This window comes from Mchenga conophoros, linkage group LG15, assembly GCF_057382185.1.
Source record: "Mchenga conophoros isolate Kocher_MC1m ecotype Shallow Benthic linkage group LG15, M_conophoros_male_GT1.1, whole genome shotgun sequence".
Lineage (NCBI taxonomy): Eukaryota > Metazoa > Chordata > Actinopteri > Cichliformes > Cichlidae > Mchenga > Mchenga conophoros.
The window spans coordinates 15,149,158-15,201,012 of NC_140540.1; the positions used below are offsets into that span (position 1 = coordinate 15,149,158).

Below are 51,855 nucleotides of genomic sequence, written 5' to 3' on the forward strand. Positions count from 1 at the left end.
AAACACGTGCCTCCAGCACATGGCTGTCCTTTAATGCAACGATCTGCATTTCTCAGTGCCGTTCTTTGTCAGATTAACAGGATTACTTAGTTTCTTTTTACTCCCTTCTCAGGCACACCTGCACTGTAATTTATGCAGCTGTATGAGAGGTCTTAAAGAGAAATTACAGATTTTAGTGAGAAGACAAAGTAGATTTACATTAAACTGACCAGATCATACATTAACTCATTCACTGCCAGCCATTGGCAGTGAATGAGTTAAAACCATTGACTCATTCACTGTGAATGAGTTAATATGTAATGTAGTTGGCATTTTGATGCAGCTTTAAGCAAGGCGCAGGGCAGGTCTACTATTTACAATAGTAACACTTACAAAACTCATTCTTCTGGTTCTAAACCACTTGCATGCTGATGTTTGGAAATGGCTCTCACACTGTAGCATGTCCCCACCTAGTGGATACATTGACCAACTGCCCCAGTAAGAATTTTGAAGAAGTGTGCCAGGTCCAAGTATGTGTGCAAACACTTAGGGAATTTAAACTAAGGCATAAAAATACAAGACAAATAAGGTCTCACATCTTTAATTTTTTTGCAAAACAAGACTTGGAATTACAGACGAGCCTGAACTCAGGCAAAGGAATCATACAGTCCTCTCTCCATGCAGTGTTGCACGTGAACAGCACTCCCCAAACCCTCCAGATGCGACTGTGGAATGTACTTGTGTTCACACATTTACCGCTCTGACATTTAAAACTCAGTGCAACAGGGTTCTCATTAAAACAAATGTGGCGTCACCATGAACTTCTACAGGAAAAATCAAGACAGCCTCTTAAAGAGCTCTTCAGTGTGAGGTGCCACACTCAAGAGCACCAATATTGGTCCACCACACAACATTAATAGCTATTTTTTTTTACAGTTTAAGGATGAACAGTTGGAAAGGGAGGATTATGTGTTGAAATTTGGGGTGCCATCTTGTTTAATCCACTTCTTCCATGCGTGAAGCATCGTCCTCAGCTTCGCCTTCTAGGGGAGGCATCTCATCTGGGACTGCTGTAGTGGTGGTCTCCTCTGCGGGAATGTCGTCATCGTCAATACCTGAGAGCAAAAAAAGGAAAGGAGTTGTTCACCTAGATCGATACCCACTTCTAGAAAGTAAAGAGGGTCTGGATCTGCACAGTTTTCTTACCAAGACCAAGTTTGATCATTCTGTAGATGCGGTTTGAGTGAGTCTGTGGGTCGTCCAGGGAGAAGCCTGACGACAGCAGTGCGGTTTCGAACAGCAGGATGACTAGGTCCTTCACAGCCTTGTCGTTCTTGTCAGCCTCAGCCTTCTGCCTGAGAGTCTCCATGATGGGGTGGTCAGGGTTGATCTCCAGGTGCTTCTTGGCCATCATGTAGCCCATGGTGGAGTTGTCCCTGAGTGCCTGGGCCTTCATGATCCTCTCCATGTTGGCGGTCCAGCCATAAGTACTTGTCACAATGCAGCAGGGGGATGACACCAGTCTGTTTGACACAGTTACCTGAAGGAGAAAGAAGACATTAAGATTTAAAGAGGCTCAGGTGACACATCTGATAATTTAAGGAGACAAAGTCAAGTTAGTCAAGCATGTTAGAAATAATACCAGCACATTACAACTTTAAATCTAGTCTAGTTAGTTTACTTCCCCAAATCCTTGCAAAAACGTAAGTACTAGATGCACATTACTGCAACAAGCACGAGTTTGACTGCATTCACTTTAGGGTTCAGATTTCAAACATGTACAGTGCCACATCTGGCAAAGAATACAAATCATTCGCGTTACACCAAGACTGCAGGAACTCACCACAGTAGAAGTTGGGACCAATTAGACTACCTGTTACCAAACAAAATCCTGTCATCTACAGCTGTGAACTTTGAGACCCTAAATGTTAGCGCACGAATGGAAGTTTGGGTTAATCTTAGTTGGGCTCTCATTAGGATTACTGACCTTCTCCACTTTCTTGTCAAGGATCTCCTTCATGAGCTTGCAGAGGTTCTCAAATTTAGCCTTGTCATCCTCCATCTTTTTCTTCTCCTCCTCATCCTCTGGCAGCTCCAGACCCTCTTTGGTGACAGAGACCAGGGTCTTGCCATCAAACTCCTTCAACTGCTGGACACAGTACTCATCAATGGGCTCCGTCATGTACAAGACCTCAAAACCACGCTTACGGACACGTTCAACAAAGGCAGAGTTGGCCACCTGATCCTTACTCTCACCTACAAATGACAAAAAGCGATAAAGTTTGAATAAAACTGCATTTTTAAAACTTGTGTAAATGCAGTTCTCTCCTACCATTTCAGAAGCTACTTAAGGTTTATTTTACTCACCAGTAATGTAGTAGATGGATTTCTGGTTTTCCTTCATGCGGGTCACGTACTCCGAGAGGGAGGTAGTCTCGTCACCGGACTGGGAGCTGTGGTAACGCAGCAGCTCAGACAGCTTCTTGCGGTTTTGCGAGTCCTCGTGCACACCCAGCTACAAGTGAACAAATAAGATTTATCATCTTATCCAAAAAGAACCTCATACACCAGTAGGTTAATGGATTCAAGTAAAACGTCAATCCCACCTGTGTATGGTCAGGTGAGATGGACTGCCAGCAATGTCAGAATTCTAGTCACACTGACATTGCACACTGCATGAATAGTTTGTCACTTTAGGCTTTTAATTAAATTCATGTTTTCAGGCTGCAGCATAAATGTAGGAAGTTCCTATTCCTAATGCAGATTTGACTGCATGGAATTACATAAATGCCAAAACAGCTATTCTACTGGGTTTTAAATATCTGTTTACTACAAAAACATCTACACTACTTTGAAGAACAAGAGGGCTTTACAAACCAGATTAAAGAATAAAGAGGTAAACCTTTGAGGTCCATGAAGATGCATGGACATGAAACGAAGAGAATTTTAAGAGCCAACTTTCCTAAAGTCAAAGAAAAAAAGAAAAGTATCTAGAATATTATAAATACCTTGAGGTTCTTTGAGAAGGCTTCGTAGAACTTCTTGTAGTTTTCTTTATCCTCACCCAGTTCAGCAAAAAGCTCAAGACATTTCTTGACGATGTTTTTACGAATGACTTTCAGGATCTTGCTCTGCTGCAGCATTTCTCTGGAGATGTTCAGGGGCAGGTCCTCGGAGTCCACAACACCACGGATAAAGTCTGGAATAGCATACAAATGCTACACTAAACCTTTGCCTTTAAGCAATTCTTTACTGTGTGCTAAGCTGTAAATTAAAGTACTTTCAGACTAAAGGTAAAAAGCAAGTCATCTTACTCAGATACTCAGGGATGAGCTCTTCACAGTTGTCCATGATGAAGACTCTCCTGACATAGAGCTTGATGTTATTCTTCTTTTTCTTGTTCTCAAAGAGGTCAAAAGGCGCACGGCGGGGGATAAAGAGCAAGGCACGGAACTCCAGCTGGCCTTCCACTGAGAAGTGCTGTAGAGGAAAATGACTCAGTTTAGCTTTATTTGTAGTTTATGACTAGATTAAAAGCCCAGTAGGCCAATTAAAACATGGAAGAGCTGTTCAGGTTAACCTGCTTACCTTAACAGCGAGGTGATCCTCCCAGTCATTGGTCAGACTCTTGTAGAACTCGCCGTATTCTTCGTTTGTGATGTCGTCAGGATTCCTGGTCCAGATGGGCTTGGTCTTGTTCAGCTCCTCCTGGTCGATGTACTTCTCCTTGATCTTCTTTTTCTTCTTCTTGTCCTTGTCTTTAGAGTCCTCCTCATCATCTGAGCCAACATCCTCAATCTTTGGCTTGTCCTCACCTTCCTCTTTCTCCTCCTTTTCTGCCTTTTCTTCCTCTGCCTCGTCGTCACTGACCTCCTTGTCACGCTCCTTCTCCACCTGCAGAGTCACATTACTTTAATTTTTACTTTGCTGTTCTTCAACGGTATTCTAACAACGTCCTCTCTACAAGTCACTTACAAAGAGGGTGATTGGGTAGCCAATGAATTGAGAGTGCTTCTTCACGATCTCCTTGACCCTCTTCTCCTCGATGTACTCTGTCTGATCATCCTTCAGGTACAGGATGATCTTTGTTCCACGGCCGATGGGCTCACCTGTGAACAGTTGTGATGCTTTTAATACATTTTGTACTAAACAGTGTCCATGGATTCAAGATTCGATTTTTTTTAGATACTTCAACTCCATATTTAAGCCTCTAAAGGACGATGCCAACTTTAACGCCAAGAATGAAAACCACCCTCGTAATATTTTAAAGCTACATCGTAACCTCAGACACATGAAAAACAATACACAATTAACAACATCAAGACCATTAATAGTAAGAACTGCTTCCAATTAATGCGCAATCAGGGACATCCTTAGATGTACCCACAATATTTAAAAACAGGTTTAGTTCTGATATTGTAACATCAAGACACTTACTGTTGTCAACCTTGACTGTGAAGGAACCTCCAGCAGAGGACTCCCAGGCATACTGCTCATCATCATTGTGCTTTGTGATGACAACCACTTTCTCAGCAACAAGGTAGGCAGAGTAAAAACCCACACCAAACTGACCAATCATGGAGATGTCAGCACCAGCCTAGAGGAACACAGTCAGTTCTAATGTTAGATTTCAGCTCAATTGCGAACATGGAAAATGCTGTCCTCTTATAAAGCGTCCCTACAGTTCCATGATGCATTCCCTTCATACCTGCAGGGCCTCCATGAAGGCCTTGGTACCAGACTTTGCGATGGTACCCAGGTTGTTAATGAGGTCGGCTTTGGTCATACCGATTCCAGTATCGACCAAGGTCAGGGTGCGTTCAGCCTTATTGGGAACGATGTCAATTTTCAGATCCTTGCCACTGTCGAGCTTGGAGGGATCAGTCAGGCTTTCATAGCGGATTTTGTCCAGAGCCTGCAAATGTTTAAACAACAGGATTAAAACTAACATTCTTTAAAGCATTCAGAAACACAAAAAAAGGCTAAAAATAAATGCATTAGTACTGAATGAAAAGCTCTGCGCCTGCTAACTTACATCAGAAGCATTGGAAATCAACTCCCTGAGAAAGATCTCTTTGTTGGAATAAAAGGTGTTGATGATCAGCGACATCAGCTGAGCGATCTCAGCCTGGAAGGCAAAGGTCTCAGCCTCCTCATCTTGGTGCATTTCTTCAGGCATCTGCATTAAAACAGTTTGTGTATGCTTTAATAAAATGGGTGGATTTCGATGGAAACAGGATGATAAAGCTAATTACGGGGAGACAGATCCGGTTAAACTACATACATTCAACTACTTTCAGTTTCGCAAATTGTATCGTCGTTTGATCCTGTCAGAAGTCGGTTACATAATATGGATAACTGCCGTCATGTTGCGGAAGTGGCCGTTAACCAACATGGCGTCGAGCGGCAGACAATGGACCCCGCAAACACGTGCTAAGGAAAAGCTACTGATGAAAATAACGAAAAAAAAGCTTATGCAATGCGGCAAAATAGGTTCCCCCAGAAGAGCAACTTAAAGCCATGTATTAACGACGGCAAACGTGACTGTCATATAAAACGGCTCTGCCACCAATTCGAATAAATAACAGCTAAAAACACCAGTCACTTAAGACTAGCATAAATCTGAAAGCATTGGCAACTTGAGACTAACTCGTGCGTTTTATAGAAACGCGAGAGCAACGTGAACAACGGGGACTAAGCGAAATCGACTCAAGCCAGTTCACTTTATTCTTATAAACATTTAAGAGGATTTCTGTTAATGTGGACCAGTCGTACAATATATGAACAGATACAGCGCTGTCATGTTCGCCACACCACACCTGCCTTGGTACTACACACGGCTGGGGCAGTGCGGCAGAGTGCAGCATTTACACTGCTCGACGTCTACATGACAAGTGTAAACATTTCTTACTCCACAGTAATTAAAATCCAAAATTCTGACTACTACAGTGATAACTGTGATATGTTAGCTGTCCCTGACCAGAGTTACTTAAGGTTACAACCGTAACTCGTGAGAATAGGAGCTGTATACTTCAATGACTGTTTAATAAAAGGTCAAATATCAAAGGTTAAAGCACGTAGCAACCGACAAGAAAACGCTCGTCTACATACCTTGTTAATTTCGTTGACTTTTCTTGAATAAAATGCAACCAAATCGCTATCCCTTATGCTGTCTGACGCAGAGAAATGGAAAGGGGCCTCCTTTTAATAGACCGGTATCTTTATACACGTGCTTCACGGTGCAGTCGTATCCATCCGCGGTGCGCCATCTAGTAAGGAGAAGTGCATCAAGTGAATTACAGTTAATGTTTTAAGGCTACATTCACCATGTGATGAGTTTGAATGAAGACTTGAGGAAATACGATAGCTAAATAAATAAATATGATATTATTAAGACATTTTAGCAGGTATTAATTCAGTGGATTGAAGTGCAATGTGTACTAAAGAAAACAAATCTCTGGAGATTTAAAGCCATTATATTAGGTATACAAACACAAGGGGACTTTTTCAAGATTAATTAGTAAAGTGAATCCAAAAACACTATACTAATCTCCTGGAAAACACAGTATTACAGTTTTATTTCTGAGACAAGCGCATCATTGCTGCCATCTTGTGGCCGTTAAAACCAAAAACGAAAGTATTGTAAGAACCGATCTATTTTATACCAGTTTCCAGAGCTGCCGCGATATGCTATCAATGTAGAATTTAAATCAGTCTAACAAATAAAGTCAATAAAACTCACAAGTATACTGTTAATTTCCCGAGAGACCAACAAATACTTTGGATCTTTTTAATCTGATGGAGGAATATTCAAAAACATGCAGGGTGTGCTTCGTTTCTTCTAGCACTTTCCATGAAAATCCCGCCTAAAGTGACGTCACGCGATGTCAGTCGCAGTCTTCACATAACAGCCGCTGTCTCGGAGAGGCACCGACAAAAAACAAAACGAACATACAAACAAAACAAATAAACAAAACCAAAACGCTGCTTATGCAATAAATAAATAATTAATCTTCAGATATTTATTCTGTCGGATGTCAAAATTATTTTATTCGTAAAAGACATTATGGAGGATCTCCTATGCACAAATAATAGACTACGTCTTTGGATTACATATTAATGTAATTAAATAAAAATCTAAATTGACGGTGTCTTAAAATTTCCACAAAGTAGTACATACAAGTGCAGGAGTTATCTTATAGTATTGAAATCTATTTTTAACCCAGCAAACCTTCAACATCGACAAACGCTCCCTAACGTTATGTTTCATTAACCTTCTAGACGACCTTTAGAAATGCTATCTAAATATTAATAATAATAAGAGTAGTGATTTTTCTTATGGATGTTAATATTATAATACTAGTATAAAACTATACTCTAATGCTAGTAATAATAGTAGTACAGTTATTGCCGCAGTAGATACTAGTATCGTTAGTAAACTCCGTCCAGTGGTCAAGTCTTGGTGTACAAAGCAAGCGCTCATGTAGTGTTGCTCGTAAAGCGCTTGCGTCAAATGTTTTTTTTTTGAAGGCCCGACTAGCCAACGTGCTAATCCAACATTTGGAACGTTAGAGGAATTTTCACAATTACTAACCTTCTGAGAATATTTTTATTCTTTTAAACACCGCCTGATTAAAGGTATGTATACCTGGGCATGTGTAGATTTATCTTGAACTTTAACTTTGCCCGCTAATAGTTGAGTGTTGTTTGTTAAGTAACGCCAGGTTGCGCTAATATTAGCTTAGCCTAAGTCTATGCCGGGGACACTGGAGCGTGCTCGGTGCTAGCTTTAGCTAACTAAGCTGCTAGTTTTTTGGCCGCATAAACAGTGAACAAATTAACTCGTTGTAACACAATAACAATACGTGGCTCCTGGGACTTTATAATAGTCACCCTACAAACGCCATCCCATTGAGCTAAGCTAAGTTTAAGTATTGTTGCTGCTGGGCAGCAGAAGTCACCGACGGGTACTTCAAATTCATATGACTAGATACCAATGAACATCGCTGTGCTTTCTCACTTATAGTGTTGTTGGGTTAAACTAATCTTTTTACAAGTTTGGCTCTTTGTTCTAATTTACATTGTTTAGAGGACTTGATTTAATTACACATCTGGTGCTGCTGATAACGGGTATCTTGGTTCTTTCTTCAGGTTGGTCCAGTTCACTTCCACAATGTCCTTCCCCCCTCATTTAAATCGGCCGCTGTTGCCACCTCCAGGCATCCCTCCTCAGTACACAGGCTTCCCCCCAGGTAAGCACCCTTCTGTTTGGCGTTCATCTGTTTTGTTTCAGGTTTACCACAATGTCATTATTAAGAGGCATATTCGCAACACGGTAGTTGAGATTCGCTACATTACTGAAAATATTTGAGAATCGTTTTACTAATCTGCAGTCATAGATCTTAAGTGAAAATGGTGTAATTGCTTGTTGCATGTTTTCTTTGGCTGTTTCAGGAGCCCCTATGATCCCAGTTCACATGGGTATCATGGCCCCCACACCAGTAATGGTTTCTTCAGTACCAGTGCTCAGCAAGCCTGCAGTCCCTAAGAGGGAAACCATTGCTGTGATTGCCAAAGACAGTGATGAGAACAGTGGCCCCACCACAACAGTGTTTGTGGGGAACATATCAGAAAAGGCTTCAGACATGTTGATCAGACAGCTGCTGGCGGTAAGATGGGGAACACCCATTCTATTTGTAGAACTATACCAGCAAAGGCAGACACCCTCTTAAGTTGACAACTTTATTTTTTCTTTGTAATTATATAGAAATGTGGAATTGTTTTGAGCTGGAAGAGAGTACAAGGAGCCTCTGGCAAGCTTCAAGGTAATTTTTATTATTAAAAGATGAAGAATATCTAGATACATGGCAAACCGTCAATTCAGTCTATAAATAAACATTTGATCATGCCCTTATGTCTATTTATATGTCAATATTTGTTCCAGCTTTTGGTTTCTGTGAGTACAAGGAGCCAGAGTCCACACTGCGAGCCTTACGACTGCTTCACGACCTCCAGATTGGAGATAAAAACCTACTTGTGAAAGTTGATGCCAAGACAAAAGCACAGCTGGATGAGTGGAAGGCCAAGAAGAAGACTGCAAATGGGGTATGAATTTTGTAACAGCAATTCAAATAAATGTTTGCAACAGCTAGAGAAGGTGAAAAATTGCTAAACTTGACTCATTTTATTGACAGGATAAAAAGAGTGAAGATGCAGGAGAGGATGAGGAAGAAGTGTTAGATGAGGAGACAAAGAAGAAAGATCAGATTATCAAGGGCGCCATCGATGGACTGATGCGGGAATATGCTGCGGAACTTAATGCACCTTCACAGGATGATGAGTCCCAGCGACGAAAGAGAAAAAAGGAGAAAAAAGAAGAGGTGCTAACCTTGATTAATTGTTAACTTGTGCTACTGTTTTGTTTACTCCTTAGCTTGAAAGTGAGCATTGTTATTTCAACCTGTCAATGCGTTGTTTTTCCTCAGGATGACATAAACACTATTGACATGGAGGAGGACAAGAGGGACCTGATTTCCAGAGAGATTAGTAAATTTCGTGACACTCACAAGGTAAAGTGGCTTCTTTGATCTTGTAGTTGACATTTCAGGTTTTGGACAGCAGTTCACTCCTAGAGCTTGCACATTTAGTTGACACCGTTTTTTTTTTTTTTTTTTGCCCTAACTCAGTAACATGCATACTCTACTATAGATTGGCGGTCCCTAAAACAACACCACCAAACATATTATTCTGCCCTAAACTATATGAAATGTTTTATTTTCAATGTTTGAACACTACAAGTGGGCAGACAGCTAGTGTATTCTTGTCACCTTTCTCAGGCGTGATTTGACACCTGCCACTATTGCCAAACTATCTAGGTGTGACCATTATAGATCCATATCTTCATTCATCACACAAAAATGCATGGAGACGATGTAAAGTTACTTAAAAGCTAATCTATTCATTAAACCCCACCATTATGATAGTGATCATATGGTGACTAAAGCAAGATGAATCTCAGAGCTTTGGAAAAAGTTGCCAGGATAGGATGTAAGTATCAGCCTTCATTTACTATATACATATACTGGGCGTCCCCCTCTTGAGGACTTGCATTGGGGCAACTGTGCTGCTCAGTTGTGTGTGTGTGTGTGTGTGTTGGCCTTGATTTAGCCAACCTTTCCACCACGCAAAGACAGTTTCCCTAGATCATCCTGAATTTATGACAGCATTGGTGCTTCACTCGAAAGCTGATGAGTCAGTGAACCTGTGCGAGTCCTCTGTAAATTATGGTCTGTCATAATGGTGTTCATGTTGAAGCACAAGGACTCAGTAACTACTGCAGTGACTTTGGCTGTAGCCTTATTATTCTAGTGTGGGGTGGGGGCGCCCTCTCCACAGCAGTAAGATGATCTGAAGACTAACAAGGTACGTGCTCTCTGTATGTTTTGTTGTGGAATTTCTTTCTTCTCTCTCTTCCATTTGATAAATATCTTACTCTCTCTGCATTAGTTTTTATTTTTTTATGAACGATTAGTTAGTGAGTTTATTCAATCAACTGTTTAAATTCTAATTTTTATTAAAACAACAGGGACGGTAGCAATCTAGTTGGGTTTTGGATGCATAACTGTGGTTTGCTTGAAGTGTCCTCCAGCTGTAATCGTGATCTTGCCAAAACAGCGTTTAAACAAAGGGAGAAATTTCTGCTGCCTGTTGTGACCTACCATATTTGGGCTGATTGATTTTTAGCCCCAGAGGAAAAAAAGAAGTCATACTTAATTCAATATCATTATGATTATTTAATGTGGTTAATCAGTTTTTAGTGAGTGACTTTGCAGGGAGTGAATTCAGGCTTTTTATGGGGAAAGAAAATTAAAAGAAGCACTTAAATGCTGAAAGTATTTTTGCAAAATGTTTTAATAATACCAGATTTTTCTTTATAATTATAAGTTTGCCTAAATATTACTGCTTATATACACCCATACATGCTTACTATAAATAAATAGAATTAAATTTATTTTTTACATGGTCGCATGTTTATTTAGCCTTGGCAGACAATGCAGAGGTAAGTAAAAAAAAAAAAAAAAAAAAATTAAAAGAAAGGAAAAAAACACCTAACGTGAAATCATAGATTTTAATTAGAGCTAGGGTATTAAATAATATAAAGACAATTTAACTGGAGCGTTATAGATTTTTAAAATAATTAACATCTATGTTATCTCTGTCATGTCACATGTTTCTTTCTCTTGAGATGCATAACACCCAAGGCTTTTAATTAGTTAGTTATTGTAAAGACCAACTGACTGCATATGACTTGTACAAGAAAACTTTGTAAAGTTATTTTCCATCTAACCTCAAATACAACAGTGCCAATGTAAGAGGAATGCAAAATGATGAACATAGTATTATATTAAGGCTCAGTATATTCAATCATTGTTTTTAAAAGTCTTATTTTGCATCAGATGCCAGTATAACTGCAAAGGAATTCTGGTTAAAGCCTTGTGTGTGATGTCCATAAAACCAGAGTTTGGTGTGTATGTGTGTGTGTGTGTGAATAATCAGTCCTGAAGAGCTGCTGAAGACTTCTGCAGGGGTAAGACCGTTTCTACAATTTCATTTATCTGTTCAGAAATATAACTGATGTTCATAATGTTTATTTTTTTGATTTTAGCAAAAATACCAAATGCCATGTTACTCATTGAAGGAAAGGCTGTTGTTGTTTGATGACGATGATAATGATGATGCTTAAGCAAGACAGAATCCCATAACATTTTTCCCTTGTATACCGTGTGACCTGCTTTCCTCCCAGGCCTAACTTAAAAGGCTTGTAAGGGCAGCGAAGGGCTGAGTCCATAGTTCAACACCTGTAAGTCACAAATAACTAGTTCAAAAAAAAAGACTGATGCCTGTTTTCTGTTTTTGTTTTCCTTGTTCTGAGAGGAGGACTCTTAAGGAGACAAAAAGCATTGTCATTTCCCGCGTTTTCTTTTGTTTTTGTTTTTTTTGTTATGAATGCCTCAAGTTGGATATGTTCCACGGGTCTTTAAGGCCATTAAAGTGGTTTCCAGTTCTATTCTTGCTAAGCTGTAGTTTATGCTGCAGGCTTCAAGCAATAAACTTTGTCCTATAGTTTTAGATTAATGTTGAAGCTGTCTCTCTGTGGGGGGAGAGCTTTTTGATTGTTCCTGGTTTTCCATTTAGGATTCTGGCTTCTTATACAAGCTTTGCGCTGATTAGCAAAGAGCATGTTCATCTATGAAACCAAAACCTGGAAACCACTTGATCTGTGCACAGCTGTGAATTGGTTGCAGGGGCTCCCTGCATCTTGTGTGGCATAAGCTGAACCTGTCTGTATTTTACTCTGCAGAAACTTGAGGAAGAGAAGGATAAACGAGAGAAGGAGCGGCTGGAGTTTGAACGTGAAAGGAGGGAACGGGAAAAAGAGCGAGAGCGGGAAAGAGAGCGGCGGGACCGCGAGAGGGAAAAGGAGCGAGAGCGGGAACGGGAGAGGGAACGAGAACGTGAGAGAGACAGAGATCGAGACAGAGACAAAGACCGTGACCGCAGGACCAGGGAAAGGGAACGAGAGCGAGAACGGGAGAGAGACAGAAGCCGTGACAGGAGTGCCGACCGCAGCCGATCCAGGTGAAGCAAAAAAAACCCAGAATAATGTATAAAGACACATGTTGCAATTAAACACATGCAAATGTTTGCAGGTACTTTGCTGGTGACTGAATTCTGACAAGTTTCTGCAAGCTGATTTTCTCAGGATTTAATTGAAACCGCTTGAATTTTAAATTGAAATGTTAAAATTCATATCTCATTTTGATGAAACTCCTTAAGACTATGTACCATGCTTGATCAACACCTTAGTACTTGGATTTGCCATGTGTTTCTATATGGTCACAAATAAAAGAAAATGTATCTATGATTTCATTGTTGCAGGGAGGTCAGCCGAGACAGAGACAGAGAAAAGAAGAGAGACCAAGAGGATGAAGAAGAAGCATATGAACGCAGGAAACTGGAGAGGAAACTTCGAGACAAGGAAGCAGCCTATCAAGAGGTGGGACTGGCTGTGCTAAAAATGATAAAAGCCATGCGCTGAAGAGCAATATAAGCTATCCTACTAGCAGTGAGGTCACAGCTTCTATTTCCTACTATACAAACTGTTTGTCTGAGAAAGTCAATACAAGCAGTAAAATTCAATTAAAATGATTCTTTATACGTCAAAAAAAATCCAATAAATCTTCAGCATCATTTCTATTTTTAGCAGAGTAACAGCCCTTGTATTACTCGTTTACCTTAGCTAGGGGTAGTTCTTGTGTGATGTTTGCAGCTTGCCTGACAATATATTTGTTGTAGCGGCTGAAAAACTGGGAGCTGAGGGAGAGGAAGAAGGCACGGGATTATGCTAAGGAAGCTGAGAGAGAAGATGAACGCCGACGAGAAATGGTAAGCGGGTTCTGAATGATCACTGGTTCTGTACTATTATACAAGTTAAGTTCATACTGTATTTATTTAACTTGGGATTTGTATAGCAAAGAAACTTTGGGGTTAACTCTGGGGTTACAGAGTTAAAGTGGTTTATTTATTACCAGACTACATTGATATGTTGCGCTGCAGACTTAACCTGCTCTGGTAAAGGTTAGAATAGAGATAAGAGATGAACACACAGAGCCACAGCCTTCAAACTAATCAGTTTTCTGGAAATGGTATTGCCTTGTTTGGAGAAACCTTTGGACCTCAGGGTGCAGGTAGTTGGAGGCTTTGTATGTTTTTGAGATGGTCTGCACCCTAAGCCTTGTACTCACCAAATTTAATTTAAGATTTGCAAGAAGGCTAAACCTGCTTACTAGTTTGAATTCTTTACTAACAGACCCACTAACACACCCTGTTCATCTGAATGCACTTATAGTTAGACCCAAGGCTGCCTTATCGAATTGATAACCACCTTTGTGTAAATGCTTAGCCTAATTTTTTTTATCTTGGTGTGATTAAAGCCAGATAAGGAAGTCATATCCTGGGTATGTTGATTATATTTTATAGCAGAGCAGTCAGTTTTTCCCGCAAAACTACCTAAACACGTCTGTTTTTCAGTTTTAAGCTAAAACGTTGAAATGTTGTCTTTGTGGGATGCATTTAACGAGTTTGAAGTCTGCTATTTTTGTCAGTTAAAAAGAATTCCACTTCATATCTTGTGTTGTCCATGCTGTGTTCATATGATTTAGTTTACTAATTCAGACAGGTAGAATTTGTTAGAAGTAATTTTTGTGGAGAAGTTCATTTTTGTCCTTTGTTTTCATTAGATTAAAGAAGGCAAACGGTTAAAAGAGTTTCTTGAAGACTATGATGATGACAGAGATGACCCCAAGTATTACAGGTGAGTGTTAACCCAGGTCATCAAAAACAAATGCACTTATGCAGGATCCCAATTGGCTAATTATAGGTCACTATAAATCCACTCTAACAAATTTCCTATACATATAATGTTGTTTGCCATACACTGCCGATTTCCTGTTGCCACCAGGCAGCACTATGAATGTGACCTAATATTGACACATACAGTGAAGGAATTCAAATTCAAAATTCAAATTCAAATTTTATTTGTCACGTACACAGTCATACACAGTACGATATGTAGTGAAATGCTTGGACAACTGCTCGTGACCTAAAGAAAACAAAAAAGGAAAAGGCTATGAATAAGATAGGAAATAAATATGAAAAATTAAAAAGGGTAAATTTAACTAGGAAGGAATAAAATATAAATTAAGGTTAAAAAGGAAATAACTGTACAACACAAATTAGAATGAAGGGTAAATTTAACTGGGAAAGAATAAGATAAAATATATAAATTAAAGTTGAAAATAAAATAACTGTACAACAAAATACACAATATAGAACTATATAAGAATGTATGAAGAAATATAAATATATACACAATAACAGCAGCTGTACAAGTATTAACTGGAAATGAAGAATATAATGTCCAGTGTTGTGCAATCCACATTATGTCTTGTGCAGTGCAAATATGCTTAAAGTGATTTAAGTGATGAAGTGAAAACAATGTCCAGAATGTCCAGTGTGTGTGTAAGAACTGTATGTGTGGGTCAGTACTGTGTGGTGGTGTGATTGAGAGACCGTATCGCCTGCGGGAAGAAGCTCCTCCTCAGTCTCTCTGTGTTGGTCTTCAGGGAGCGGAATCGCTTTCCTGACCTCAACAGAGAGAACAGTCTGTTGTTGGGATGGCATGGGATGAAATGAACAATCTCAAAATTTTATGGTAGTGGCTGCAAGAGTTTTACATGACATTTCCAGATGGCAATATGTAACCATATTCATAGCCGCTAGTCTATGATTATAGTTAAATACTGCCACGCCCATGTTCAGAGGCAGACCCTTATCAAACATGAGAAGTTTGGTTAATGAGTGAATTACAGGAAATTAAAATTTCATGGGGAATGATTGAAATTTTCTATGGCAACATAGGGGCGCTCTTCAGTGAAAACTTAAATCCTTTGCAATTTACCTACAAGAGTTTTTATTTATTTAATTTTATTATTTATTTATTTATTTTTGTGTGTGTACCGTGCTGTGTTACGTATGTTTATTAAATGTTATACATATACACACAACACAGCAGCGGGGCTCCTGTTTTGCAGAACGGTGCTATAGAGTCATTTTGCTCCACCCATGCACATGCCCATAACATGTGTATATTATCAGTAGACCTGACACGTGCAAAATTTAATTAGAATTAGAGCATGTGTAGGACTTTAAATAAGCCAATTTCTTTTCTTATTATTCTTTTTCTTTTTTCTTTTTTTTTCCTTTTTTTGGGGGGTAAGAAATAAAAAAACCAAAACAAAACAGAGCATACACAATAGGGCCTCCTCACTATCAGCAGATCCTGTGTGACCCACATGTGGCTCATGGCAGCGCATGCAGTACTGCAGCCATTGTTCTGAAAGCTGTTATTTTCCGTATGACCCCTAGGGGCAGTGCACTGCAGAAGCGTCTCAGAGACCGAGAGAAGGAGATGGAGGCGGATGAGCGTGACAGGAAGAGGGAGAAGGAGGAGCTGGAAGAGATCAGACAGAGGCTGTTAGACGAGGGACATCCAGACCCAGACGCAGAGCTACGCAGGGTATGCTTGTCTGTAATGTAATATAAATGTGTGTGTTTGCCTGTATCTGTCTGAGCTGAGTGGGGCATGCTGTCTGTTGTCTGTGTGAAGGTCACTTTATCGTCTGAGTCGCTCTGCACATTATGTACGTCTAGCTGTCATTATCTGTTGACCTTCTTTTCTGTAAAATGCTGTGATTGGATGATTATTTTCTGCATATCTGCCTGTTATTGGTCCAGATGGAGGAGGAAGAGGAGGAGCGTCTGAGACAACCTCCCATCGTCCAAGAGCCAGAACCTGAGGAGGAACGTGAGCGCCACAGGGGTTCACGAGATCACCGGGAGCGCCGACAGGAGCCGGAGAGGGCAGATTCACGCTCACGACCCCCCCAGTCCGACAACGAGGTGGAAGAGGGTGAGGAGGAAGATTATGACAACGATGAAGACAACCCAGACGTGAAACCACGCCTAAAGCCCACAATGCGACCAATCACAGCAGCGCCTTCTGTGTCATCAGCCAGTGGGAATGTGTCTCCCAACACGCCCGGGGAAGAGTCACCCTGTGGCATCATCATCCCCCATGAAAACTCCCCACCTGAGGCTCTTCCGCAAGAGGAACACCGGCCAAAGATTGGCCTCAGCCTGAAACTGGGTGAGTCTAAAAGATCTTTTACCTCATTACAGAATGAACAGACACACAGCATACCCATGTAAATATGAATTCAATAATCGATTAGTTGATGGGCAAAAAGTAGCAAAATGTTCAATAAGTGATAAAAAAAAATTCATAACAAGGAAATAAGTTTTTTGCATTTTTTTTTAAGTTGCATTCTATAGACAAATAATTGTTTAAAACTGGTTTTAGGGTAAAAAAAAGAATAATAGGTGATGTGTTGCTTTTCTTCAGGTTTTGATCTTGTCTGAATGTAGTCAAGGTAATTTGGCACCTGCTACACTGTTTGGTTAGTGTGAATTGGACTGAAGGAAAGGATATTTCTATATTTTAATTTATTTTGAAGCTAAATAACTTCATAGGAGCAAATCTATAATACACAGATTCCTACATGGATCAGGCCGTGTTCCAGAAAGCATGTTTAACAAACTCTGACTCCCGTCCACTTCATTGTTTCTGTCACCTCAGTGTCTTCACTTTGAGTGTTTGTGGGTATTTAAAGAAAGCCATCATCAATGGAGCTCAAATACCAATATTCACCATGGCAACAGATAATTAAAGAGCAGAGCCTCAATTTTCATCTAGTGGACTGAATATGAATATGAATCATGAAATTCGTCTGAAAAACAGAGGGGGACTTATTTTAATCGGTGTCATCTGCTCAGGCATCATTTATCAAACCTAATTTTCCTTTAATAGATGAAATCTGGCAGAATTCCAGTTTTACATCTGATGTTTTCTTGAATCGAAATTTTAATCCGACAGTAACAAAATGGAAGTTATGACAGTGTTTTTAGTGTTTTTAATCAGGTACATTTTTGCAAGGTAATGTGCCTGAATATGAGCTTTGATATGAACTATATGAATGTCAGGCAGGTGTTTCAATTGTTTCAAAATTTTCAGATGCTGTTAAGGGCGTTTAAATAACTCTGGGGTTGCAGAGACAGAATTCTTGCTCCTTAACTACAGACAGAACAGTAGTTAAACTCTGTGTCCTTGCCAGGTGCCACGGGAAGCCCCAGTCAACCCAACGCCGGCAAGAGGAAGAAGCTTCCGGTGGACAGCGTGTTTGACAAATTTGATGACGAAGAGGCCGATGAGCAGCCGCGCAAGAGGAAGCTGGTGCCCCTGGATTATGATGATGACAAGAGCCTCGGGGTGGACGGTGCTGGACTTTCCAGCATAAAGGGAGCCAATGCTGAGGAGAAACGCAAACACATCAAGAGCCTGATTGAAAAGATTCCCACCGCAAAGCCCGAGCTCTTCTCGTACCCACTGGACTGGTCCATGGTTGACACGGTGAGGAGAAGAGGGACAATTTGTGGCATCTCACTGAGTGTGTCTTATTTTTAATCCATTTATAATTAAGCAAGTTAGAAAAGAAAACCTGTGCTAAGAATATTTTACTCGCAGGATTTAAATGATCAAGGAGGGTCAATTCACAACCTTATTTTCTGCTTATTGCTAAAAAATAATATAGAAACGGTGAATATTTCTCTTTGTCATCCCTTTTCCTACAGACGTTAATGGAACGGCGTGTTCGTCCCTGGATCAATAAAAAGATCATTGAGTACATCGGAGAGGAAGAGCCAACGTTAGTGGACTTTGTCTGCTCCAAGGTAATAGACATGTCACTAGTTGACATCTGTCTTAGAGAAAGTGGAACGATTAAAATGTAAACTTTCTGATATTTTCCTCTGTGTACTTTCAGGTGATGGCCCACAGTACACCGCAGACTATCTTGGACGATGTTGCCATGGTGAGCAAAGACACAGTTTATAGATGCTTGTTTATGTGGTTTCTCTGTGATTGTATTTCTTGCCAGGATGCAGGTTTTTTTTATTTATTTTATTTTATTTTTTTTAAAAACCTCCTTACTAACCTTCTCAATCAAATTATACCAAAATACACTTCATTAGGTACACCTGTTCAGCTGCTTAATGTCAATATCTAGTTAACCAATCACATTGCAGCACCTCAATGCATTTAGGTATGTAGACCTGATCAAGACAGCCTGCTGAAATTTATACTGAGCATCAAAACGGGGAAGGAAGGTGATTTAAATGGCTTTGGACGTAGCATAGTTTTTGGTGCCACAAGCATGGTCTAAATATTTCAGAAACTGCTGATCTGCTGGGATTTTCCCATATAACCACCTCTAATGTTTGAAAAAGAGAAAATATTCAGTGAGTGACAGTTCTTTGGGTTCAAAAGCGTTGCCAGGCTGCTCGAGCTGATATGAAGGCCACAGTAATTCAAGTTTCCCACTTGTTACAAATAAAGTATGCAGAAGAGTATCTATGACTACACCGTGTCAGACCGTGAACCTGAATGGGCAAAAGCAGCAGAAGACCACTCCTGTCAGCTGAGAACAGGAAACAGAGGCTTGGATCACACACCGTCTCATTAAAATCAGACAACAGAAGATTGAAAAGTATTGAGTGATCTACTGAATCTTGAGTTCTGCTGCAGCAGTCATATGGTAGGATCAGAATCCTACCTTATATCAACAGTTTAGCTTGATGGTGGTTGCGTTATAGTGTATGGGGATATTTTCTAAACCCGTTTTAGATCCCTTAGCATCACCTAAACTATGCAGCCTACCTGTGCATTTCTGCTGAACATCCGTGTACAGTGTACTCGCCTTCTGATTCCAGGAGGATGTGTCACAAAGCTCGTATCATTTTAAACTGGCTTTTTGAACATAATAGTGAGTTCACTGTACACAAATGGGCCTCCAGTCACCTGATATCAAACTAAGAAAGCACCTTTTGAGATGTGAAAAAGTGCAAGATTCACATCATATCAGCAAAAATCTCAGCGCAGTGGTTCTAGCGCCTTTAGTAAATCAGGGACATCAAGAATTAAGGCAATTCTGGAGGCAAAAGAGTGCAACAGGTATTAGCACGGTGTACCTAATGAACTGAAGAGTATGTTAGTTCCATCTGATTTAAGATGTGTGGGGGGAGATTTATGAGGGGAGATTTCAGGCGCACCTCTTATCGATCAAGGTGAGTGCCAGATAAAAATGTAACCCTTTAAGGCAACTGAAATTGTAACATTTGACTAAGAGTTCAAGATCTTTAAAGAAACTGGCCTTGAAATGTTTTAATGTCTCTCATTCGATGGCACAAGTAGAGCCATGTCAAATGAGATGTATTTTAATTAGCAGTTCATGGTCAGTATTTTAACATATTCACCTTTTCCACATACACGTCATGAGTTTTGGTTAGTCCTCTAAGTTTCTTTCGATATCTAACTTTCCGTTTGTTCCGGGTCAGGTTCTTGATGAAGAAGCTGAGGTCTTCATAGTGAAGATGTGGCGGTTGCTCATTTATGAAACTGAAGCAAAGAAGATTGGGCTGGTAAAATAATCGTTGGCTGACTGAAGATGAATTCCTCTTCTCCTTTACCTTCATTGTGTATAATACTGTAGCGAATTTATGTCACCCCAGAAGACGTGACTGACCATACCAGTACAGACTGTAACTGCAGATTCTGCTCATTCTCACATTTGCACCAGTTGTTAGGTCTTTTTTTTTTTCCCCCTCCTTCTTCTGTTTAAACATACTCAGGCTGCATCCACCTCCTCCACTCTGCAGGTGCTGATTGTGTCTATGTGCTTTTGTGTATATACAGTTTGTCATTATTTGGTTATGAAGAAGCTACAGCTCTGGCCACCCAGGGTCACTGTGTTGGAGATGAGACCCTTTAGTCGCATACTTTTTTTTTTTTTATATATATATACACATGCCAACACACACCGAGTGAGAACAGTTTGCAGGTTTGCTACAAACAGTTCACCATTTCTCAAACTATTCTTTTGAGTTGTGAAATTGGGCTTACAGTTGAATGTGGGTTGGTTAAGTAGACACAAACTAAAGCGTATGAATGACTACAGCTATGTTTTTAAAATAATTACAGGGGTATTTATTAAGGGTTTTTGGATGCAACTGAATTTTATTTCTGTAATCAGTACACACAAATTCTTCCCCTCTCCCTCAATTTCTTGTCACATTCCTGACGAACAGGCATATTGTTTTCAGACCATCTCTAAAACATCTAGTTGTCATTTAAAATGTGTCTACTGACAAGACCCATAGGCACTGTGTCATCCTCAATGCTGTAAAAGCACACGTCATAACCACTATAGGAAAATGAGCTAAGAACGAAAACAATTGAAATTGTGAAGATGCTCTCCATTTGTTTTTGTATTGGTGAACATTTGAATAAATAATTTTTATAATCATTTGACTTGAGATCTAAGTTTTCTGAATATTAAATCAATGTTGAGGGGTTTTGGCATTCATACGCTGATATACAGTCAAACCTATCTCCAGTTGGCTTCATTACAATCTCTCTATTTGAAAAAAACAAAACTAAAAGGCGAGAGTAACGGACAGGATTTACCTTTAATTCATCCAATAATAATTGCTGCTTTTTGGGAGAATAAATGTTATTTCTTGTTGGTGGAACAATTTAATTAAACTGACAAAAAGGCATTGAGATCAAAACTTCCAGATCTTTATTGATACGATGGGAGCTAAACAAGAGCCAGTAAAAACCCTTTAACTGGAAGAGAATCAGCACATAAAGTCACCGCTGGCCGGTGTAGAGACAGACGAAGCATATGCGTTTCCCCTTCAGTCAGTCACATCCAGCGAGCAGCCGGAGATAAAGCGGCGTGGATACTGAAGACACCGGGCTCTTAAAGCAAGAGGTAAAATGAAAGGCCACAGCTTGAAAACAGCTTTTCTTGTCTTAGAGTTATTTAATCAAATGGGGTACTTTATTAAAATAAAAACTATAAGTGATGTTTAACTTGTAATTTAACCATCCTTGTGTCCGTGTCTGGTTAAAAAGACCGCGTTTCAGTTACCTTCTTCTGAGACAAACCTCTCTTGAACAAACTGGGATGTTGCCAATAAAAATAGTAACACCAGTTAATGGTTGCAATGTGAAAGTTAACATCTGTTGGACTGGGTGACTGAGGCCAGGTCTGTCCACGTTTATTTTTCTTCTTTCCTCCTTTGATGCTTTTCTCCCCACCAGCTTTCCAAAGAGGACCGACTCTTAATCCTCTGCTTTGGCCTCCATCTCCTCAGCGTCGTCGTCTCCATCCACCTCGGCGTTCTCGCGCTCTAACCTCTCCAGCTGCCGGGCGAGCTCTGTCTCATCCGTGTCCGTCACCACCTTAGGCTGCAGGACAAAGTTTACAGTATAGGCAGATGAGCTAAAGACAAACATGTCCATCCATCCATTCGCTTCCGCTTCTCCTTTTCAGGGTCGCGGGGGGCGCTGGAGCCTATCCCAGCTGTCATAGGGCGAGAGGCGGGGTACACCCTGGACAGGTCGCCAGTCTGTCGCAGGGCCAACACACAGGGACAGACAACCATTCGCACTCACATTCATTCACACATTCACACCTAGTGGCAATTTGGATTATCCAATTAACCTATCCCCACAAGCTGCATGTCTTTGGACGGTGGGAGGAAGCCGGAGTACCCGGAGGGAACCCACGCAAACACGGGGAGAACATGCAAACTCCACACAGAAAGACCCCGGCCTGATGGTGGAATTGAACTCAGGACCTTCTTGCTGTGCGGCAACAGTGCTTGCCACCGTGCTGCATGATCATGCCAAGACAAACATGATCATGAAAAAAAAAAAGAAGAAAGAAAGAAATCATTCACCTCCATCTGGATATTAAACACGCCCCTCTTCTCTTCAATCTTCTCCTTGATAGCAGCCATGGCCTGGTTGAGGACAGAGAGGCCCTCTGTGCGCTCCAGGGTGGTCGTCGTCATCACATAGCGAGGGGGAGCGATCAGGTTGATCTGTAGAAGGTAAACACCATGAGAGACAGATCCAAGTAGAGCCTACAGCTAGAGACTTTTTACTTCTTGATGGAAGAGAGAAGGATTACCTTGATGGGCATGGCCTCTGTGGAGCAGCCCAGCCCAGCCCTCAGAGCTTCTTTCACGGCGTCGATCCCCTCGTAACCATAGCACGCCACTTCAATGTCTGCACGAGGTAGAGGAGGTTATCTTCACATTTCTAATTTATTCCTAAGTCCAACTGAGAAACACTGTGAGTAAACAGTCACCTGCTCTGATTTTGACAGCCTGTGGAGTGAGTCGCCTGTTGATGTTATCAATCAACACATTCCTCTCCTCCTCTGTTAAATCCAGGCCATCCAGAATAGCAGGATCTCTGCAGAAAGCCATCAACATGTAAATGTGTGCACACACTGAACAACCTGTGTTTCATTTTAATAAGAGGTGCTGAAATGAGAACTTACGATACAGCCTGTTTGAAGACATCATAAGCGCCGTATCCTGGCCGCTTGTATTTCTCGTCGAAGACCCATGCGGTGCGCTGGTACAAGCTCTCTAGCTGCTCGTCCTTACTGTACTCCAACACCTCTGCCACGTGTCGCAGGATGCTGTAAACCTGCAAGCACTTTCAAAATCAGCTCAGCGCAAACAAACAAGATAGACGTTTACAATTTCTTACAAATACACGTCTCACTTGTCTCACAATATTATAATGAACGCCTGAACCAAATGACCACTACTTTGACCACAACAAGGCTCAAAGGCAAGTTCCATCTACCTTAACTTTACACAAGACAAGGAAGTCCTCTCCAGGCTGGGCAACTTGCACCAAAATGACCGAGACAGATAAAAAGCACCTGACCAACTTACAGTTTTAGATTTGGTGAATTTATCCTCACACTTGATGGCCTCCTCTGGCGAAACTCTTCTTTTTGATAAATCAATGTATCCTGAGAAGAAAACAGAAGGAATGCAAAAAAAGCTGTTTTAGTGCAGCAAGTAGTTTCTTACGATTAGGAATGATACGATTAACTAACAGGGATTCGATGGCCACTTGCTGGTCTAAGTTTCAAAATGTGCTCGTCTTTATTTCCTCATTACCACCTTTGCATTTCCATCCTGTGTCTCTACTCGAGTGTCGGTACATGGATCACAGGTCAAATCTGCACAACTATCTATATAAAGAAAATAGCCACGTAATACGAGTCAGATGAGCTGCATATTTTGCGATTAGCAGAAAATGTCCAGTTCAGTAACTCAGTTCAAAGTGCTCATGCTTAATTCATGTCAGTTTTGTTTTTCCTTTTTTTTTTTTTTTTTTGAATGTATGAAATATGCCGATGTGTTATAAACTCAAAAATCATCATCTTCATTCATCTTATAACGAGCCTCAGTTCACCCACTCTCTCAGACAAGCTGTTTAAGGCAAACTTGCATCTGATTGGGCTGCTGCTGGTGGGTGGAGCTGCAGTTCCCACAGAACTTTTGAACAGATAAAGATATCACCTTCTAGTGACATCATACAGAGCCGAAAGCACAAGAAGGGTCTGAAACGGTGCATTAAAAAGCAGCCTGAAGCCTGAGCTTCAGGAATTACTCATACATATGGTGACCTCATTAGGTCCCCTTTAATTATTCCAAATGAGATATTCTGTGTGTCATGTGAGACAGTCCTGACATTAAACTGGTGAATGCTATAACATAATGCAAGTTATTGATCATATTACCAACCACAGCCTGTCTCAGTCCACCTGATGTCACAGAATAACACCTCTAGCTTCAATTCAAAAAAGGAAATGTGGACCACACAAAAAGATCTCATTTCATATGGTTTTTATTCCACCACTGCCCTGCAGATCCGACACACCGCCAGTTTCAACTATACTAATCTACACTCACCCTTCTCTTTGTCTACTCGGATGACGACCACGCACTCGTTGCGGCCTATGCGGATGAGCTTGTTGATGGAGCGGATACGTCGACGTGACAGCTCGCTCAAGAGGATCATGCCCTCGATGTTGTTGTACTCCAAAAGGCTGACGTAGGCACCCATCTCAGCGATGGACCTCACGTTCACCATCACGACATCCTCCACCTCTGGGAACCGGTGCTGGTAAAATCGACAGCTGAGCCCCGGCATTGCTGTGAGGTCAGAAACAGTTAAGAAGACAGGGGGAGCTTAACGTCTGCAAGTCATGGCACAAATCTTCACTTTGCAGTTTTAAACACTGTGAAAAGTGCTGCTCGGCCTGTAACTTGGTGTTTCGGTACTAATAAATACAGTTTTTATTCTAGTTAATAAAAAAAATAGTCAATAACTTGTAACTAGCATCTCTGCCTCCACTGCTTCAGTTTTCACCAAAGGTTGTTTAAAAACAAGTCCCACAACTAAACACAATCAAAGCTCAACATTAAATTAGCAGAGAACCATGTATAAATTATTTCATTCTGGTTTTCTTTGTCTTTTTTAATCTCAATCATAGTGATTTGTGAATAATCTGTCACACCATCCCTCTGACAATCCTCCTTTTAGATGTAGTGAAAGAGACATGCAGAGCACGTGTCAGAGCAGATGCTAGAGACAGAATGAGAGGATCTGGTGTGGTGACCCCTAAAGGGAGCAGTCACCTACAGCACCTACAACGTAACCTAAGTAAAGGACCCATGACCCATTCATGCTTGTGTATGGTCTATTACGTGTTAATTACTTAATGGTTGTGAATCAGTGTTTTATATGTGGGGTCAGCCACAAATTATAGAGCCAATGATTATTATTCTCTCACTAATAAAATACAAACTATGCTGTGAAAAAGTAGACAGAAATGCACAAGAGGACTCAAAAATACAGAACAATCGTAATAGTTGTGGGCTGCGTCCACACGATGTCTAATTACATGTCAGGTTACAACATAGGCTTTCAACACAGAAGCACAAATCCCTTGTTACCAGGGCACATCACCGTGTTAACTTCTAGATTAGCTTGTATGAAATCACTGCCTAATGACCAAACAAACTCTCCTTGAAACAGCGTCATCATTCCATTCAAGATCTCCTGAACATTTTTCTGTTACAAACACTCATACCGCTGACTGGTCTGCAGCAGCCGTGCTGCTGTCGGCCTGTATTATGTGTATGACCACTTTATATTCTTCTAATATCACAGTTGTCTCCTCTTTAAAATCAACGTCCCTGCTGGCAGTAGGCTTATCCAGGTTTATGACCGATTGGATGCTGCTAATGCCAACTCTCTCATGTAACTGCACTTGTAGCTAGACTGAGATGACAAATAAGGGGACAGCCTTGCTATTCCCCAAATCTTTTGCTTTTAACATCCTGTAGTCCCTGTAACCTGAGGACAGCAGCCTACCCCCTGGAGTGTTTGACCCTTAGATCCTATCACCGTTGTTTTCCCATTCTTTGATCTCATCACTCCTGATTGTTGTCTTTAAACTCTAGCATCTTCTGCTTCTGTTTAACATTTACATATAAATCATCTCCTAGTGATAGTCCAGTGTGTGAATGTGTGTGAATGGGTGGATGACTGAATGTGTAAAGCGCTTTGGGGTCCTTAGGGACTAGTAAAGCGCTATACAAATACAGCCCATTTACAAATACCATGCCTCTTTGGTGGGTCAGAGTTGGCTCATCTTCCAGGACCCACTATCTGGGCTAGTATATGGCTAGTCCATTTCTTTGAGAGTTGATATCACATCAAGATGATAACCACCTTGATGTGATATCATGGTTATGCAGGCCACAGACAGGCAATTGGGACACAATGTCAGCAACCACAAGTACTCTGAGTTTGAATAACAATCTGTTGGGTGTAAAATGCTGCAGTCAGCCAATTAACATCAACCCCTTTCTACATCAGAGTATTTCAACTATACACTGCAGTGCCTGTAAACTCAGCTACCAGTAAAGACATTCCTTTATGGAAGAACACTGTAATGAAAAATATCACTTTTTCTATTTTACTCAGATTTTAAAATATTAGCTGTGGTCATTTTTAGAGGCTTTAACCTATAAGAAGACTTTGGCCATACAGATGTTTTCTCTCTAATCCTTAGTCTACTATCAAGAAAGGTGTGGACAAAATAGAGAGATACCTTCAATATTAAACGAAAAGTCTCAGGATGTTTGAATGGAGCCACTTATGTGTGTTTCTCTGTTTTCCCACCGAACAAAATCCAATGCCCAGGTTTAGCTTATAAAAATATCCAGGACATAAAATAAAAGCAGCGAAATGAAACAAACTTCTGCCATTTGTCGTTTTCTCCTGTTGCTGTGAATGGACTGATGTAACGCATCATCATCGCAGAAAAATCACTTACTGTTTAAAAGACAGAATCGGCGACAAAATATGGACACAAAAAGCTGCTTACCAAATATTTAGTACGTGTTACCAGCGACTGTATGACTTCCTAGTTATCACATTTAAAACCACGAGAAGAATGTTCATTCAAGCGCAGAAACGCTTTCTTTCAACATCAGTTAGCTTCCCAGCTAATAACCCGGTGCCCAGCTCACATGCGGCACACGCAGGCTAAGCTGTTAGCCGGCTATCTGCCAGTTCCGATCGTTCCCCAGTCCCCGCCAAACGACATCTTCATAAAACAAACTCACCTGTGTCATAAGGTTACAGAACGACGCGCCTGAATGTTCCGTGCTGACTTTGTTTAAATGTCAGATTCGGTTTTCTTTCTGGTGTTGTTTTTTTTTTTAATGAGTAACTCGGGCCCGCTAGCTCACATTCATGGGTGTGCTAATTTGTCGACCCGGAAAAGATCGTAGGGACCTTCCACACTGGCGCATGTGCAGAACGAGTTTGGTTCTTTGGTCACATGACGCGGAGGGCCAGCTGATCATCGCCGACAAGATCACGACCGTCAACTCGATCTGCTCTTCTAATCCTACACGAAGAGCAAGATTTTAGCTGTTATATGTCTAGATTAATAATTCAGGATTCGAGCTAAAGTTGTAGTGTTGATTTAGGGAAGCGGGAGTGAACTGAAAATCTCAGTAATCGACAAAAAACGGAAAGATGTCTGGAAAAGACAGGATCGACATATTCCCCTCCAGAATGTAAGCAGCTTGTGCGATGGCTAGTTGCTAAAGCAATGTAGCTTCGTTAAAGCTCATATACCACTGTTTTGTTGACATATTTGCTTTTATATATGAAAGTTGTGGATAATTTTCTGCATGCATTTGAAAAGCAGGGATCGCCGTTTTGTTTTGTGCCAAGGTTACCGTTTAAAAGAGGAAGAATCCTGCTGCTGTCATGTGATATTTCTAACATTATCCAAGTGTGAGCTGTCAGTCGGAGAGACTTCATTTTGAAATAAACTCACTAGAGAGAATGTGGCCACCTTGATTAATAAGACCCTTTTCTTTCTGAACTACACGTTTCTTTGGACTTGGTACTCTTGGAGTATAAGACTTTAATAATGCTATTAAGGCTGTTCCTGTCCTTCAGAGATGACCCATTGAACCAGTATATGAAATGGGGAAAATAAGAAGCAAATCCATTTTTTAAAAAAGAGCTTTAACAAGCATAGAGGTCGAGAGAGAAAAGAGGAAAATCTGCCGGTTTAAAAAAAAAAAAAAAAAAAAAAAACTGGGGTGAGGGTATCAACTACCAGAGAAGAGAGACAGAGACCTTGGGATGGCCTAAGGTCTGAGTGAAAACATGACAAGGAGATGAAATGAATGAAACTTGGTTGTGTCATTTTACCCCTAATTTAACCATCTGATTCAAATAGTGTTAAAAATATGTGGGTTTTCTCTGGATTTGCAGGGCTCAGACCATCATGAAGGCTCGGCTGAAGGGAGCACAGACCGGCCGCAACCTGCTCAAAAAGAAGTCCGATGCCCTCTCCATGCGCTTCCGTCAGATCCTTCGCAAAATTATTGAAGTCAGTTTAAAATGAGCCTTCGTTTTTGGTCCTAATGTGGTCAAAAGAACCGATGATGCAACAAATACTTTATTCATACATCATGATCTTTGGTTGGAGGCTGTAGCTCATGATAATGCTCAATTAATCTGATACTAAGAGGTGTTTCTATAGTAATTAATTGGGTACCTTCATTGTTATAAACTAACAAATTACAGCCAGTCTGAATCAAAACCTCATGAAATAAAATCTTCCTGAAGGCTTTCAGCTACATGTTTCCCAAAAGTGTGTTTATTTATACTTTTAGACTAAAACCAAGATGGGAGAGGTGATGAGGGAGGCTGCCTTCTCTTTGGCTGAAGCTAAATTTGCTGCAGGAGACTTCAGGTAAGAATGAGAATAACGTGTCAGCGACGTGATGTTGTGTTCTGGTGCAGATACACAAGCAACTTCCATCTGTTGTTTTTGGCCTACAGCACAACTGTAATCCAGAATGTTAACAAAGCCCAGGTGAAGGTCAGAGCCAAGAAAGATAATGTGGCAGGTTAGCATCAAAAAATATTTTCTCATTTTTAATCATTTTTTTGTTTTGTTGTGTTTAAAATATCTGCTGCTTTTCTTCTTTTAGGTGTCACCCTTCCAGTATTCGAACACTACCAAGAAGGCGGAGACAGTAAGTCCAGTCACACGTCTGAGTTTGGTGTAACTCTACATCGGGTTTGAAGGGAATCGCAGAGAGCGCTCACCCCACGATGTGTTTGTGTCTGTCAGGTTATGAGCTCACCGGTTTGGCGAGAGGAGGAGAGCAGCTCTCGAGGTTGAAGAGGAACTATGCCAGAGCTGTGGAGCTGCTTGTGGAGTTGGCCTCCTTACAGGTAGGAGGCGCTGTTACATATTAAAAACATGCTTTATAGTTAGGGTTTTTTCCCCCCAGTGGTATTATCATTGAAAAAAGCACAATGTAACGTCCCTCATTGAAACTAAAATTGTATTGATGATCTCAAATGTAACTGTGCACAATGTGAGTGTATAATCAAAGGCTCACATCCTAAATGACCAAAACAACTCGTGAAAACAAAGGGGTAGCGTCTCCCGCTATAGTTTGTGTATTCCTGCTGTGTGGCATATCACTACAACATTACCACAAAGGATACATTCGTACACTGAGCCTGTGTGGATTAAAGATGCAGATAAAATGTAATCTATACTCTAGAAAAGCTGAAGTTTAAGTGGAAAAAATTGCTCAATTTTGGTTTGCAGACATCTTTTGTCACTCTGGATGAAGCCATAAAGATCACCAACCGCCGTGTGAACGCCATCGAGCACGGTAAACACACTTAACATTCAACTGCAACCTTTTATTAATACATTTATTTATTAATTAATTTTTTAAATAAAAAAAAAAAAGGGTTGGTGCAGGTAAAATAATTTTGAATCCGCTTTGCAGTGATTATTCCCAGGATTGATCGCACCCTCACCTACATCATCACAGAGCTGGATGAGAGGGAGCGAGAGGAGTTTTACAGGTGATGATGTTTTCTGTCTGCCTCGTGAAGGTTTTAGTGCATAAACCTAAAAAAAAACTTATCAGGAGGCATCTTTTGCATGTTTATTAGATATTCTTGTTCCAACTGGCTGTCCACAGCTCCGAATTCATTCTGTCACTACCCCAGCAACTTAAGTCCAAAACCAGACTGCCCAATCCTCAACTTTTGGTTATAACACAGAATGTTCTCTGCTTTGCCAGACTGAAGAAGATCCAAGAGAAGAAGAAGCAGCTAAGGGAAAGGACGGAGTTGGAAATAGCCGCCCGTTTAGCTGCTCTGGGACCCATCGCTGAGCCCGCCAACATGCTGACAGAGGAGGCGGATGAAGATCTGCTGTTTGAGTGAGGAACATTACAGGCCACCGACTTCACTAATCCTTTTATTTATTCTGTGCCTCTCTGGCCACGTCTGCGTGTCTTTACGTCAGCGATGAAAGTTGTTTGTTTCTTTTTTTTGTGTCCACGTCGTGATGATTAGTTCTGAGTGTTTCCAGATGTGTACAGGGATCAAAGTGCTGTTCGGTATAATACACAAGTGAGACCAAAGCAGTCTCTAACAAATTAAGCAAATATTACAATGAATATGTTTACACATGGTGTGCAAGTGATGATAAAGAAGCGTCCCGTGTGACCGATCACCTTGTAGATATTCAAGTTTTATCATATATAGAGGCATTGCATGCTGTACAGCTTAAAGTGGTTGTGGATTTCAGAGGGTGCGAGTGTGCGCCGTGGAGACCCGTCCTGCTGCTCACTTCATATCGTGCGGTTCCTGTTACCTCACTGCAGGCTGTTTACCATTTCACCAGAAGCCCCAATGTGACCCTGTTGTAAAATGTGATGTGCAAGTCAAAACAGCCCAACACTTCATCCAAATAAAGATGTTCTAAATATTCAACCACTGATTGAATTTCTTTTTTCCCCACTGAAGGGAAAACATTTTAAGTTCCATATGTGAAGACTGCTAAGAGACTGCTTCAAAACCTTTAATCAAGTGCAAATTATACTGTGTTTAAGCAAAATTAAATGTTATCTTTTTTCAAAGGAGATCCATTTCAGAGGTGTTCTCACTATTGGATACATCTCATTTAAGTGAGAGGAGAAACTGAATAAGGAACTTATGTTAGTTACCCAGTGGCTCTGGCAAGAGTGGCACCACAGTAGATTTAGACCCATTAACACTGTGTTGAAAAATGTTTTTAACTGCAATCTAAACTTATGAAAGAAAAAAAACTCTAGCATGCTGATAAGTCTTTTGCCAGTTTGGTCAAATTTGTTTTGTAAACGTGCCTGATGGCCTTGATGGACATGGTTATTGCTTCCTGTTCTTAGCTGCAGCCGGTTTGATAGTCTACTGCTGTCACCCATCTGCTTCAAGGTTCAATTGTGCATTCGGAGATGCTCTTCTGCATACCTTGGCTCTGACAAGTAGCTAGTGGTTTAGACCAGCGCTCCCCAACCCCAGGGCCACAGACTAGTAACAGGTATCAGGCGGCGAGAGTTGAGGCTCGGGTGTGAAATTGATGGTTTTCAGGGTTTTTATTGTTAACTTGTCCTGACAAATACCCAAATATAACCATATAAAAAAATAAAACTAACACTGAAAACAAAACCTAAAAATTCTCAAACATTAAAAGCTAAACTCAAACCACCAAACCTGGAATCTGAACTGAAATGGAAACTCAGAACTACAGAAAAGATAAAAAGAAAACCTTCTCTTTGATATAAAAGCCAGACAAAATATGTGACTTGTTCACATGTGTTTTATTTTATTAACAATTCATGAGCACAAAATTGTGCTTATGAATTTGCAAATGAACTGCAAAGAATCAATACAGTATTTGTTGGAATCACACTAACTGCTCTTATCAATACTGATAGAAAAACAAAAAAAAAAACAAAACCAGAAACTCGGCAGTACTTAGCAGCATTACTGTTTGTAACGACAACCAGCTACAGTGGTTTGTTATCACAGCGTAAAATCATAAAATGAGACACAAAATCAAATACTGACAATGGAAGTAACTCCAAACTGTGCAGATTACAGCAGATCTCTCTCCTGCACTTCTGAGTGGAAGACGGTGCCCTGGAAAAAGCACTGATGCTTCTCTTCTGTTTGGTACCTAAAGAGTTTCTGATCTGCTGCTTCATTAGGGAGTCAATTAAAAACCAACACATAAAGACTCCCACACACAAACTGTAACAGTAAAACACTTGATCCTTTGGTCTAGAAAATATGTATGTACAGTTATAAATAACTATTAAGCATAGAATAGAAATGGTTCTATTTTGTTGATAAATGACTTTGCATAAAACTGAGATCAACAGAGAAACAAAAATCACCAACAGACACACGCACACCGACAACAAAATCAAAGATTAAAATTGAGTCCATCCCTGTAACGATCACCTCCTCTACAATCGAGGAAAATGTGCAAGTCAAATTCCAGTGACAGTTTACCAACCGTCCCTGGTTCGTTTTTCACTCTCCAGTCTTCTGTTTACGTCCTTCGACTCATGGTGCTGGGACACAGTGACCTCTAACACAGCCAGGACGTGGGCACCCACTGCGGCTCAGTGTCCAGTTTATCTATCATCCTGCGCAGCTCGTGGAAAGCCTGGTCTGGATCCACGTTCAAGATGGTTGCATCAAAGTAGTGGCTGAAATTTTGCTCCATCTCGCGGGCCTTTTCAATGACCTCCTTCAGCATGTCCGGCTGTGCACAGGACATGGACATCAGTTCAAGAAACTGCAGTAGTGACTCTTATTATCACGTGTCTTCATTCTCAAGAGCAGTCTTCATGAACAGAGGCAATGTTTATTTACTGATTTTTATATCTAAATTGGGATCCAATACATTTAAACAACGGTGTACACACATAAAAAACGTGCCTGGGACTTTTCCCCACATATTAACTGCGATCTATAAGAATGTGTCATGTGTACTTCACACCATGTGTACACACATTTTTTTTAAGAGTAAGTCTGTTATGAAGTTCAAGTCAAAAATAGTGTGATAAAATTTAAAATAATTAAAAAAGGCATTTTTTTTTATTATGGAATCACCTTTTGTTCTTCATAAAATAATAAAACTGATTTGCCTTTCTCTTCGGGTGATGCTATAAATTCTTTTCTCTCTATAAGTTAACGCATAAATGAAAAGGATCAGATCTTGTTTTTGTTTTTTGATCCATTTTTTATTTTTATTTTTATATCATCATCTTGGCCAGCACTACTTCAAAGACCGGTGCTGTTCTGACAGACTTTTGAAAAGCCGATGATGTGATGATGTCATTTTATTTAGTAAAGTGAGTAAAATTTATTTATTAATTAAGCGCTTTTCATGACTAAAGCTGGGATTGGGAATTGAGCTAACAGTGTATGCAATTTATAAACAGGACTATGTACTGCTCTCCATGACTGATGAAACAATGCCCCTTTCTGCCTTTGTGTTTACACACAATTTCACTTTTGTTTGGTTTGTGTGCATCTTGCCTCTAGTTTTACTATCTCATGGCGATTCTGTGAGTTAGAGACCAGTTTTTATGCAATATATGTGAGTAAATAATGGTCATTCCCTGCTCTGCCTGAACTATGTTTTCTTTTCTGAGCTGGTCAGCGTTTACCTTTGGTGTTTTCCCCTCTGTGGCCAGCAGGGTGCGTAGTCGCTCCTGAGAAGGAGGAGCTATGAAGATCACATATGGCTTAAGGTTGGAGGATCTCAGGACTTGCAGTGACTGACAGAAGAAAAAAATCAAGGCACAAAGAAACAAAATGAATGGAAAGAGCAACACAAGGGGAAAAAAACAGATTAAATATGGTGTCTTCAAATGTGTTATTTCAGCTTTGATCAGGCTTAGACAGGATTAAGACTTATGTTGAGGAAATGAAAGGGGGTCATTATGTTCTGGCAGGGCCACAGTGGTTAAGATCACAGATGAGGAAGGATCTAACGGGCTTTGTAATTAACATGTTAGTGTCTGGACAGTAACGAGGTCTCTTACCCTTGTGTGTAGGCAGAGCAGACAGATGCGTCCAGAGTTGATGACGTGTCGGACGGAGTCTGTGCTGGTGCCATACAAGTTCTTCTCGTACTCCCCCGATTCAATGAACTTTCCCGTTGCCAAGTCGGCTTCAAATGCAGAACGGGTTACAAAATGGTACTCGCGCCCATTCCGCTCATGTATCCTCGGGCTCCTGGTTGTATCTGAGCCGTTAAGAAGGACAGATATAACTGTTTTACATTTTCTGAGCTTTAAGTTGTCTATATATATATATATATATATATATATATATATATATATATATATATATATATATATATATATATATATATATATATATATATATGTATATATTATATTTTATTACTATTTTTTTTTTAAATTTATCTGTGTGACAAACAGTTGTGCATTATGTGATAAGTTAAATGGTTTCACTTCTTTACTGAACACCAGAAACACGTTCCGCTCATCATCTGAGGTCTGTGTTTAACATTTCACGTCGCCTCGCTCTGGGCTCTGTTGCTTTGACCAAGCGGAGACTTACGTGGAACAGCGACAGCAAACTTCTCAGGTTCGATGGAAAGAAACCTCCGGCGCAGCTCATCGTGACCGCTGTTTGTTGGGCCGATCAGAGCTATGGGGCGTTTGCGGTTGGCAGGCTGGTGATAGAGCGACATCTCCTCATAGGTCAGGATGTCATCGTAGTCTGAGGAGACAGCATGGGAGGGGTTATTGAAACATCCCTGACCTACATACCAAATTATTTTGAGCTCTTGGGCTGACCTGTGACCTCTCTGTGGAGGATAGAAAGATGCATGGGATTAAGAGTTCAATAAATTTACTGTGTTTGAGTAAAGTTTTTTTTCCATAGTGCTTCATATCTGACCCTCATGGCTCACAGTCTGCCACTTTTAGCCGTGGATCAGGTTCATTAGAACAGTATGTGTGCTACTTAGTGAATATTTGTGTTTCTATGTGTGAGCCAATCACAGCACAGGTTCCTCCAAGCCATTTAGGCACCTGCTGGTCACCTGTTCGTGCGCCCTCTGATCCTGTCTGTGAGGGTAGGACTAATCTGACCGGAGACACACCAAGTCTGATCAAGCTGAAGTGAGAAAGACGAGACGTGTCAGCTCTGGTGTGGAAGTGGTCTTTCACGTGTGACAAAGACAGAGCGACACTGGGTTAAGACTGTAACCAGAGCCCACTTTTAAATGGGATTATTGCTCAAACCACTGAAGAGCGACACAAGAGAAGAAAGCCTTACCTGTACTTTTGCTGGACTGTGACGTGCTCTTCTTCCTCTGTTTCTTACTCTTCTTTGGGTACCAATTCTTCCCTGTTATTACAAAGAAATTTGCTTTAAAAGGCAAATTATCACAAGACTGTTAAAACACGCTGAGCACGTTAACTTCGTCTTACCTTGCTGCTCTCGACTTCTGTCTGTTAGAGTTTTCTTTAATGTCTCTCTCTGTTGCTGGAAGCTCTTACCTAAAAAAAAAGAGAACGTACAGACAGTTATTAGTAATTTATATAAATTCTATTATACTGGAACATTATTTGTGCCTAGACTGGACGATTACTACGTGGCCAGAAACCACCAATATTACAAATCCTAAGCTTTTGCAAGCCTACTATTGTTTTTCTTTCTCTACCTAAAGAGGGGGAGACAAAAAGATGGCCCGCTTTCGTCCCACCACAACAAGGCCTAGGTCAGAAAGTAATCACAAATAATTCTCAGGTGTTTGCTTTAATCTGCTTGACGTGCCAGATGGATGCTGATTCCTGCCAGGGTAGTAGTGCCAGATTAGCTATTAGTCACTTTCAAGTACTCTTCTGAGACTGGGTTTCCAGTTACTAGAAGGGGTCGAGCACATTACTGGCTTATCATTATTTTATAAGAAGCTCTCCTATGTAGCCCATGCATTAATTATTAAAGATTTTATTTCATGTATCATCTCTCAGAAATATGCCATTTTGGAAAGTTGTTACCACGATGTGAATTAATTATGTGTGTACGCTACAGGCAGTGTCACAGTTATTCTTTCTGGCAATTTTAAGTGTGTAACCCCACAAATAGTATTCGCTTTGCATATATCCATATACGGGCTCCAGTTTTTTGTGTTGCTTTTCCATTATAAATGATACTCAGTACATCTAGTAATGATTAATAATCAACAAATCTACCCAAGTTATATAATTTCATATCTTAATGTACACATTTCCACGTAGCATTTTGTTTGTGCTTACTGACCGACGGTTTAACCTGACCACAAAAATAAATACAATTCAATTAAGTTTTATTTATATAGCGCCAAAGTACAACAACAACAAAGCTTCGGTGTGCTTTATACTGTAAGACAAAGACCCTACAGTATTCTGGAGAAAACCCCAACAATTAAACGTTCTCTATGAGTAAGCACTTTGCGATGGTGGAAAGGAAAAACCCCCCTCTTAACAGGAAGAAACCCCCAACAGGACCAGGCTCAGGGAGGGGCAGCCATCTGCCACGGATGGTTGGGGTGTGAGGGGAAAGAGAAAAGAATAAATAAAAAGAGCTACTCATACCAAAACAGGAGCTTAACATTAAATAACATTTTACTGCTCCTCCTCTTACACATTTGAGCCTTGTACATTGCAAAAGGTATTAAAAAACAGCATGTATATTTTAAAATATAATACGATGTGGGGTTTTTTAATATAGTTATATGTCTTTTATTACTCCATGCTGTGTGTATGACATCACAACTATATGTATTTGTAAATATTATGCAGCATTATGTCCTTGCTGTTATTATTTGTCCTTGTTAAGCAATAAACTTCATAATGAAATTCAGCTCCGGTCTGACTTCTACCTGGAATGAGTCCAGCCAGGGGCTGGTTTTCCTCATCTCCATCCCTGTAGGCTTGCCACCAGTTGGAGTCATCCTGGCTGATGACATGGAGTATATCTCCCTTCTGGAAGGACAGGCCCAGCTCTCGACACGGCACGAAGGGGTCATCAGACGGGTCGTAGTCAAAGTACGCTCGTACGTGCATCTGAGGGCAGGGTTTTACATTGTGAAGGACTCTTGCACGCATGCAGACAGGCCATCTCACGCACATACGGCCACATACTGTAAGATACTTACCACAGTCTGTCTGTGCAGGGCAGGTTTAATCTGAGAGCTGGGGATGAGGAGGAAGGTCAGAGTGCCATGCATTTGTTGCTGTGGAAAACATGAATTGCAAAAAAATTGAACACAACAGGAATATGAAGAGTCATTATTCATTTACTTGTAATTTAGGAGATGGATTTTATATTCTGAGAGCACACTTAGTTCAAACAACTATTATTTGCATATCTTTTTTAAATGACAGCTTGAAATTCAATTTGCCTAAACAACATTTTTTTTAGCAGTAACATTATTTTATCTATTAATAAGAATTATATGTTAAAACTCTTTTAGAAATATTCATTTATTATTTCAATTTAGAAATAATCATTTTTTAAAGTTATATTCTCTGTGAGTGAAACCTACTGCAACCAGCATCTCAAGTAAGATACCTGTTTTATATATATATCCCGATGCCCTTTGTGACATTAAAGTTACAAACAAAGTGTCCAGGCAGCAGCAATCTGAATGTTCATTACAACATGAAAAAGTATTTGTCCCCTTCTTGATTTCTTAGGGTTTGTTTTGCATATTTGTCACACTTACATGTTTCAGATCATCAAACAAATTTAACCCCTTAAAACCTGAATCATGAGAGACCTGTCAGAAATCTTTAATTTTTTGATAATGGAGTGTTTGTTGAATCTTTAGACAAAATATATAAAAATATATCAAATCTGCATATGTGAGTTTTAATTTGAAGAACATTTGCTACATAAATAATATTTTCGCAATTTAGTAATTAAAAGTGTGTCATGCAATTTCTATCATCTTTTGGGGTAAAAAAAAGTCACACTGATGATGTAGAAGTCTCAAAAACTCACAAAAACACATGTATCAAATATGATCCGCTTGGCTTTAAAGGGTTAATAGTAGTCAAAGATAACCTGAAGAAATACAAACTGCAGTTTTTATTTTTGATTATTTAATTTATTAAGGGAAATAAAATCTGCCCACTTATTAACTGGTTGCGGCACCCTTGGCAGCAAGAACTGTAATCAATAACTGGCAATAAGTCACATTGCTGTGGAGGAATTTCTGCCTTTTCTTCTTTGCAGAATTATTTTAATTCAGCCACACTTAGTAATCCTTACTTGGATTAACTTTTGATCTTAAAATCTGTTTGATGAGCTGACGTTTAAGATTAATTTAACATTTATGGGGGACAAATATTTAAAAAAAGAAATCAGAAATGGGACAAATAGTTTTTCATGTCACCGTATTGAAATACTTTGTGCCATTATTAAAACAAAACAAACTGCTATGAAAAATAAAAGAGCACTTGAAATTACCAGCAAGTCGTGGACTTCATTGACGTGTTTCCCACGGATAGAAATCCCGTTGATCTCCAGGATCTCATCTCCTTCACTGAGGAGGCCACTCCGCTCTGCTGCTCCGCCCTTTACAACACGGCTCACCACCACACTGTCCATGTCATTACGTACTGTTGCACCCTGATGACCACGCACAGACACACACTTACAAAGTTTGTACAGATGGCATAACAAGAAAAAGACCTTACATTGAGCAAAGACACAAGTCTGAAGACACAAGGAGAGGAACGGGTGTGAATACAAAGAAATGCGACCACCACTTTCATTTCCAATTCATTCCCATTGGATATGGGACACTCAGGCTGACAGGGATTCATTCTCCTCCACAGTTTGAATGCAACAACCCTTCCAATTCCATCCTCATTTCACAGGAAACCAGAGTCAAAGGAGAAACATATGTGGGCGCTAGGGCAGGTAGTTAATGATGACTATGTACTGGTGCATGAAGACATGACTTAAGTAATTTCTGCTAACTATTCTCCCTCGGAGGCCAAAGGATGTTATAGTACAACTCTACATTTAATATTAAAAGGATTAGTATACCTTGCTTGCATTCCTAACATGATGAGCCACCTTTGGGAGTGGTATTGTAGGCTCAACTGAAAACTACCGTCTGGTATCTGTTCTCTTCTCTACTGATGAAGTAGGGTCAGGTTGACAGAGAAGCTGATGTACGCTACTGAAAGTAAGCAGTTTACAATCCATGATGAAATCACAGATGCACATGTGCAACTGGTCAGAATGAGACTTTCAGACAGTGAACTCAAAGTAAGAAGCAGCGCAGAGACATACGACGAGATAATCTTGAAGGAACACTAGCAAAAATGAAATCAGGTGAGGCATTTTTATGACATAGCTAATTTTTATGGGTTGTGTTGCAATAAATTATGATTGACTATCCTTGTTACCATGTTTCTTATTCTTTCTTTGCAGATACAACCAAAAAAATTGATGACATCTCACCAGTGGAGTGTCTCTGGCCTTCTCCAGCCGCACTAATTTAACCGTCTCTCCGAGGTACTGGGTCACACTTTCCTCTGCCATTTCCTGCACTGCCACGCTGTCATGGGCCTGCATCAGTGCCTGCAATGCAAACACACACATATATTGTAGAGAAAGAGTATGATCATGCAGAAATATACAAACATGTAATGAACAAAAATAAAGTGTGAAAGGAATAAATGAGGACTTGAGGAGAAACAAAGGATGCTGCGTTCTATAGCAGTTGACATGGGAAATAAAATGATCATAAATCTTATACGGTTTTAATCAAATTCTTCACGGCTGTGATTTTTTAATGTAAAATGATGAAAGACGAAGTGATACCAAACAAGTTTCCAGACCCCTTTGACATGCACCTGCAAGCAGAAGCATCCTGCCACCCAATCTTTTTTAACAAGACCAGTCTGCAAACCCACCTCTAAGCCAGAAATAATACAGATATTGCTCCTTCACTTCATTTAATGTGACAAGCGCTCGGTACCCCACGATTAATAACCGTCGGTCCAAATTAGTTTCTCTATCCTGCAGCAGAGGGGACCTGAGAGAGCAGAGGCCGGGCTAAGCTTTGGCATACACGCAATCCGTCTTACTCTCCCCTGCATTTAGGAGTCAAAATGCACGGCCATCAATCATCAAACACCTTTGGCTGGACTGCTCCCGAGGAAACGGTGTCCCAGAAAACAATGAGAGGGAGACAAGGGGACTTGAGGGGGCCCTGCTCGTCTCTCACATGTCTCTATTAGTTTTTCACATGAAGCCGTTTACCTGTACTACAGGGTGACTCATGTGAGCCTCTGCTCCCTGCAGAGAAACAAACATAATCTGTTCCAATTTCTGTGCCACAAGGCAGACTCACATCTCATCACTCTGCCCCTGCCGGCTACACGGTTCCAACTCAGTGGAGGGGTTAACCGACATCGGGGGTGGGAGATTGCGATGCTTCACATGGTCATCTGGGTCAAACATCAGACCCCGTGGCGCTCCCCTGTCAAGACCCTCAACCATAAAAATCATAGCAGAGTAACGCACCTGGGGTCTTTTCTCACCTTAGTGCCTCGCTAATAGACGATGACAGCCTGATAATGTGACTTCATTTTTTCCTACAGAGGAGTCACTTTAGTCTAAACTGACAAAGGCAGAGTGTCACGCAACATCAAATAAATGCATTTTCTGTTGTTCTTTTCACGTTGACACACCAATTTTTTTTAAAACAAAAACTCCCAATGTAATGCTGCAGGGGTTACCCAAAATGAAGCGTGTAATGTTTTTTTATTTTGTTTTTCTTTTAAAACAGAGCTGTGGGAGTGGCCTTTGTCTACTGCAATGCTAATGTTTCTGTAAAGATGCAAAAAGCAGCACATGAGAGAGGAGCATCTTAATTGTCCAGTTGGTCAGCTAGGCCAGCAGCAGCCTTTGGCAGTGTACTGTCAGGTCATTACTACACGGGTTACGGACAAGTCGGACCTCGTTATGTTGAACTGTAGCCATGTCACAAACAGTGGACAAAAAAGCTCTTTAAGCAGTCCGACAAGAAGGTTGCTCAAAATTACATATGCGTAATTTAAGGACAGATATAACATTTCACCAATTTACAAATTACATATACCTAAAGTCATATTGCCACATTTAAGTTTAAATTTTAAGTGTCCCTCCATAACAAGTAGGCATGGGCCAGAATGGTCCTTTTTTTTTTTTTTTAAACAAATTCAATTTGTCTGACATCATTAGTGCTAATTTCAGTGAGACAACTCCAGTTTAAAATGATTTATTACAGCGGCAAAACATAGTTAGAGGCTGGCATCTAATTTCTGAGCTCATCCCTCCCTGCAAATATGATTGATGAGTAAATACCCCGCTGGAGACTACATATGGATACTGGGTTGGTGAATGGCTCAAAACAGGTGGGAGTGGAGATGGGCAGGACTGACATGTCAAAGAAAGTGATGGTATATTCTGCAACTTGAACAGACCGGAGGAGGGAGTGTTTGGACACATGAGCATAAAGTGCTAAAGCTTGAGCTCAGTGTTTGTACTCCTTGCAGGAAAGCTCACCAAAACACTACTGCTTCAACAACACTACACATCTATATTAAAACTTATGGTTGTGCTCAGTAAAAATGTGTAAAAAATAAACTAGCATAACAAACCTAATTTTTCACAACCTTTATTAAAAAAATAATTTCATTAAAAAAATTAATTTAAAGGAGGTGGATGAACAACACACCAAATGGCTAATTTAAACTGCTTGAGGAACAAGTTGATCTTGAAAAAAAGCCTGACACACACACAACCTGAATAACACCTAAAAATAAGAGTTTTAGAATTAATATGTCATAGAGGATTTAAGGTCTTTAATAACCATCCGCCCTGGCCAAGTGTCCTTGATCAAAACAGTAAATTCCATCCATTTCATAACCCTGTGGCTGTAATGATGGAGAGCCTGACCTCTATATCTTTCATTCAAGAGAAAGGGCCCTATTTCACCTTCTAATAAAGTGCACATGACAGCAACAGAGATGTAAAACTGTCCAACTGTCTCTGAGCTGGTAGGCAGCCAAGTCTTATGGTTTATTGGCATATTCTATACTTCCACTAGGACCTCTGACATCCTAGTGGAAGGTGCAAGAAAAACAATTAGCCTTTTGGAAAGAGTCCAGTAAAACATTAATTATATTTCCAGTTGTGCAATTATCAGAATATTAACTAAATAAATGAGTTGGCCCAAAAGGTTCTGCAAGCTTTCTCGGCCTCAATGGTGCTGCCTTATAATAAAATTGCGGGTAAGGAGAGGTCATGGCTGGGAGGCTGATCTCTGACCTGGAGATGAGGATTGGTGAGCAGAGCTCTGAGCTCTAAACCCTCCTTATGTTGGCTGGACTGGAGAATCTTCTGTACCTGAAGAGAAACAGAGACACACCACAGTAAAATAATTCTGTCAAGAGCTATAAACAGTGCATCAAGTCAGAACAAACTGTCAACGGCTAATTAAAAACGTTTAACACAATAGGGACAATCAACCTCTTAATCTTTTATAACATGACTTTTAAGTCATCTAATAAGTCACAAGAATCCAAGTAAAATTAGAAAGTTAAATCCCCCTTTATCAAATTAACAGATATCAAATGTAGACCTCAAGGATAATTATGTATCCTATTTACTAACTTTACAAGGTTAGTTCTTCTTTCACACTTTAACATCTGAAAGCAAACACTTGATAGTTCCATGGTCTTCTCCTTACTGTACAGCTAAGGGGTCTAACTTTTTATGCATAGGAGTAGAACGCTATGATGAATAATATATAAGTAAAATGTGCATGAAAGGTTTCAACTAATGACTTTATCACCATTGTCATGGACATTATTTTCTGAATCTGCCCTGTTGTATCATATTTTACAAATGTAGCTCTTTCATCTTGTGACCCTCACTTGTTTTGCTGTCTGGGTACCAAAACGTACATACTGTAAATATCTATATGAAGTTTAGATGCTAAACTGTTCCCATCCTAAACCCACGTACACCATAAAAACCATGCTAGTGGCACATTCTGGTAACAAGCCTGTGGCATGGAAGAAACGTTTTCCAAGAAAACTGCAAGACAAATAACATTTTTGAAGTGATCTATGTATAACACAAGAATTTCCAAACATTTGGGGGGAAAAAAGTATATCTTTCAAAGTGCACACAAACATAGGTCCCTCACACAGAGTTAATTTGGAACCGCTCATGTAACTCACAGCAGGAGTTCGAATTCCGTGCAGAAAACTGCTCTACATACAGTCTTGTTAAATGCAAGTTTCATCCTGTGTTTATAATGTGCGAACTTTGTGTTTCACCAAATTTAACAAGCACTGGGGACTGGAAAATCCCCGATCTGAACGGCAGCATGTCAAAATTCTGGTCGATTTCCAGCCTGTCAAAAAATGTTCCGGTTTTCTTTCTTTCCTCTCTTTCTCTCTGTGCCATTTTAATCCTTTGGCTCTTGTGTTGTAATTTCATGAAACAATGCAGTGGCTGTGGCTTTGGACTCTTCATGAATAATCGCTAATTATTTTGGCCTTCTGTTTCTTCCCCTTCTTCTCTTGTTTGGAGCTTAGTTCATCCGTTACACTAATCAAAGCTCTCACTAACAAGGTGACGCACTTTCCCTCCCCCCCCCTTAGTGGTGCGGCGCCGCGGCCCACGCTGCTGTAAGCTGCTGGAGTTTCTTTTTCTGGCTGCCCAGATCCTGGCTTCCTTCCCGCAGTGCGCTGCACTGCTCAGCCAGCATCAAGGGCTGCCGAGAGATTAGTTTACCCAGTGGTCAAAGTGAGTGTCACACAGAACAGCCACTTAGTTTAGACATGCTGCAGCTCAAACTTTAATGCACTGATAAGCGCTTCGGGAGCTGGCCCGGCGGATGGGTGCGCACACTGATTTACTGTACACAAGAAAGGGAAGGGAAGACAATGTGCTGTGTGCGTGAGGCAAAACAGATCATCACACCCAGCCTCTTTATCTTCAAACCACTCCTGTCATGACTGGAATAGCAATTCTGTTGCAGTGCTGCTTGCTGGCCTTTGAATGAACTCTACACAGCTCACAGTCTGTTTTGTTGACACAAGTTGTACTATTACACATCTAGCCATCAGCTAAACATCACACTGAACGATGTCCTGAAAAGTCTCCATTACATTCTTTCATGTTACACCTATCACAAGTTGACACTAATCCTAATGAAGTGCCTATTGTGGGTGTAACTTGCCACAGATATACAGAGCTTCTATGTGTTTCATGGCAAACCACATCAGAATTTCAGTCTTTCTACAAGGTCTGTTCTGTGTGACAGGCTCTATTTTGAACACTGTGTGCAGAGGCTCAGTTCTGCTGGGACACAAATCAATTACTGCTGCTTTGCTTCAGCAGAGACCAGCTGGTGTTTTGTCAACAAGGAATTCAGGTGTGGCAGATTACCACCTACTCAAACCTAAAGATTGAATTGGTTTGTTGCTCTCTGTCACCTTCTGTACTGCAGCTCTGCAGGCACTGTAAACTGTTATTTAAATAGAAAACAGCAACTACCCGATGAAAGGTATCAAAAATAAAAAAAATTAGTTAAAAAACACTCATTATTTTTTATATTTACAAATAACCTGAAATACACCTTCCTCCTTTATTTCCCTGTCATATCATCCACTTTTCAACCTAATTGTCATATTAACGTTCTTGAATCTCTTTTGTTGGCAGCTCACTCAATTTTTATGCGCAACCTGGATCTCACATATCCCTCATTTTTGTTTTGACTCACCTTGTTAACCGCAAGACAATTTACATTTCATAATTATTCAGACTGGCATGGCTGTCTTTTGGGCAGCTTTGTTGAATTAATCATCACCTCGAGCAAAGATTTTTCACGCTTCACTGAGTTTGCTCAGTTGCTTTACTCACATATGCGCTTTGAAAGCAAATATAAACTGAAAGGGTCCAAGGAATTAGGAATTGCAGCCCGAGTGCCTTTTTGCCTTTATGCATAAAATGCAACCTCTGCAGAGGCCACCCTTGGACTAATGAGGTACAAAACTGGTTTTGTGACGTGGTTCAAATAATTAAAGTGAGGGCTTCATTATTCTCAACGCAAGACTGTGAACAGCTTCATCTGCAAATATAGTATTGTATATTTGTATACATAGTATTGCCAATGTTTCAGCCGTAACAAACAACTAGAAAATGATCATCCCACATACCTCCAGGCAGAGGTCTTGAGCTTGTGATGTAAGGGGGGAGGTGGGACTGACTCTACTCATCTGCTGAGACACAGCGCTGTATATTGAATAGGCAGTCCTGAAGTCTTCCTTAGTGAGGAGCTGCGTTATAAGCTCCACATCCTGCTGGCTCTGAGCATCAGTCAAGCAGTGCTGCACCCACTTCAGAGTCTGCAGCAACTCCTCCAGCTCTGAGAAAGAATCACAGACAGTGAGTAGGGGAACAATAGTACAGAGGCAATGCCGAGGAAAAGTCAGGACTTTAGCTTTTAGTCCTTTAAGTTTAAAATGTTCCTCATTGTTTGTCTTCTAGGTTTACTTTTCTGGCAGCATAGCTTCTTACTGCAATTAAATTCTAAGTCTTATACCTGTATATCAAAGTTTTCCACTAGCACATTCTGTATTTGGCCCAGGGTAATCTCTAGCTATATCACACATAGATCTACAACCTTAGTACTGCAGCACACAAGCTGTCTGTTGCTCTTAAAACATGTTATTTCTAAGTCATGTACAAAATATTTTCATTTTCAGAGGCATAATTACTTTAATTTTAGTGGAACTAGAGCTGATTTTGCTCCACTGCTTTCAAAGGTAATAGCCACCTCTGCTGCAAAGCCACCACGCATACTGTACATAGTATGCTTCTGCTAAATGAATAGTTGTTTACTTTCAGTGCAATGAAAATATAAAAAGAAGGTAGAAAATTTTAAGATTAGCAGTGCAATCTTCAGGAGTCATGGCATAAGAAAACATTTGGGAGCAAAAATCAAAACAATAATTAGACATCTTGCTGTGGAGGTCCAGAAATTTGCTCCCAGGCCACTAGTTATCTATGAGTCTTTATTTTTAGTCAACCTTTGTTTCAGTTCAGTAGTTGCTACAGTGTTTACACTGGAGATTTAATATGGAAGATAGTAAGAATACATTTTGTGGCATCCTTTTTTTTTCACTTCACATTTTCTTGGACAACGTTCATGAAGTAGTTTACAGTCTAGAGTAATGTTTATTATTATTTACTACTGACTGAAATTAGATTTTTATAACTGAACGTGCTAAAAAGTAGTTTGACACCAATATCATCTGAAGTATTTATATAGTAAAGAAATAATAGAAACTTTTAACTAATCCTACAGAATATTGTGTGTATTTTATTATACCACAGCAAAGCTCTGTCAAACCAAAGTCTTAGACGGGTCAAGGTACACAGGGACTGTCTGTGAAAAAAAAAAAGATAAGACCCTGAAGACCCGGTAAAAGTTACTTCCCAGGAAAATCACACTGTTTCTGTCCAGCTGTGATAAAAAAAATTTTTATTATCATTATTATTATTACTACTGTTGTTGTTGTTATAAATACATTAGAGTATGGGCTGAAAAAAATGACTTTAACAATTTGTATTTTACCCACTAAAATAAGGCTCATACTACATAAATCATGATCACTGAGTGCATCCTAGCTATATACTGATGACCTTAAATGATCTTAAACTGTATAGAAAATATAACAAAGACACTTTTTTCAACATAAACAAACAAAAAACATGTTGATCCATAGTGGTGTGCTCTTAACAAAACGTATGACGCCTTTTGTATGGCCTGCTTTAACAACGTGCTAACCTTATTTACAATCAATATTGTATGGATGTAAATAATGGTGCTAAAGATACAGAGGGCTGTTAAAAAAGAAAAAGAAAGTTTATCCACTCTTCTTCTAACAACATTTTTTTTCCTGGAATGCTGAATTTTTTATTTTTTTATTAATTTTATTGCTATTTCTGGTTTCTGTTATTTTATTACCGGTACTATATTTATATTTGTATTGTACAGCACTTTGGTCTACCAGGTGTATTTTTAAAGTGCTATATAAATAAATGATGATGATGATAATGATGATGAATTTTGTGCTGGGTTCAGCTAATCACGCACCCTATGGTAGCTGGGATAGGTACCCTGCAACCCTGAAATGGATAAGTGGAAGAGAATGGATGGATAGGTTCAACTAATCAGTGGAAACTGGACATCAGTGACACCAAACCAACCATCTTTAGTAACATCTTTCAATTTACCCTTTCACTGTTTAGTCACTAGTTTGACTCTTTCTGTTTTACCAAATTTTTTCTTAAGTATGCATACATCCCATTCTTTCAGGCATGTCTTCCTCACTGCAATCTCTCACTTCACACCTGTTAACTCACCGACTACAGAATCCAGGGAACATGTGTCTTTGGTGGCCTTTTCCTTTCCCTCAAAGGTGGGATTGTCAATGCCCACTTTAGGGTTCTGCGACAGCTTCTTGAGCCTTAGGGAAGAGTTGAGGTCAATTTCATGCTTCAACCTGCTGTCCTCTTCCCTCCTTTTTCTCAGCTCCTCTTGGTAATGCTGGATCCTCTCCATGTGGGCACTGCACTGTGGAGATTTGACAAGGCTGCTTTCATCCCCTGGACAGTCCACGGCCCTCTCCCTGTGGCTCTTGATCAGGCCTGAGGCCTCTTGCACATAACCGTTCATATGGGATGTGATCATCCCTGCTGCAGCAGTGTACCGCTCAAAGCACTCCAGTGTTTCCTGAGATCTGCTGGAGTGTTAGGAGGGACTGATGCTGAGACTGCTCAACTCAGGGGCCATACTGAAGCAGTGGAAGATGTAGTCCTTTTCCCTTTTTCTGTAATTTGTCATCCTGAAATTCAAACAGAAAGTTTCAAAGGTTTAAAACACTTCCTCTAAGTGTTTACATGCTTAATTCTAAAATATCTTTGAGGTCTTTGCTGCCAGCACATTTACTTTTTCTATAATTTTACAGATTGTAAATTAAAAAGAGTGTCACTTAATTTATAAATAAATGATTTGTTTCTTGTTGTTGTTGTTATATGCTCTCAGCATTTATTTGTTCACACTTGAAATAAAATACACCCATAGAAACATTTGCAAGCCTTATTAATGTAGTCTATGATCATGTAATATAAACTATGATTTAAACACACTATTTAATATTAATTTATCATTTAGACCTATTTTCAAACTAAATATGCAAAGATTTCCTACTTAGTTTCTCAAATTGTTTTCCCTTCACCTTAACTTTGCAGTAAAGCGAATATGTTATAGGACTGTTTTCTGCTACTACTAAGTAGCAGTTTCAGAAGTTGTCGTCTGAACCTGAATAACTGTGTTACTAAAAAACTTGCTCAGGCATGTAAACCTCATACTGAATCTGTGATGTTTCAGCAGCCTAGACTTGTCATGTTGAAGTTCTTTAACGTCTCAAATAACTCACATTGCAAAATTTCAGTCATGCTGAGACTTTTTGTTGCCTGTTGATCAGTGCCAGCACCGGCTCCCACGTCCTCTCATCAGTCTCACCACTAATCTAACTCCTAACAGGAAAGGCTTTTTAACCTTAGTCAATTAAAATCCCTTGAGTGCAGCTCCATCCAGCCATTTTCTTGTTTACACTTATCCCTAATTGCTCACCTGAAAAACTTAATCAACTCTATTGTATGTATGGGTGCCCATTATTCGATTACATACATGTATATAGTAACTGCTACTTTATTTACTTTTAAGGACGTAACATGCATTCATTTGATTCTGGTAGTATAGCAGACATGAAGCTTTGGTCAATTCATGAGAAAACCCCCCAAAAAACTTTCAATAAGTGAGTAGTGAAAGTGTTTTATAACAGGACATGTAGAAAGCCAAAACCATGTCTTCATTTCTTACATAATGTGTTTGTGTAAATACCATATTGTGGAATAGCTAATACAACCAGCTATGGCTTAAATACATTTCAGGATTAAAAGCTTGATTTTGAAAGCTTTCACCTGACCTTATTGCAAAGGCTTTGCAGTTAAGACAACCTTTACATGCAACAATAAAATAAATATAAACAAAAACTGTTGCTGAATGCCACCTCTCTTTTGTAGTAAGTCATATACTCACGTCACCCATCACTACATGGCAATCCCCCCTCCCCCACCCCCTTTTACCTACTTCTCAAAGCTAATTACGGCTGGCAGTCTTGTCTCTCAAAACCCTCCCTCATGGAAGCATTTAGCTGTGTTTAGAGTGGCGATGTACTGCTGACAAACAGCAAAGACTGCCAGCGTACCATCTGTTCCCAAGGGCTTAATTAAGCATGGGATCTCATCCTAGCTTGGTGGCCACAGCAGAAGTGGGAATATGCTGGGAGGGGACAGGATACCTGTGTGGAAGACTGAGCATGAATGTGCACACACGCACACAGACCCACTCACCCACCCACCTAAACATAAGCAAGTAAGACAATACAAAAAAAAAAAAAAACTGGTTCCAGTTAGATATTTGCTCAAGGGATTAAATATTTCTGGGAAAATAAATACTGATGCCAAATTAGACAGCGATAAATGGCTCAAATCAGCTCACCTACCTACTAAAAGATTTAGGTGACAGTGGAACACCAAACATATAAAACCCTTACAAAATAACATCATGAAGGAGGACATCCCATGACCACACACAAATAAATAGGAAACGTTATCGTGAATCACCCTGAATTCCTAGTTTTTCAGACTATGGCTCCATTAAACTTATCACCCCGAAATTAGCTTTGAGCAAGTCCTGGAATATTTGTCATGTATGTCATTTACTTACTGAGAGCAGTTTAAAAGTCCTGAAAAATGTTTGTCAAGTGAACATGGTGCACATAATAATTTTGCAACAAAAGTGTTAAAGCCTGCTCCGAGGATAAGGTATTACAACTCACTGTAAAATGCGGATAGCACCCTACACTGGCATGCTTTTTCTCGGCCAGTTTCTCTTTATATGGCCTTACAAATGATTTCATAATAACTAGTAAACATGGGAAATGGGCTTGTACCATTCCAGCATAACAGTAGATACTGTGAAATGTCTAATAAAGGCAAATAAAGACACAAAAATGCTTCTTAGTTAATTGGTAACTTTAAAATTTGCACAGTGAATCTTAAAGCACTTGTAATTTACTTTCTATTCCCAATGAGACACCAACTGTCTTGTTAGTAACAAAGGTAGAAATAAAATAAAATAAATGAGTTTCAGTTCATAGTATCCATAATTCACTGAAAATATGAATATGATAAATATGACATGATAGCTGGAACAGGCAAATTGTAAGGAGTTAGTGTCTAAATATTACTTATTGGGTTGAAACATTAATTTGTAGCTTCGTACAACTTTTAAAAAGTAGCAGCACATTTCTACAAAGCAGTACCACATCCGCTTAGAATAAGCAGCGGTCCTAATTTAAAAGTGTAAAATTGGATTTTTAATCAGCTAACGTAACAATAGCAAGGAACTTAGCTTAGTAGCATGGTACCGCTAACTGCGTAGCTTAACGGTAACTGTCCCGCAACAAACTCGGTGTACTTACCGCTTTAAAAAGAGCGAAGTGGATGAGATTTTCGTATTATTTTACTGTCCGTCGCTCAGAAAACGTGTGATTTGTTCACACAAGTACGAGCAGGATAAGGAAGACGTGTCTCCCGGTCTTCACAGAACCATGTTCAGCCGCTGCTGTGAGTTTTGTCCGGGCACAGTCGGGAACACTTGTGGCCATTGCTGTGGAACTGCGCTTGTTGTTTTGAGTCGTCTCCGTGGCAACACTTGCGCCCCACAGCGCCCCCTCCCTGTCAGGCACGCGATGACCCCCAATCTGCCGAACTGCACCATGTACTTGAAGCCGATTAGATCAGTGACGCAGTGAGTAAGAGTGAAAATTTCCCCCATAAAATCCCTGTTAAAAGTCGTGGAATCAACAATAAGGTTAATTTTGTTTTCTTTGCTGAAATGCTGTGTTTATACATACAACTTGTGTGCAAATGTGCAGACTGCATGACAGAAAAGCAAGGTTCTAAATTACTGTTTCATTTTGTTCTTACATTAAAGATAAGATCAATATCTTTTAATCACATGATAGATCACAAAATGTCAACAGTTAGGGAAAGAAATGCATTTATTTTTAATAATTCACACTATAAATGAAAAAAAGTGAAACCCTTTAGAATATAAACAGAAATAAAACTGGATAGTTTCAGAAAACACTCACTTTGAGAAAATATCCTTTAGAGCACTGTATTTTTAAATTCGTCCAAATTCGTATTGGAAACTCGCAAATAATGCTTCATTTCTTGCCCAATCCTATACAAGGTTTTAACCTCAGCAGGCTTGACCACGTCTAAATGCCTAAATGTGGTTTCTCCCATGTGATTGAGTAATACGATATTTGCATAAACAAGAAACTGAACAGATGTAGCTAAAAAAAAGTGACCAGCGGGTGTGAGTACATATGAAACATCATTCATATGATTCTTCGCAGACTAGCGTGTGAGCGTTACTTTAATGCCGCAGCCTGTAAAAGTCAAGTTAGTTCTAAGCGCTATATGATTTATTTTGTGACTACATTTCTTGAAAATGTGCTCTAAAAGTCCAAGCTAACTGTAAATTAACCTGTCTTTATTTTAGTGAAGTAAAAGTGGCATAATTACCTCCAAAGTATAAAGTAGTATAAAACGGAATTAATGACAGCACATCCACAGATCACAAAATATCACAGTGAATTTTAAGG

General features: G+C 40.0%; 5 protein-coding genes across 7 annotated transcripts; 2 read left to right on the forward strand and 3 right to left on the reverse strand.

The window, feature by feature from the left end:
* Nucleotides 1-564: 564 nt before the first annotated feature.
* hsp90ab1 (heat shock protein 90, alpha (cytosolic), class B member 1) lies at nucleotides 565-6,248 on the reverse strand. 2 transcript variants are annotated; one of them, XM_085247501.1, is made up of 12 exons: nucleotides 6,091-6,248; nucleotides 5,015-5,158; nucleotides 4,688-4,894; nucleotides 4,417-4,576; nucleotides 3,955-4,088; nucleotides 3,568-3,873; nucleotides 3,294-3,459; nucleotides 2,988-3,178; nucleotides 2,347-2,494; nucleotides 1,967-2,235; nucleotides 1,186-1,519; nucleotides 565-1,094 (listed from the first exon to the last, which is right to left on the reverse strand). In XM_085247501.1, exons 2-12 carry the CDS (start codon nucleotides 5,156-5,158, stop codon nucleotides 976-978), a joined length of 2,178 nt encoding a protein of 725 aa, XP_085103627.1. In that variant the 5' UTR covers nucleotides 6,091-6,248; the 3' UTR covers nucleotides 565-975. The 2 variants fall into 2 exon arrangements, with proteins under 2 accessions (XP_085103627.1, XP_085103626.1); XM_085247500.1 differs by lacking the exon at nucleotides 6,091-6,248 and having other exon boundaries at nucleotides 5,015-5,164.
* Nucleotides 6,249-7,460: 1,212 nt separating this feature from the next.
* rbm25b (RNA binding motif protein 25b) lies at nucleotides 7,461-21,017 on the forward strand. Its single transcript, XM_085247491.1, has 17 exons — nucleotides 7,461-7,617; nucleotides 8,131-8,231; nucleotides 8,434-8,648; nucleotides 8,747-8,804; nucleotides 8,924-9,084; nucleotides 9,174-9,359; nucleotides 9,465-9,548; nucleotides 12,341-12,618; nucleotides 12,919-13,036; nucleotides 13,336-13,425; nucleotides 14,280-14,353; nucleotides 15,967-16,117; nucleotides 16,336-16,747; nucleotides 17,772-18,067; nucleotides 18,289-18,387; nucleotides 18,480-18,527; nucleotides 20,050-21,017. Exons 2-17 carry the CDS (start codon nucleotides 8,153-8,155, stop codon nucleotides 20,140-20,142), a joined length of 2,442 nt encoding a protein of 813 aa, XP_085103617.1. The 5' UTR covers nucleotides 7,461-7,617; nucleotides 8,131-8,152; the 3' UTR covers nucleotides 20,143-21,017.
* A 253-nt stretch (nucleotides 21,018-21,270) lies between these two features.
* Nucleotides 21,271-27,413, reverse strand: eif2s1b (eukaryotic translation initiation factor 2, subunit 1 alpha b). Of its 2 annotated transcripts, none has more exons than XM_085247503.1 (8): nucleotides 27,232-27,413; nucleotides 24,505-24,747; nucleotides 23,476-23,555; nucleotides 23,070-23,221; nucleotides 22,875-22,981; nucleotides 22,695-22,792; nucleotides 22,462-22,605; nucleotides 21,271-21,967 (listed from the first exon to the last, which is right to left on the reverse strand). In XM_085247503.1, exons 2-8 carry the CDS (start codon nucleotides 24,743-24,745, stop codon nucleotides 21,842-21,844), a joined length of 948 nt encoding a protein of 315 aa, XP_085103629.1. In that variant the 5' UTR covers nucleotides 24,746-24,747; nucleotides 27,232-27,413; the 3' UTR covers nucleotides 21,271-21,841. The 2 variants fall into 2 exon arrangements, with proteins under 2 accessions (XP_085103629.1, XP_085103630.1); XM_085247504.1 differs by lacking the exon at nucleotides 27,232-27,413 and adding an exon at nucleotides 26,991-27,139.
* Nucleotides 27,414-27,437: 24 nt separating this feature from the next.
* Nucleotides 27,438-30,943, forward strand: atp6v1d (ATPase H+ transporting V1 subunit D). Its single transcript, XM_085247505.1, has 9 exons — nucleotides 27,438-27,690; nucleotides 28,403-28,520; nucleotides 28,807-28,886; nucleotides 28,976-29,043; nucleotides 29,128-29,172; nucleotides 29,271-29,374; nucleotides 29,760-29,826; nucleotides 29,947-30,025; nucleotides 30,247-30,943. Exons 1-9 carry the CDS (start codon nucleotides 27,650-27,652, stop codon nucleotides 30,389-30,391), a joined length of 747 nt encoding a protein of 248 aa, XP_085103631.1. The 5' UTR covers nucleotides 27,438-27,649; the 3' UTR covers nucleotides 30,392-30,943.
* Nucleotides 30,944-31,790: 847 nt separating this feature from the next.
* pals1b (protein associated with LIN7 1, MAGUK p55 family member b) lies at nucleotides 31,791-50,888 on the reverse strand. The gene is made up of 14 exons (XM_085247502.1): nucleotides 50,662-50,888; nucleotides 47,474-47,955; nucleotides 45,262-45,470; nucleotides 42,359-42,436; nucleotides 39,503-39,622; nucleotides 38,498-38,659; nucleotides 37,182-37,259; nucleotides 36,906-37,089; nucleotides 35,473-35,541; nucleotides 35,318-35,389; nucleotides 34,595-34,756; nucleotides 34,051-34,253; nucleotides 33,673-33,783; nucleotides 31,791-32,762 (listed from the first exon to the last, which is right to left on the reverse strand). The coding sequence occupies exons 2-14, from the start codon at nucleotides 47,799-47,801 to the stop codon at nucleotides 32,586-32,588; spliced, it is 1,953 nt and encodes a 650-aa protein (XP_085103628.1). The 5' UTR covers nucleotides 47,802-47,955; nucleotides 50,662-50,888; the 3' UTR covers nucleotides 31,791-32,585.
* Nucleotides 50,889-51,855: the final 967 nt, after the last annotated feature.

What these genes read in the sequence shown, in the direction of transcription:
- eif2s1b (XM_085247503.1), bottom strand. Translation starts at nt 24,745, where the DNA reads ATGCCGGGGCTCAGCTGTCGATTTTACCAGCACCGGTTCCCAGAGGTG. An exon ending in CCGAGTAGACAAAGAGAAGG is followed by an intron (nt 23,556 to 24,504) that starts GTGAGTGTAGAT and finishes TTTTCTTCTCAG; the next exon opens with GATACATTGATTTATCAAAA. An exon ending in AATTCACCAAATCTAAAACT is followed by an intron (nt 23,222 to 23,475) that starts GTAAGTTGGTCA and finishes AAGTGCTTGCAG; the next exon opens with GTTTACAGCATCCTGCGACA.
- atp6v1d (XM_085247505.1), top strand. Translation starts at nt 27,650, where the DNA reads ATGTCTGGAAAAGACAGGATCGACATATTCCCCTCCAGAAT. An exon ending in TGGAGTTGGCCTCCTTACAG is followed by an intron (nt 29,375 to 29,759) that starts GTAGGAGGCGCT and finishes TTTGGTTTGCAG; the next exon opens with ACATCTTTTGTCACTCTGGA. An exon ending in GAGCGAGAGGAGTTTTACAG is followed by an intron (nt 30,026 to 30,246) that starts GTGATGATGTTT and finishes CTGCTTTGCCAG; the next exon opens with ACTGAAGAAGATCCAAGAGA.
- hsp90ab1 (XM_085247500.1), bottom strand. Translation starts at nt 5,164, where the DNA reads ATGCAGATGCCTGAAGAAATGCACCAAGATGAGGAGGCTGAGACCTTT. An exon ending in GCTCATCCCTGAGTATCTGA is followed by an intron (nt 3,179 to 3,293) that starts GTAAGATGACTT and finishes ATGCTATTCCAG; the next exon opens with ACTTTATCCGTGGTGTTGTG. An exon ending in CCTTCTCAAAGAACCTCAAG is followed by an intron (nt 2,495 to 2,987) that starts GTATTTATAATA and finishes GTTCACTTGTAG; the next exon opens with CTGGGTGTGCACGAGGACTC.
- rbm25b (XM_085247491.1), top strand. Translation starts at nt 8,153, where the DNA reads ATGTCCTTCCCCCCTCATTTAAATCGGCCGCTGTTGCCACCTCCAGGC. An exon ending in GTACACAGGCTTCCCCCCAG is followed by an intron (nt 8,232 to 8,433) that starts GTAAGCACCCTT and finishes TGGCTGTTTCAG; the next exon opens with GAGCCCCTATGATCCCAGTT. An exon ending in ACTGGTCCATGGTTGACACG is followed by an intron (nt 18,068 to 18,288) that starts GTGAGGAGAAGA and finishes CTTTTCCTACAG; the next exon opens with ACGTTAATGGAACGGCGTGT.
- pals1b (XM_085247502.1), bottom strand. Translation starts at nt 47,801, where the DNA reads ATGATCACATCCCATATGAACGGTTATGTGCAAGAGGCCTCAGGCCTG. An exon ending in ATGAAGTCCACGACTTGCTG is followed by an intron (nt 37,260 to 38,497) that starts GTAATTTCAAGT and finishes TGTTTTCCACAG; the next exon opens with CAACAAATGCATGGCACTCT. An exon ending in GTTTGCTGTCGCTGTTCCAC is followed by an intron (nt 34,254 to 34,594) that starts GTAAGTCTCCGC and finishes TTAACGGCTCAG; the next exon opens with ATACAACCAGGAGCCCGAGG.